This window comes from Apostichopus japonicus, chromosome 11 (genome assembly GCF_037975245.1).
Source record: "Apostichopus japonicus isolate 1M-3 chromosome 11, ASM3797524v1, whole genome shotgun sequence".
NCBI classification, from domain to species: domain Eukaryota; kingdom Metazoa; phylum Echinodermata; class Holothuroidea; order Aspidochirotida; family Stichopodidae; genus Apostichopus; species Apostichopus japonicus.
Genome location: NC_092571.1, coordinates 12,280,730 through 12,341,677, shown reverse-complemented (window position 1 = coordinate 12,341,677; position 60,948 = coordinate 12,280,730). Strand labels below are relative to the sequence as shown.

The following is a 60,948-nucleotide window of genomic DNA, read 5'->3' as shown; positions in this document are numbered from 1 at the left end:
CCTCTCCCACATCAACATGATGTTTGTTACACCATTTGCCACACAACTACCATTAGGAAAGGAGCTGTTCTCTTTGGTAGAATCGTGTTTATTTTTGGGGTCCATATACTGAGAAGGGTGTCGAAAGGGGAGGGGAGGGGGAGGCATGACAGTGTAAAAGTTTGATTTTGAACACGAGTGACCACAATTTGATTTACTAGCATATATATGACTGCTGCAGGGTGACTCGGGGACGCTAAGACATTTTATAAACGGGACTCTCGATGTACGAGAATTCTTTGCAAACAAGTCCCCCAAAAGTTTTGTTTAATTTTAACATTCTCTTAAGATTTGGGGTCAAATAGCGATGATCCTTAAAAGAAAGTGGATGATTTAGTGAGACAATACCTAACCCTCTTCGTACCCCAACAGTTGACGAAAACCCCCGCATAGAATAATGGCAGACAGTGTGGAAAGGGGTGGGGTTGTATTGGAAGGGGGCGGGTCGTAGGGCGTTTCAGTTTCCTATTCCAGTACAATAATAAATAGAACACCAGTGATATTAGGATGTAGACATATCGACACGCTTTATTTTCTCTTATATCAATTTTTCATATTAAATTACTGAAACTACAATAACGTACAAATGAACAGTGAAGTGATTTCCATTTAGTATAGGTTAGCTACATTTAGTTTGGTGCAACTATGCCGTGGTAGAAAAGTCCCCCAAGATACAGAGGAGATGTGCTATTAGCATCATGTTTTTTGTTAGTTTTTAGTGTTGTTGTTGTTATAATTATTACTATTATTTTGGAGGATGGCGAAAGAAAGTAGGAAGCGATAAATTATTTACGTCATATTATGAATAGTTGAGTATGTATGCCGTGAGTATCGATAACAGTTTGCAATGTGTAGACGCATGTTGCCTAGGTAACTTTTAAGAATAGAAAAAGGTTTTTGACCTTATTGTATTCAAATATGTTCGAATTGGCACAAGAATGTTACCACAAAAGATACCAAGCGTGGTAAAAATTTAAAAAATAAAATTAAAAAAAAACCCTTAAAGAATAGTTGTTAAGGGGGTGGGTGAAGGAGGGAGGGAGGATTTCTTCTTTGCACTCTTCAAATTGGACATGAGTGCCCGAATGAATGAAATGAAGTAGTAGAGGGGGGATTTCATCAAAGTCCTGTCCCTATGTGTGTGATCCCTACGCCTATGGTTGTGAATTGTTATACGTCATTTAAAGAACATACAATAATTGTAACATGTTGTCGACTGCTAAAACGCACAGCTATCAGTCCAACTGCAGGTTTTATTTCTTTAACATTGTTTTTTTAATTTTTGAGAAATGACCCTTTAAACATCAGCGGTCCATCAGTTAAAGTGACTGGACTATGAAGTCTAATTCACAGACTATTCGGTCGGATCATCAGATGTATCTCAATGGAAAAACAAGACTTCTTTTATTGATTCAGTTGAAATGTTTACAATGCATGGCAAAATTTGTCATTGACAATTGGTGTTGCATGTCATCCAAGAGTGCCGACTGTTATATGAAAAAAAAAACACGTTTTGGTTGAGTTATTAGAATGTTAAAAACCATGTATTAACATTAATTACAATAATCATCAATTTTAAGTCTTAAAGGCGCTTTCCAGAGATTTGGCATATTTTTAAGATGAATATATTGGAAACTGGATTAGGTATAGAAAGATGTCTTACACTTATATGATTCCATTTTTTCATGGATTTTAACTTATTCAGCCTCAAATTCAGCCTGAAGTCAAGTTAAAATGTCCGTTATAAAACCAAGGGAAGAAGAATTTGGAAAGATACACACTGGATGAACTTAAAGTTGGAATGTGCGGTTTGTAAATATAGGATAACGTAGGCGTCTATCACGTGTATACTAATTTGACATTAAAAAATCACTTTCTTATCCTTTCAAAAATGGGAGAAAGGTACACCTCTGTCAAACAAAGTCCCAAGCTAATCGTGGAAAAACGTGCGAGATCTCTTTTCGTACGCGCCTACGCAATTCAACAAGCAGTTTGAAAAGTCACGTAGGCCTTTCTCCAACTCAGCATCTGTACAGCGCAATTTTTATGATTGTTTGCGCATAGTAACTTTTATTAACAAACGTAATATAAAATACTGCGACAATTCAAACAATGAAGTAATAACCACGGCCAACTTATAAAACCGCCATGGAGCAGTATAGTTTTCCCCGACTGTAGAAAGTGTCCGGCCGACAGTATATTTGCTAACAAAGTAAAAGAGTCCGCCCAGACTAAATCTCTTTAACAAAAAGGACATTGTTCGTAGGTTATATAGTCTCGCCGATCTGAAAAGATGGGGGAGATGTTTATCTCCATGTGGAATGTATCAAGTTAGTTGATATAAGGGTGGAATTTTAGATGAATTTTTAATCCATCCTGAATAATTGCTCTTTGCCGTTTGCTACCACGATTAACAAGTTATGTTCATCCGGTTTCATTGTGCCATAGCGTGGTCGGCGTGCCTCGCTGTGGGCGCACAGTGAGAAGGCCCATTATCAGCACATGTTGTCGCTGATATTTTCATGAACGTTGTGCTACAGTCGATGGGGCTTTGACAGGCCTTGGTTCCAAAAGCATGAGAGACCATTGTGGGGACATCAGAGGGTAAGTTCTTTGGCCATTTAAAACATGAAGGGTTATTTATTAAACCCAATATCAAGTATGCATCCATTACGATTGAGATGTGCGCTATAGGCAGGTCTGTAGCGAGGAATTCTGAAGGTCGCCAACAATTTATGGAGAGGCATAATACTCGTGTCCTATAACTTGTGAAGAGTTTGGACACATGATGATGGCGGGGGGGGGGGGGGGTTCGATGGCCTGCAGGTGGGGGAGGGGGGTTCCGCGCATTGTGCCTCGGCCTGCCTACGGGGCTAGCAATAGGTATATATGAACAGCAAAAGAAAATGCTGTTGTATTACGCGGAGGATATCCAATTATTGATGTTTAGTAGCAATGAGCTGGACACATAGCAGGGGCTACTATTCATGTATTTTGTCAATTATGTGACGTCATTCTGTCACTAGAAGGTAAACATTTTAATTTGCGATGGGATTATGGTATGATGGTAAAACTCTTCAAGTGAAACACACACACAAAAACTCGTTTTTTATTGTTATATGTGCAATGATTTCCAGGACGAATTTGCAGAAAAAACTACAAAGCCAAGACCAACAATTTAATACGGATGTTTATTTTATTTACAAAGAAGAAGAAGAAGAAAAAATGACTTCTGACGAAGATTTTCTCATTAAAATGTAAAGTTCTTTGACGGGTGAGTAAGCTAGTGAAAGCTTCCATTGTACTTTCGTTTTTCCTTTTTATTATTGATAATGCCCCCCTGTGGCTCTATAGGATGAATTTTGGTTTTACTTGTGATATTTTCCTTCAAGTTATTTCAAAAGGTTAACCTTTTTGATATTAAATTATTAATTCCTCGACGCCCATTTCCATTAGAGGAAATTGCAGAAGTTATCATTTATGGTCATTTTTCGATATCTCTAGGGGTATTTGTGTTCTTTTATCTTTCGTCTCACAATACATTTCCAGTGGCCAGTCATTTCTCCCTTGGGAAATGACGATATCTCAAATTTAGTATATGATTCTCGGTCAAATGTGGGATGAAAGGTTAAAAAAATTAGACATAAATCATGGTATTCTCATCTTTCACAAAGTATTTTCCAAGTTTTATGTCGGCTACAGTTAACCCTTTTGACGTGCTTTCTGTTGCGTTGATAATAGTAACAATAACAATAATTATCCTCTAATTTGGATGCATTTTCGGATGCCGTGAAGTTTTAACGATGACTTCCTAGAAAATACCGATTTGACGATGTCGGTTAGTTGCTATCGTTCCGATAGGCATACCGTTTACCGTAAACAGGTTGTCAATTGCATTCCCTCGACGTGGCGGTGCGATAACTTGCATATAAAATGTCAGTATATCTCCATGACAATGGGAAATATTTAGTTCGTTAAAAGGCTACAGTCTAAATTTGATAAACCTTGAGATTTATCCCTGGTTGTTTGGTCGAGCAGTGAAGTTTCGTTGTAGAGGTCTAGACAGGACACTGCCGTGGTGACTGGCCGATGCTTTCTGAAACCTCTTCGACTTTTACTGCTGTCTCTCTTCCCTGGGTGGGCCCAGCTGAATGGGCGTCGCCTTGTGAGTCCATGCGCCATGTTTGGTGGAAGCTGGTGTTGCCTCTTACCTGGGCCAAAAACTGCAAAAAGTGGGGGGTAAAAATAGTATGTGACGTTTGGGATAATGGGCGGTAGGCGATGAGGGGCGGGTACACATACAGGCACTCGACTCGGTCTAACATGGGTTTGCTTAAAGTCATGTCACAATTCGATGGTGGCCATTTGTGCCCCAATTTAGGTACTTAGCATGTCAACTCGTCAATTTTGTCATCTTGAACCGAAAATAAAAGACAAATGCCACCATGTTGCAGACACTTATTTGAACCTTAAATTAACCCCAAGCTAAAACTTACAGACCTCTCAATATCGCTACATATCAATTATTAAAAATTTGCTTGTATATCTTATAAATAACTTAAGACTGTACCTGAAAATTTGTACTCACCTTTCTGACCTAGGCCGTTATCGAAATTCACACCTAGGTATACGACCAGGATGATTAGGGCGGAGTGAACAATCAAACCAATTACCCCGCACACGATGATACAACTGGGCAAGAGTTTATCACTGGGAACTGTAAAGGTTTTCCAGGCATGGTATATCTAAAGAAAGAAATAAAGAAAGGTAAATATGGAACACAGAGGGTTGTTCCATGCATAATGCATAATCCATTAGCACAACCTTGCGTGTAGACCAACTTACAGACCTAAGTTGTACCCTAAACACGCCCTAGAATGCACCACTGCACGTGTACTTTCTGTCAGACTTCTTGGGAGTCGGCTTCGAAGATATCAGGACCACAACTCCCCCCCCCCCCCCTCTTTAACATACTGGATCGGCCCCTTATATGGAGGGAAGTAACGGTGTTTTTTTCGTTAAACATGATATTTTGAACTACAAAATATTAGCTGACCCACATGAGTTTTCGTAGGCATAAAAAGAGAATTCCCAACATCACACGCGAAGAAGCAGACAACAGAAGTCAACAGGGTGATTACCCTAAATATTACTTGAAACTAGTTCTAGTACGCATGCCTGCACATATCAGCTCGATTGCCTCGGGTGCATTGCATTTCACGTTCAAAGTATTTTCTAATGTTATCGAAGGTATTAATGTGTCCATTAAGATACGACCATGTTCCACTTAGCTGCATTCTCTTTGTGTCTTGCCGAAAGCGAGCGAAGCAACATCACGAGCTTTTGAGACTGCTAACCTGTGTCAGCTGCAGTGTGCGGACAAAATGTGTGAGTCTGATGTATTCACAAACATGCATTTCAAACACCTTCTTAGTAGGGAACTGCAGGGAGCTGCCACCCCTGGACAAAGTTCCCATTTAGCCTCATGTATCTCGTCCGTGGTGGCCAGAAATAGCCATGGTCAAGTTTCCCCTGGATATATATATATATATATATATATACATATATACATATATATATATATATATATATATATAAAATATATATATAAAAAATATTATATATTATAAAATATATATAAAATCCGTAGGTAGGTTATAATCTTTTTACTAATTCGGTCCGAAAAAATTCCCTCTAAGCATTGATCCCTAACTAATTCCAATCTCTTAGGTACGTAGGATGGATGTCATTGTCAAGTGTTACTTAAATTTAATTTCTTTGTGTTTAATTTTACACTTCATCGCTTCCATAATTTATGAATGCAGCACTTGATGAAAAAAATAGCCTATTTCTGGAGTGCTTTCGTCCTTCCTAAATTTACGCTACGTGTGACGTCATGTCGGTGCTTTGGCCGAACAAGAGCACTCAGTGAATTCCTTTTACCAGACTTCTCTTACGAAGGAGAGATTTGAAGTCCGTTCTTTTTTTTTTCCTTAATATTTTCTTCTCAAATCGAGCTTAATAAGACAAAAAAAAATGTGGCTAATGGAAATGATGTTTTGTACTGGCGTCATAGTTAAGTGATCTGGTGTCAAGGCCATCCTTCTATTGTTCTCTTTTGTTTTTAATTAACATTTTCAAAGTTTGGATTCGTTTGAAGTTGCCGTTTGACCATCATCTATAGTATGGCAAATAAAATCGAGATGATAATGATCAGGATCGTCCAGAGTAAAACGCAATTGCATTTGACTGGTAAACGAGATATATATTCTAAACATTCTGTCACGGTAGAAGTTGAATGTAATTTTGATATCTCGTTTTCGAGACATTGACTGTTGAAGTTGTCACTGTCGGTGTTCTACTAAAGTTATAGTAACCACATATAGAAGGAGAAAAAACAACTTCAAAATAACAAAAAACAACAAATTTTCCCTTTATTTTATTATTATTTTTTATTATTATTCTTAAATGACTTAGGGAATGCTAAGGTTCTACATTGCTATGGTATTAAAGCATGGTGTAATATAATTTGTTTTAGAAAACCTAAAAGATCATCTTGAAAAGAAAGCAAAAAATGTATTTGTGGTTAGCTGATCATAATCAAAATTAAATCAAAATTATAAGATGAAATGTTTCCCCGAAATGGAATGAGGGCGACATTGAAGAACTTAGCACGCAAAGACCCCGGATTTGTCACCTGATTAATTCACTTTGGCTTCGGCTTTGAGTACAACGTTTCGGGATGCTGCCGTATTGGACGAATCTAACCGTAATAGTAATTACCGACTTTGCGATCCGCGTTATATAGTCATTACCGATTTTGCAATCCGTGGTTCCCCTCATAATTTTGCAAGTTCAATTAGAGTGACTCCATAGATTGAACTTTCGGGAAACCAAAAAGACCTTATCGAATAGAAATTCATGAGAACATCCACTCATCGTTATTGTATAGTATCCCTCGCGCCCATAGCCAACCGGAACAGAGGAGCAGCGACAGCCAGCTGGGGGGGTGTGCATGTATTGCAGGGGTTGGGGAAGGGGAGGTGATAAGGTGCGCTTGTCTTAGGGTTTTGCCAAGTCTGTGAATAAAGCTATTTAAGTGCATTGAACTTGTTTTTTCAAGTTTGCAAATCTCCAGATATTAATTTTAAGCCAAATCAGTGACCTTCGCTACGATGTCTTTAATTAGCCGGATCGGATTACATCGACAATACAAGACACCACTGCCCAGTTACTCCTGTGCGTCAGTCCATCCATTTCAGTGTTAATCGACCTTGGCCGACATAACAGGCTTGTGCGCACTGACCGTAACCGTGGTATGTCATAGTTTACGGACGAAGGATAAAAAGTACCGTATACAACGTAGAATCATATAATTGATGTAACGAAATTTTAATATATTTATAATAGTTTTGTAATTAATATCATATAAATGTATAGAAAGACTGGTATAGAAGGCTCTCAGCTAAGAGCACAGGAGTAAAGAAAGGGCAAACTAACGGCAAACAATAAGTAGAACTTCTACAACAACAAAAAAACAGGTCACATAAAACGACAGGGCTAGATGTTGTAGAGATGTATATATATATATATATATATATATATATATAAATATATATATATATATATATATATATAAATATATAATATATATATATATAAATATATAATATATATATATATATATATATATATATATATAAATATATATATATATATGTATGAAGTGCTCAATGCATGGATTGCGGTTGTCTCCTCCCTTCGCTTCCCCTCCCTTCCCCTTTCCTTCCCCGGACTATGTACCCTTGACTTTCGAGTCTATGTTATCTTTGTCTACAATAGCTTTAAAAATGGTGTTCAATGCATGGGTTGCTTTGTCCCTTCTCCCTTCTCCCTTCTCCTGTAAAGTGATTTTCCCAGCCTCGCCCTTCATTTCCTAGTTCTATCTATCGCCTCATATCTGTTCAAACGTTTGCATATACAATCGTTTTAGATATAAAAAAATGTATATATATCAAATAAAAAAAAGAGGAAAAAAAGAAGGGTGTCCACTAGACATGGCGTGGTTGTATAGCTATACGTATTCCCAATGTCCTCAGCCTACATTGATATACTATGGCGGGAGCCGAATTTATTATATCCAACCAACAACACTGCCGATACTGTCATAATCATGTGTGATCTTTGCTCACCCCAGAGATGGCAAATGTCACGCCGTAAAACACTTGCAAGACTTCAAGCAAATGAAAAATTGAAACAAAGAAAAGATAAGCAAAAAGACAAGATGGATAAATCATTTTTTTTAACATGGTGACAAACTACTAGATTCTTTGTTAAGCTTTCTCTCGCAGTGTCGTTATAAAATGTTATTTGATCCACCCATACGATAAGAAAAGGCCACCATCACTTTCCCTTAAATCACAAATAAGTGAAAATTCATTTTAGTATAACCGAAGAGAAAGAAAGGTTTGACAAAATAAAATAAAGGAAAAAAAAAACCCGGACGGCCTAGTGTGTATTACCAATTCACTGCTATTATGGGGGCTCCCTGGGAGTATAGGTTACAGAAGATTGTCTCGGTAATAACACAGAGGTGAAATACAACTCTTCGATGCACTTTTAAAATAACGATTGTCTTTGAAAACCCGCAAATTAATAGCTATGTCGAGTCTGTCTGTTTGTTAAATTATTGTTGATGTAGGCTGCCAAGTTGTGAGAAACGCTCCATAAATTCGGAGGTCTGTTTGTGTCATCTCCTGAAAACCCCAAATTAATACTGTCCGTTGTAACTATAAAACGGAGGAAAATTATAACCTGTAAATGTCATGGTGGGGTTCAATTGGTTCGGGGGGGTGGGAGGGAGGGAGGGAGGGAGGAAGGGGTATCGATTGGTTGGTGAGGATACGTCCGTTGTAACTATATAACGGAGGAAAATTATAACCTGTAAATGTCATGGTGGGGTTCAGTTGGTTAGGGGGGGGGGGGGGTGGGGTCGGTGGGAGGGAGGGAGGAAGGGGTATTGATTGGTTGGTGAGGATTGCTGGGTTATAGAAAAGCTATATAATAATTATGCATTGCTCTGTTATGTATTAATCTTTGGGTGTCAGTAAAATTGTCAAAAGACAGTTATGTAACACGTTATAAGAGTTATGTTATAAGAGAATTTATACCCCGAACTTACTTTGTTTTGACGACCGGGGGGGGGGGGGGTTAGTTCAATTTCTCGTAGACCGTATATCTTATGAATGAATACATTTAGGAACCTAGTTTATTTGACAGAAAAATTACCGATTGCATACATTTACGAATCATTTAACGAGTGAATATAATTGTACTTACATCGATAAATTTGTATGTCACGTAGGTTGGTTGTAGCCATCCAGTTGCGATGAATATGAATAACAACACTCGTTTCTCGTATCTGACCTGTAATGTGTGACACGAGATAATTTGAGCATATATCAATCTATCAGTATGTCAGTCTGTCAGTCTGTCCGTCCGTCCGTCCGTCCGTCCATCTATATATATATATATATATATATATATATATATATATATATATATATATAAATATATATATATATATATATATATATATATATATATATATATATATATATACACACATACATATGTCAGAGTAATTATAGCATATCTACGTAGTTTTTGCCAAGTAGTAGCTACCTGTTTTCACGGGGTGACGTGAGGGACGATGAAATAAAATCTCCGCTTTTTAATAGATTTTTCTTGAAGAATTAAAGATAAACTTACAGCTAAGTACCCTATCAAGTTCCATGTAAGCGAGATAGGAACACCTAAGCCGACCAGCAAACTCTCCATTAGTTCTGTCTTGACGCCCCCTTTTAGTCCAAGAATAAACACGCTACACTTTGAAATAAAACGGAAAAATGCTGAATAAAAAAATAACACAAAATATTGGAAAGAAATCAAGCTATATTAAAGCCTGGTAAAACTTAAATGATATTGCCCAGTGTTGCATCCGGTCAATATGATTTCGACTTAGAGCTGTATGTTGTGTTATACGGTATTCTAAGCAAGCCATGTACAGAATTTCAAAGTGGATGAGGAGCCGGGGGGGGGGGAGGGCAATGTCAAAATCTAAATTTCACGCAATGATTTAGGAGGGTCATGAATCTTTATGGAAGGACCAGAGGTGAAGAGCGCTTGGGAGTCCTCCCCAGAAGAAAAAGAGAACAGTTTAGGCATCAAATGGCGCATTCTGAGGCAGTTGTATAGTCTATAAATTTGGTCTATAATTAGGTCTAAATGTTATGGTGTGGTACAAATGTTCTTAATTTCTTGTATCAGTTAGAATATAGGGTGGGGTGGTACATCCAGGTCATGGTCTAGTTTTTCCCCGACAGAATCTAAAGGAACCCCCGACTGAATCATTTCTCCCGACTGACGATGGGAGGTCGCGCATGCACCCACCCCCACCCCCCACCCCCCATCTCCCCTTTTACGCATGACACTGATAATTTTTCTAACTAATTGGTTACCTCTCAATTTAGCTATAAGATGTTTATGTGGTTAAATTTGATATATAACATCTTGTTATTTTCGAATTACTGCTTAATCAACGCATATTTAATTGAATGCACTGTTTCTTTATTTCTGTCGCAAACTTTTTGGGTTTACCCCAAATTTCCTCGTTTATGGCGAGATTCCTGTTTGGAAAAGAAACAATTCACATTTCCAGTTTTTGTTTATAAAGTATTTTTTATCTTTAAAGGTCGGGTGTTAAAAAGCAACCTTTTTATTGATAGCTAATTCTGCACAAAATGTTACCTAAATTGCCCGTATACGAAAATTAATACCGTACGCCTGTTTTTTTTTTTTTTTTGCCCCTTTCATTTAGTAATGTTAACAAAAATGATCAAAATACAACATATTTTAGTTGATGGTGGAATTGAATATTATTTAATAGCCGTGATGACACCTTTGATATTTACATACATAAAAAAAAACTGGTGATCGAAAAAAACTAGTTCACAGTAGCAAATTTTTGGTTTTTAATTGTTTTGAGCTGGAAAGATATTGATATGACATAAATTCTCATGGGAAGAATATTAATTTCTTTAATATTTAGCAAATATTTCTGTATCTGATGAATTTTTCATATCTTTCAAATCTCTGAGTCCATTAGTGGTGACGTTTGCCGAAAAGGGGAAAATGAATATGAACCGAAGGGAAAACGTGACCAAAAATTATTATATATTATAAAATATTTTCTTATCAAGTCCATATCATCTGACGCCGTTGTGATAAAAAAGAATTCCCATCCGAGCTTGGTTGCAAATTGCCACAAATATTGTTGATTGTAATCATCATATAAGAATCATAAACAGAATCACCGGCGAAATTCTTATGTGTCATGCTTAGGATTGCTGGTTTTGTAGGAGGGGGGTCTCTCTAAATTCCCCCGACTGATGAAGGTAGGGGCATGACCCTTGTATGGAATGGCTAGAAGCGAATCAAGGACCTCATAAACGAGAGGGGCGTATGGCCCTGCGTCATTGAAGCCCGACCTCTATGAGTAAGGGTCTGTGGGTCGTCCCCCAGAGAAAAGTTTAAACGTCAAATTTTGCATTCTTAGTCATTATTTAGACAATATAAATTTAAGTCTACATTTAGCTCTAAATGCACAGTTGTTCTAAAAAATAATTTTGGATTTTTCAAAAGGAAGGGTACGGGATGTACATCCATTGTGGTCTATCGCCCCCCCCCCCACCAGTTTAATGTTATAAATCCTATCCCCACGACGTGAAGTTGGGAGGTGTCCCCCTGCCTGTCCCCTGTCCCCTATTTGCTCTCGCCACCTGTTACCTTCCCTCTTTATCAGTACACAACAGGCCCTTCCTTCCGCTTTTTTTCCAAAACCGTAGTTTCATTTCAAATAACCTGAGTCAATCTGCTTACCTCTAGCTGTAAGTCAAATTTCAGCAAATCTACAAACATGTACATTTTAACGCAGAGGTCTGTAAAGAGAGACAGAATAAAATATTTGAAAAACTACGGTCAAAGAAGTACCAAATTTTTCAATGAAACAAATATTCGAATTGCTATCTCAGAGAAGATGGACACGTTAAGTCTGTTATCGATTTCAGAACACATGTACAGAAGTTAAAAGGACATACCCCTACCCCCCCCCTCCCCCACGTCATGAGTTTTATCTTATGAATAAACGACACTAACCAAAGAAAAAACCCCTCCATAACGAAAAGAAAGTGGAAAATAATAATAAAAATGAAATAAGGCGCAGTTTTTTCATTGCAAGAATAATAAAAAAGTTCAAAAGTGCAACCCTTTTTATTGTCATTTGTAATTTTTTTGTTTTATTTTTGGTTATAGTATTTTTAAGAGTAAAAGCACAAATTTAATTTGAGGCAATAATAGCATGTAAATAGCATATTTTTGGTTATAGTTTTTTTTTTTTAGAGTAAAAGCACAAATTGAAGTTGAGGCAATATAGCATGTAAATAGCACTATACTTCTATCAATAAAAAAAAAATAAGGAACGTTAATAGAAAAACTGAATTTAAGCACATTTAGTCAACTCTAGACTTGCTCAAGTCTTTTTTCCGTCACGTACGAGTCTCTTAGTCTTTTACATACCTTGAAGACCATACATGATAACCCCTCACCCCCATCCCCCACCCCTATCCCCCATCCCCATACAGAAAAAAAATTATAGCTTTAACTGTTTGAAAATTTATTTTAAATCAGCTATTCGCGTTTGATCGTTTAACTTTAATGATTTTTGTTAAACTTTCTGAGAAAATGGGTTTAATTAAGACGCTCTTCAGGGGCGGTTCGAGGATTGTTTTACAAATGAGGGGCATTTCGCCCGGGGTCGTTCAGTATGAATTCTATGTAAGAGATTTGAGGATCCTTCCGCAGACACATAAAAATAGTCATGAAATTTTCATTTTCCTAGGCATATATTAGACTATAACATTATTTGTACACGCAAGATTGTGCTAATACTTAGTAAGTTTTAATTTTCTTCGAACTGAATAACACATATACTCCCACCCCCCCCCCCCACACCCCTAATAAAAGGTGTTATTGTTAAAACGTTATGAGGGAACGTAATTGCTTAGGTCAACAATGCTTTCTAGAACAAAACTGTTCATGGATTAAACAAGATCTATAGTGTACGTTGTTCTGATAAATTGTGAAGAATGGGAGGGAGGGGGTGGGTGGGGTGGAGGGGGGGGTGAGTAGCTGCAATGAAATAATAGTTTCTCGCTGTTATATATCAAATTTAAATGATAATCAAACCAACCAACGATGATAGTATAATACGTTTATTATACTACACCGTACAAAGACCTTTTCCCCATTCTCATGTAGGCCTAGGAGTGCGGACCCTGCCCCTTTAAGATAATCAAGTGTGTTAATTTCCACTAATCCCGTCATTAACAGTAATAAAGAAAAGCAGTAATGAAATATGGGAAGAATATCATATGACGGTCTTAAAAAACATAAGTCTTGTCTCATGAGATCGATCCAAAACCACGCCAAAAACGATGCGGCTAAATAATTGGAAATATGATTTATTTTCGTCGGATGGTTACCGGCATTCCTGCCAAAAATTGAAATTTTACACTTTCTGGTGTGTCAATTGATATTTGGTATCGAAAAGCATAGTTAAAGTACCAGTGTGTTTGTCTGAAACTTACAGTAAATTGAAAAGAATATATAGGCCTATATATATATATAGGCCTATATATAGGTCTATATATAGGCCTATATATATATATAGGCCTATATATATATATGTATATGTATATATATATATATAATATATATATATATATATATATATATATATCCACGTTTACTCCAAAAGAAAATATTATTAGAGAAAACCAGAGAAATAAGATATGACTCAAAATTGACAAAAGCAGTTAAGTTTTAGAAAATATATTGGAAATATATTCGTCAGCAATACAAGTACTTCAGCCACCAGAAAAAAAATACTTTCAAAACTTTTTTATAATTAGATGTTCTTACTTTGACGATACAGGTTCGCTCCTACAGTTCTGAATATAAGGTTCTTTGATTGTTGGTAATGCCAGCCCAGATAAATGGCGTATGCAACCTCTGGTGGAGCAAATATCCCGACTACTACCAGTCGAGCCTATAACAAAACAAAACAAAAAAAAAGAGAGAGAGAGAGAAAGAGTCCGAGTAAGAAAACTAACAAACATACATACAGTAAGACACATTTCTTTAACTAAATTATGACATATTTTAGAAACATAATTGGACGATTACGGAACATCTTGGTTCATTTGAACTTCTTACCCCAACCCAATCCTACCGTAAACTTCTTCTCCACCCTACCCTACCCTTCTCCATCCTAGCCCATCCTACCCTATCTACCCCACCCAACCCCATCCTAGCCAACGGTAGGGTAGGTCTCCGTACCCTACCCACCGTACCCTACCCTACTCACCCTTCTCCACCCAATCCCACCCTACCCCACTCAACCCAATCCTAGCCAACGGTAGGGTGGCTCAGACCATGCACGCACGCATACACAGGAAACCGAACCTATAACTTCCGAAATAAATCAAATATTTTCCAAATATCATGTAGATGATATGGAACATGACGAAAAAAACCCGTAAAAGTTACGTATAATGTGATTTTTACGTCCAAGTTTTATTTCCATGACATTTACGGTAAGTCAGTTAAAATATTTCAGTGATTTCGCAAGTCAATATTTCAATATTATCTGTATACTATATACCATTAATGTGCGTAAAACAATATGTTAACAATATTCTCTCCAAATATATATACCATTTAATGTCTAAAACTACAAATTATCTGTAGTTTAAGCTTTTCATTTGCTAAAAGGCGTCTTGTTATTTGTTAATATATGGTTGTACAGCGGTTCTCTGTTTTAACATTAGTCATTTATGACAAAATGGTTGCGTTTCAATCGTAACGTCTCCTGTCATCCAAGTATGAACTTAAGGATCATGTATTGAACAGTACATTGGTATAGTTTCGTCCATTGAAAGTCGCAATATAGGGGCGGTTACAGGTGGGATGGGGTGGGTGGGCAGGGGTGGGCGGTTAGGGTTGGAGTGTTCCCCCTTTCAATCACACACAAAATTAGCAGTAGTTATAAGCACAACCTTGCGTGCAGACCTAATTCTAGTAGTATGTGGTAACTCGCGTTCAGAGTTTACAATAAAGGAGTAGAGGAATAGCGGAATAGAGGCATAGAGGAATAGAGGAATAGAGGCATAGAGGAATAGAGGAATTAAAGGTATTACATGAATTAAAGGAAATAAAGGATTTAAAGGAATTACATGAATTAAAGGAATAAAGGAATTAAAATGAATAAAGGAATAAGGAATAAAGGAACACAGGAATAGAGGAATACAATAATAAAAGAATAAACGCAAGAATAAAAGATTGAAAACATAAAATAATCCAAGCATAATGGAATACAGGAAGAAAGGAAGTACATAATTAGAAGAAGCAAAGATTAATCAGAAAAGCAAAACAATAACAGAAACACAATCAAACTGAAACAAAGGGGAAACAAAGAGCAACCAACTAATCCGTTTGTCTGTTCAAGTTTATTTATTTACCTTAATGTTTGAACAAGCACTTATCTAACCTTTCACTCTCTATAGTTATTTTAATCTTCTTGGACTTTCAATAACAAGAACTCTTATAGAAAGGGTGTTAATTACATTTCCGTGTTTTTATATTTTCAACCCCCTGTTTATTATTTATTTACTCCTACAATGATTTTATTCCGTCTCGCGCTGTTGCTGTTTTGTTCCTACACTCATTGACTCGATGATCTGTCATCGACCCCGAAGGAAAACAAAAAAAATCTATTTCAAGTCTAAAATCCTTGTTATATTGTGACGTCACTCTACGTAACTGTTTTAAAGGTCACGTTGTTCCACTTAAAAAAACACTACCGACAAAACCAAAGGTATTAACTCTAGAGAAAACACAGTTCTAATTGCCTTTCAATCAATAAATGCGTCAAACCTAGGCAAAGACAATATTTCAACAACACTTGTTAAGTTAGTTTTTGTTTTGTTTTGAATTGAAATACGCCTACTGTGTAACATTTGATTATACTCAATTATTCTGATATGCCGCCACCATAAATAACGGTATAGTCTTTCCGTTCGTTATGTAGTAAAATTCTCGATCAGTGTTGTAACCGATGAAACAGGATTTTGATTCATTAAATCTCAAAGGTGAAAACGTTTGTGAAATTTCTTCCCCATGCATAGATAAAATATAGCGACCCGAGGCATGAAAATCACTGAAAATGACTCGAATCCACCCCAAAAAATGAAATGATTTTTTGGTCATCATTCGTGCGTCTTTTACCTCCTTCCGTTTTGCATTTCTTCCTTTAATAAAAATTGACAAATCAACATGTTTGATTGTTCCTATTTTCTATTTATAGTTACTGTCATTGGTTTCTGTGAATCTTATATCTTAGTAAAGTAACAAACCCAGAAAACAATACTGGATATTACTACGATTTGAGGTTCTTTGACGTGTTCTGACGAGGAGTATCTATTTCTATCTTTTTATATTTTTATCATTTCCCCCGCTTTTTGGGGGGGATTTATTTATTCTGTAAGTGAGAACAAAGTTGCGATTGATGAAATCAGCTTTTTCTTAACACTGCTGGTCTGGTAGAATCGTGCAAGAACTGTTTACAGACATATAGGTATTATTTTCCAAGTTATTTCTGTCCGCCAATTTGTAACCACCATAAACAAGTTTTAAATTTTGTACTAGATATATATTTCAGCTGTACGTTGTTTTGACTTATTTTTGATATGTAGACTCCATCGTTTAACAGGTTAATGAAAATATAAAATACGTGGACGGTTAATATTACAATCAGTCCATAAAATCGCAACAGGAACTATGAAACAGGAACAAAAGGAGGTTAGAATATTAAATTAATACGGGAGTGAATGCACTTGTTTGGATTCAAAGTCTCCTGTAACGGACTATAGCCTTAAAAGATCATTATTTTTCTTCAATTGGGGGCATATAAGGTAGACAAATACAACCATCTTCATTAGTCTCGTCAATATAGACAATACACTATTATAAACAACTCCCCCTCCCCACCCCTCACCCCCGTGCCATTTTAGGAGAAATCATAGGTTTAGTGTTCCTTCATAAACAAGTCCGAAGACTTGAGTAAGTCTAAATATGACATCATCGAACTGCATGTGCTTCATTTTTTTGGTCTATGTGTTTCTGTAATTAAACAAACAAAAACAATGTTCATATTTGTGACCGAAATTGCTAAAAAAAAACTTGACATATTGAAGCTGTTTACATAATTGGATGGTGGCCTTGGTTTCAGTAATAACAATGTTTACAATCACCTTGAAAATATGTAAACATAAGCATAAAAAAGGTAAAGATGTGAGATTGTAGTGGCTCTATGAAATCGGAGATTTTCAAAATGATAGCCGGCTGCAGACAAGATTTATAAACAAGGTTTTTTCGTAGCTGGTTGGTACAGTTGCTGGTCACAAAGGCCTCTTGCCAAAAAGTTAAAACATTATTGCTGTGTCGTCTGTTAAGCGTATAAATAGATATGTAATATAGTATGCTTGAGATAACATGTATATACTACTGTAAACCAGTTGGTCAGAGTGGTACAACGTACTAAAACCTAACAGAAAATTTCAACCTACGCTATACTTGAAATATATTTAAGCTATATACGCATTTACCTATTTTCCTGATCACGTGACATTTAAAATTTACCACGCAATACGTGCAGAAATGTTTGAGGCTAAAACTACAAAAACTATACATCAACCTGCTTCTTTTTATTCATAATGACATTGACGTAATGATTACGTATAAAGAGTATCAGCTTTGATCCCAGTTTCGTTCAGATAAGCGGCACTGTCCTAAAGATTGACAATCATAGCGACCCCCGATCGTTGCCTAACACTACATACAGTGTATCCGACTACAGCACCGTTCAATGAACTTTGGCTGTAGTAAAACCGCGTGGTTACTGGTAACTTAATAGATTTTACATGCATGAAGAGATTTTAATTACTCTAGCAGGCATCAAGAAAGAATATTAATGGCTGCGTTTGAATTAGACTTTAGCCTATATAAAGGAAGTGGAAAGGTGCATTTTGCGTAGTAGTAGTAGTAAGTTGAGTCTCGTCTATCCGACATGCTCAGTGATTAACCTCCGCCACGTATCACGATCTTGCGCAAGGTTTATTGCTTCCTCGAAATTGTTAATATTAATGTCCTTAAATTGCGACTTTATTTTTCCAAGCAAGGTAGTCACGGGCCTTCCTACTGGTTTAGCAATATGTCTCAGGGCTTCTCTTAAAGCAACTTTTGCTGGAGCGTCCTCCTGGAGTCTTGCTACATGACCGAAAAATCTCAATCTTCTATGTGCGACTATGGATGACCAAGGTGTTTGGTTGGTTTCGTTGTAGAGCTCATCATTTGATAACCAATTATGATTGGTCCATCTAATGTTGAGAATATTTCGAAGTAGTCTCCTTTGAAAAGTGTCAATTTTGCGATCATTTTGCGTAGTGGCATTTAAATATGCATCACTGTAACTTACGCATACATTTGTACATAGTTGAATATTGAAACTAACCATAAGGGATTACTCTGCGACCTATGATGCATGTATGGGTGTTTTTGTGTATGCAACTATAAGTATCAATGTTTGTGTGTATGTTTATGTATATATAAATATATATATATATATATATATATATAGTTATATATAGTTATATATAGTTATATATATAGTTATATATAGTTATACATATAAAACTATATATATATAGTTATATATGTAAAACTATATATATATATAACTATATATATATGTATATATAAAACTATATATATATTATGTATATAAAACTAAATATATATATTTATTATGTATATAAAACTATATATATATATAACTATATATTTAACTTTATATTTATATATCTATCTATATATATATATATATATAACTATATATATATATATATACGGCATATATATATATATATATACGGCATATATATATATATATATATGTACGGCAAACACACATGTTTGCCGTGAATATGTGTGTGTATATATGTATCTACGCAGTACTCACCAGCTTCACCGGACCTATCTCTGTCTCGAAGAAATTTTCGACGCAGTAAATAAGAACAACGCCAACACTGAACGCGTAAACGAATAACTCAAAACCATGCTCCCGGAAAATACCGTGTATGACGTAATATAGACAGAACGCTGAAATACAAGGCAACGATAATATGAATACCAACATACATGAATACATACGTTAATATATACTCACATACACATATGCATATACAATCATCGATTTATTATCCTTAAGCGCTTGAACTTAATCTGTTGTGAGAGAATAAGCTAATGATATGCGCAAAAATTCAATTCTTTGATCACTTTTTTCTTCTTATTTTACTACCTCTTGTATGGTCACGCCACCAAATCATCTTGATATGTTATCATAAAGCATATATATATATATATATATATATATATATATATATAGATATATATATATATAAATAAATATATATATAAATAAATATATATATATATGTTGATACTAGTTGAGACTAGTTGGAGTACCAGTTGTCTGATGATCGCATAAACGCGTGAAACTCCGAGTTACAACTACTAGTGTTCCACTAGTCTCAACTAGTATCAACATATATTCCGCTCTGTCACTCTGCGCCAAGATAGACGCCAACCAACCAACTCTATATAAATATATATATATATATATATATATATATATATATATATATATATATATATATATATATATATACTAAACTAAATTGATAATTCAATAGTGAGTAAGCGAGTTAATATTTATGTAAATATTTCGTCCCACACAAAATATGTATCAAACGTATTGTAGCCCTTCAATCCATGCATTCGAAGAAAAGTTAACATAAAAATATTAGTTATTGGTGTCATTGAAGCCAACACCATCCTGCACAGGAATTTCTTTACGCCGTTAATAAACATTTTGTTTTTTTTGTGAAATATATAAATTATCAATATAAAACTTCTGAAAACACAGTATGAGGTGACTAGGGAGGGGAATGAGGAGGGGAGGTGGAGGAGAGGGAGGAGGATGGGGAGGAGGAGGATGAAGAGGAGTAAGAACAAGACCCAATAAGACATTTACCTGCGTTCAAGAGTAAAAGAAGAACAAACGTAAAATCCTGACTGTATTTGTCTGCGAAGAATAATCTGTTTGTAGTAAGAGCCAGAAAAGTCACCAGAAATATCACAGATGTCGTAAAGAATAACTTCTCGGCTATGGAAAGGCCTTTCCATTTTCGATACTGTAAAAACGTAAAATTGATATACTTCTTTATATTAGTAATTTATCAACATTTATATATAGTGGCAAAATCGGTTAAATTAGATTACTTTGTATTGAATATGATATTTTGCTTTCTCATCCTATTGCTGTATTACAAAAGTCACGAGAGATAAAAAAGAACTGTTTAAAGTAAAATTGTTTGAAAATTTCATTTCAAGCTGGCATCTGTAGTCCTGTGTGTCAAAATCTGCTCAAAAACTAATTTTTGAAATGATAGTTTCTGTCCGACACAGAAAGTTGTCACAGTCGAGTTAGATTATTTTATACTCGGTTTGCGAACTTTGATTAATCTCCTGGGATCTCCTGGTTCACCGACGTTCTTGGTCAACCTTCACCCACCCCCCCCCGACCCTCCCACGTCCTCGACACCAAATAAACTCAAAGAAAAATAAATAAATTACATAACGTATCACACCATTATTAAAATAGGTAACATATGTTATATGCATCTTACAAACATACTTTTCCAACCCTCGTATCAAAAGTGGACGATTCTTTTTCGACATCCAATCCGAGTTCCAGAAAGCTCAATGGTCTTTCTGGATCCTGGTACGTCGTGAAATAAGGTTTGAGGTCTGTACCAAACTCAGCAAAGGTCAAAGGTCGAGGCCGCTGCTGACTGGCGCTATACTGGTTAACGAGTACCTCCGATGCAGCCATTTTTAACAAGCTAACTCATTTACCCGAGATAGTCTTAAAAAAAAAAATCTGTGGAAAAGAACGAAAGATGAATGAAACCTTAGAACTTGTAAAGTGAATTCATAGTCAGGGTTGATTCTGGCGTTCTGCGTTTTCTCCATCATCCGTCTACCTCATTATGTCAATTTTCAATATAGGTTGGAACGTGGTGTAATGCTCCGCTAACTTAAAACTATACAATATAGAATAATCTCTTATTCTTTTTTTCCATTGGAGGGACAGATAATAAAACTATATATGGACAAAAATCTGTTTCTGAAGCTTATCAATTCTATTTGACAATTCTTTTACGAAGTTAGTTGATGTTGAAAACGTTGTAAACTCTTTTTGAACGATGTCCAAGAATTATGACTTTTAGTATGATTAAGCTCGTAATTTCCAGACGTTATTTGAATGAAACTCGTATATAATGCTGAAGTTATGACATGTTTCGTGTTAACACCCCCCTCCACCACCCCCCCCCCCCCCCAACACATACACAATTTCGCTTGTGCGCATGTATGTATTCGTGGAATCCTGAAATGTTGACAATAAATATCAATGAACCCGAAGGTAAACTTTATAAATTTTTAAAACAACTTTTTCTTTCCTGGACTTCATTAGAAAGTAACTTAATGTTCGGTGAGTTCGCTTTCAATTTCAATGTACGTTTTAGTAAAACACGCTGGATGGACTCACATATATCATGTTTTATTTTTTTGTAAGATAACTGTACATCACAGATAGTTAGCTTACGGAATACCGATAATAAATAACAAGATGAAATATTTGAAATTAATCTTTTAAAGAAAAAAGCAGTCATATAGCCAGAGGGAGACTGTGACACTCGAAACTAACGAATTAATTACTCGTCTAGATTTTTATATAAATTTTCTAAATGCATTAAGAAAATTAGTTGGTGACTTAAAGCAAAGCAAAAAAAAAGGGAACTTTTCTTAGGGGGGGGGGGGGAATACTTAAGAAATTCGATTCGAGATTAGATTTTCAAGTTAAGTGTCTGAGTATAACGTTACAGTGACAAAGATAAGGGAGTTTTTCCGGTTAAGAATTTAGCCCGGAGTTGTAGAAATGATATGCGTAATTCATTGCACTGTGCATAAGAAATACGAGAAAAAAAAACAGAAATTATGTTTATTTTTTTCCTGACGTGATATACTCTTCAAAAGATAGTAAATGAACCTAAGAAGTTGACCTAGTTTAAAGTATTAAGTTGCAGGAGTACAGTTTCAAATTGCAGATTTCCACCAACATGAACTTCTTATAGGCCTACTATCGTATGTGGTCGCTATGCACGTGAGAAAATTTGTTATAAGATCACATTTCTTGACTTCAAAAACTCTTTGAAGTTATTTTCTGACATTTAAACGCAAACTTTTGTAGAAAAAAAATTGTTTTTCACTTTGCATACAAAAATGCCTATTTTTTATCCTCTTAATATGAAAGGAAATGAATAGTTAAACACTGTTACATTTATCAACATCGCAAAACTAATGTGTATGGACACATAAACACATTACAAGTGTCTGTGACCAATTCTGTGAATGAGACGTCCATTTCAAGGAACAAATATTGGCGCCTTCTTTATTGGTGAGATAAGACCATGTAGCACTTCAAAACAAAGTTCAAATTACGGTTATTATTGCATGTCGACTTTGATCGTAACTTTGCATCAGTGTAAGCACGCCAGGAGTGAATAATGTTGTCTTTTTTTCTGTTTCTGAAAGGAGTGCGGGGTGTAAACTTTCATTGGTTAGGGTGCAGAGAGCCATCAAGGGGACGCAGGGCTCTACTAAGGGTTTGTGTGGGCAGGTCCCAAAGCATAGCAGAGCAATGTGAATGACGAAGGTGATGTGAGCTATGTGATTTACTTATGTGAGTGATGTGAATTGTGTGAAACATGTGAGTGACGAGAGGTATGTGATTTCCTATAGGTTATATGAATGACATGAGCGATGTGAATCACAGTGAGACACATGTGAGTCATGTCAGGCATGTGAGTGATATGAATTATGTAACAATGTGAATCACGAAGGGTGATGTGAGTTACTTCAGTTATATGAGTGATGTGAATTGTGTGAAACATGTGAGTGACGAGAGGTATGTGATTTCCTATATGACTGACATGAGCGATGTGAATCACCGTTAGACACATGTGAGACATGTCAGGTATGTGAGTGATAAACATGTGAGTGACGAGAGGTATGTGATTTCCTATGTAGATTATATGAGTGACATAATCGATGTGAATCACGTGAGACATGAGAGTCATGTCAGTTATGTGAGTGATATGAATTATGTGACAATGTGAATCACGAAGGGTGATGTGAGTGATGTGATTTACTTCAGTTCTATGAGGGAGGTACATGACCGATGTTAATTATGTGAATATTGTTCATGTGAGCGATGTGAACCTGTTAGTGATGTGACTTATGTGAGACTCATGTGAGTGATGTGAACCTGTTTTAGTGATATAAATGATAATGGGTACGTGGATCATAGGAATTACGGATAGAAAATGTGAAAGCCGGACGTGATGTGAGTTATGTGAGTCGATTACTTAAGTAATATGAGGGATGTGACTTATGTGAGACTCATGTGAGTGATTTGAACCTGTTAGTGATGTGACTTATGTGAGACTCATGTAAGTGGTGTGAACCTGTTAGTGATATGAATGATAAGAGGTATATGAGTTATAGGAATTACGTAGAAAATGCGAATGACAAAAGCGGTTTGAATAATGTGAGTCGGTTACTTAAGTGATATGAGGAATGTGACTTATGTGAGGCTCATGTGGGTGTTTTGAACTTGTTAGCCATGAGATATATATATTAAAATAAAAGTGAAATTTTGTAATGAGGTCATTTAGTAATTTAAGCTGTATTTGAAAGATATGACTTTACCCAGTAATGTGTGATGCAATTTGAGTTACTTATAAAAGGAAAGTAAAGAATAAACATTGTACAAAAGTTGAGCAAATATGTTACCTAATACTGGGTAACCGAATTATCCAACGAAACACAAGGGTAATGTGATTTATTTGCTCGAAGACAAGTATAATTACCCACAGTTTAACCAACGTGAATGCCAAAAGTGATATATTGTCAATATTGTCCGCATTTCACTTTTGTGTGTGCAAAAAACTTTACCCAATGTTGGTTGGGGTCAGTACAGACGTACCCAGAGTGTGGTCAATTATTTGCTCATTTCTTTAGAGTGCTTGGTTGTCGCGGTGTGTTAGGTGTGTCCTGTCTTTCATGACGTGAACTTCCCTACCTTTCCACTTGCCACTTGAATTAAAAATGAATATTCATTAGAAGATAAGTATACGCCCACTTTATCATCATAGTTTTGCATAACTTTAAGGGTATATTCGTTGAAAGTGCATTTCCACTGACCAAAAGAATAACGCATTTCCTTCGGCAGTTTGACCTTCGTAAGAGGATTTTTGCGCTGCAGCGGCCATGTGGATAATTGGGTGGTACGCCTACTCTTTTTTTTCATCTCTATGTTATTGTTGTTTTTTGTTTGTCTGTTATTCTTAACAATATCCGCGTTTCTGTGAATCCCACTGGTTGAATTTCCTATAGTTCATCCTTCAATATTTTATAAATTTATTTTTAACGCACATAGGCCGTTTAGATATAGGGAACCGAAGGTTAGAGCTTCTATGAATAATTTTCACGGCCTCGAGGTAGGCTTAATAGATTAAATTAGAGAACCCTGCTGGGCCCCAATTTTCGTACTTTTTCGACCATGTCTCTTGCATCTCATATCATCTCTTTTTTCCCTTTATACTTTTTTCTTTAAACTTTGAAATACGTTTTAGTTTTTTTTCGTGAGGGGTGGGAGGGGGGGGGGTCAACTGAAATACGTAGTAGCTTTGTCTAATATGATGAGAAAACCAAAAGATTTCTTCCTCTTTTGCTTACGTATGTGCTATTTGTGAAGAACGTATATTCCCGAAACTGCTAAGAAAAGTCTTGTTCCGCTTTGCGAAGATGCCATATTTTGAAAGTTATTATGTCAGCTTTACTGCCATTTTGCACACGTGTGTTGTTATAGCTGGATACTGGGGTGGTGAGGGGGAATTTTAACTCCTAACATTCTGCATCCGAAAACAGTTCCCATATGAAATAATCTTAACTTCATCGTTTTATCAAATACAAATCTCTAAAAGTATTTGCTACTTTAAATATACAAAAGGAGAAGCACGTGGCTCTGAGATAGTAATCTTAAAGTGACTTAACCCCCCCCCCCCCCCCTCAAACCTCCTGCTTGTTCGAGATTTTCTTCAAACGAATTTCTAACACATCCTGATGCCGTGGTTGGACTTTCTTTTAGCAACTCGATAAACTAAGATGATTTAGCTTTGATAATGTTTCCTCTGTTTGACATTAACGCACATCTTGAGGTACAGTCAGGCCACGTGTCGTGTTAAAGGCATTGAAGACTCGCGCCAAACCGCGTGCCGCCCTCTGAAAAAGTTAACTTTCCGTAGCTTGCAAGGGAAGTTTTCTTCTTGTCGCTACAAAATGCAGACACTAATGAAACGTGATACTTTGTTATCTTTTATCTGGAACTGAGATCAGGGAGTTCCATAACAACTCCCTGCTAAGATGTCCATCGCTGCAATGTACACTGTGTTGTGGGTATTGACCGTAGCTGTATGTATTGACTGTACACTAGTGTCTAATTACCGACGGTAGCAAGCCTTGTGTGCATTTTCTGGTGTCTAACACTTCTGTTACACCTCATTCGAAACTAGGTCAGATTACCGGCATCAGACGTTTCTTTGTGCGCGAGTCTTCACTCCCTTTAACGCGTCTTGTATATGCTTTGAAACTACAAAGACGTATCGGAGCAGCCGTTTCGTCGGCCCATGTATTCTTACCACCACGTTTTCATTCAATGGTGTAAACAAAACATCCGAAGGAAGCTAACTATATGTTATGGTAGCTTATACACAAGTGCGTACTCAAAATACTATATACATGACTATCGGTTTACATTTTGGTGCAAGATAGCCTATAAAAAAAAATTCAAACTAAATAATGCATATATTGAACTCGTACAAACTTGATTCCAATAAATTCAAATTTATTCAAGTACGTTGCTAATGATTTCAGTTTAAACTTACAAAGTAGTCCTAACAACATATCGTCTACCCTATAGACAGAGTTAAAAATTCACAATCTAACGTCACAAAGAACACATCAAATATCCCGAGTGAAAGAGTGAAACCCCTTCAAGTGAAAGTTCAGCCATATATTTGGTTGTTCCCCTACGGTGATGAAAAAAAACGGATCGTCCTGGGGCAATTTATTTCTTGACTGATGAAAGAGAAACTTAAGCTGCATCCTGGTAAAATTAGTATTAATTTCCTATACATTGCTTTTGGAGATTTACACTCTAGACGAAACGATGTGACTTCATAGTTGCAAAACGATAACGAAAGATTTGCTTCAAAATAAAATAAAACTGTTAGCAAACTGCTTATCCACTAGAGAGCCTGTGTAGGAGAATGCATAAAAGTAAGTTGGCCTGACGTTTCGATCCTAGCAGGATCTTCTTCAGAGGCTAAATGACAAGTTACAGTAACAGAAGGGACAACAAAAAAACGCACAGAATACAGACAGGTTAATGAGCACGGTGAACACAATGAGATATAGATGAAAGGGGATTAAAGGGGTAAGATTTGCTTCGCTTCATTGTTCTATTGGTTTCAACTTGGGTTGCATCTTTACCACAAGGGTCAGGTGTGTGTTTTGTTTATAACGAATATTGCTTGTAGGAAGATTTTATTTTAATTTCACCAAAATTGGCTTCTTTTTCCTCAGTCACAAACTGATTGACCTCTGGACTCTTCCATCGTGACCTATTATGATAATCAAATAATGGTCGCTCATGCTCAAACTTCATCACATGCCCACTTTATTTCATGTTCATCCCTTTTCTTGCTACACCTATAGGTAATTTATTGTAAAAGTTCACAGTCAATGCTCAAAATTTGTGTACAATTTAGACTTTTAGCAGAATTTTAAAGTTTTAAGAAATTCTGAGCTGCCCTACAATAATTGGGAGGTTATAACTGAGCAACGATGCCCTTAACACATATATAGGCTAGTACCAATATCAGTTTGGACGTCTCTCTCGATCTTAAGAATAGTATTTTCATTTAATAATTAGAATGACTAGTAATCAATGCCAAAGGACAAGACGAAGATGAAATAGGCTGGTCATCTTTTATTGTCTCCATCTCAGCATGACTAAACACCTTACCTCTCCTTTTCGTCCATCCTTCAGATACAATTCACTCTATCATGCACAAACCACGCTTTGAGTTTTATTGAGCTATACATCATTTAAGGAGGCCGTCCAGGGATGAAGCTACAATGTCCAGAATGATTGGCAAGGGTTTCATTCAAATAAGAAATGGAAATTGACTAAGGTCATCTTCAGATCGTAAATAGGTGAAACTTTTACGACTATATGAGCATGTTTAAATTTTTACCGAAAAGTTTCTAAACAAATTTGAAATTGTATACTTCTGAGTTAAAGGAAACCTGCGTGTACAAAAGGGCAAAACCGAAACGAGGTCACTTTGCGATAGTAGTTTACTCGCTGAACTGAAAACTGCAGAATTGACAAAAATCCTTTGGCAATTGATTCTTTATTCATGCATATTTCGATGACGAAAAAGACTTGAACGAAATTATTTTATGCCAGCGCTGAATAGTTGACGCCCATGTGAAAGTTCTTAAGACACGGCTTGACCAGGCCAAATGGTCAAACCGGAAACTTGTCGCAAGTTAGTATTACTACATGACATTATTTCAAGATGCAGCAACTTGCTACTACAAAATGGCACAGCTATAGTCTTCAATTAATTTGCAAGGCTCGGAGAAAAGCATTGGTCGTAGCAAATGGCCAGAAAGAATATAAATCTCACTTTTACCTAGGTTGATTAATGTGTATGGTAGGCCGGTAGGGTGATTAGGCCTTATGTCTTCAGCGCCCTCATACCTGATAAAGTGCAATAATCTTTTCCGGTTTTTTTTTGTCTTTTCACAGGCCAGATTGAAGTAGTTTTTCAGGCCGTATTCGGTAGCGATCCGACGTGTTTTGTTGATCATAAACCTTGAATTCGTACGGAAGTAACTTGTGGGTCTACCCTAACAAATAAAACTATTTAAGGCTTTCAGCGTTCATGTTGATAACTTTGAAGATGCTATTTCGATACTAGAATACCATTATGACAGTCCATAGCTTTACTATATAGTCAACGTTCATTTCAAAACAATGAAATATAAGTCAACATTTCAGTTTTGACCAATTTGCTAACGAGATGGGATTTATACTAATTTGAAAGGTGTCTTGGTGACGAAATCAGAATGGATGGTTATGTGGATCTCACATTGTATTTTCCAAAGGGTGTGTTATCTCTACAATAGCTACGCGAACGTTATGGAGCATGATCCATATCTGCCCGACTAGAAACGTTAGCTGTCCACAACACGGCCACATCTAAGAATATATTCGTTAACAGAGCTCTGGTATTTCTCTTTCAATCTGCTGCAATGTATGACTGCAATGAATTCTCGAACAATTATGTATAGGGTTCTATACGTTCTGTAGTTTTCTAATATATTTAATGGACAATTTGGAGTATGCAGACACATAACTTGCGGAAGGTTGCCATCAGCAGTAATAGTTAAATGATAAAGGTTAGCCATAACCTCGTCATTAAATAGGCTATGTTAAAAACTCATCTAATGGTCGTCCATGTTCAAAATTGTTTAAGGGTTCCTTCCATCAGTTTCCATCACTCAGACATTTAATTATATATATTTTCTCGCAATGGTGTAGGAAACCAATTTGATTTGGGTGGGTGAGGGTGGGGGGGGGGGCTGTAATGATCTGTCCGAAAAATGCAACCAATATGGAAGGGCGTACTGGTGAGATCCCCCTCACCTTTGAAATTCGAATTCGTTGTAAGGAATAATCATAATAATAGATTCTTATTTAGCGCAATATACCTGAGGCGGTCTCATTGCGCTTTACATGTAACAGAAACCAGAAAAAGGTATTAAGCAAAATATAAAGTAAATAAATGTGTTTTAACAGCAGTCTTAAAGGTTGATATAGAAGTGAAGTTTATGATAGTAATAGGTAGATTGTTCCATAAAACTGCAGCAGCAAGTGAAAAAAGGCGTTCACCATTAGTTTTTGTTCTAATATTGGACAATGGAATGCCAACAGTGATACATATATCACAACATCGTCTTGAACAGAGAATCAAACCATGGAGTGCGAACTGTGTCAAAACTCCACAACATCAATGTCAGATCAGGCAAGCTAAGAACGTTAGTCTAATACCTGATGCTGCGGTTTTTTTTACGGAACTACTAACTCTCATCAAACAAGATTATAGCATTTCTTGGCAGTGCCCGAAACAATATCAGTATATTGCCCGAATTTTCACGGAAATATCCGGTTTGGGCTGCCCCCCCCCCCCTCCCGCGCCTCCTACCCCTATGTTTATCGCTGTCTGGCGATAATTGTGAAGGTCCATAACTTTCACAAGCAAAAGAATCAATTTGAAGATTGCTAAAATAAAAAAAATACAGCATGCGCGACTGTGAAGACCTCCAAGTACACGACTCTTGGTCAAGGTTATATAAGTATAATGATGATCATATTTATCTATTTATTGATATAACCTGTTCGATAATCCTATATTGATTCATGCGAACGAGATTACTCTCTTTTATATGATTGTCAATAACGTTACATCGTGTATCTTTTCAAACTTCTTTAGATTAGTACAGTTAATTGACTTGAGAAATCACAGTAACTGAGACTGTAGAAGAACTAGTTTCCCATGATTGCTCAGAACTACAAGAAACATCTTTATGTCTTTTTTTTCCAACCGTATATTCCACAGTAATAGATAAAGCGTGAATTGGTACTTTTCTAGTTTTGGGAGAAACCATAATTCGTACAGAAATGACACATGATCGTTTTCGCCAGCTGTGTTTGACACTAAGCGTATAACCCAAAACTAGCTGACAACTTGAAGAAAAAGACCATATTTTTGAAAAGAATTTATTGCGTTTTGGTTGATACATTGATATAATTTGATTTGTATCCCTTCGCTTGGCAACGAAGACAACCTTCAGGTTATTACCCTGCAAAGGGACGTTTAATCAGTTATCAATTATTTATTAGATTCAGTGGCGGATCCAGGATTTCGCCGAAGGGGGGGGCCCAGATGGGAAATGCCTAATCGTCGTCCTGGGGGAGGGGTCTAAGGGGATTGGGTGCCCCCTCCCCTTTGGGAAAATTTCACAAAATATGGAGGTCCTCGGTGCAATCTGGTGCTACTTTTCGTGAAAGTTTGGAGTAAAATTTATTTCCAATAAATCATGTATTCATGGTTTGCCGGGCATATATTTGCAATTTCGAGCAATGAGCTGGGACTTACGTCTTTGGGGAGTAGGTGGTGATGCAAACTACTTTTTACCAGGCTACTCCAGGCCATTTCATCTTGGATGCCCCCTTCCAGATGGAGACTATTGATGCAGTCAGAGTGCCCCTCTCACCTTCACTTTATCAGAATGATGGTGTACTCTTTTTGCAAATTTATTTACAAAAAATTACACGCACAGTGGCGTAGCTAGGATTTTTTGACTGGGGGGGCATGGGGGGCTGTTCTTTCTTGTGGGGGGGGGGGCGGAGTTTACTATCTAAGCGGAGCGCCACCTTGGTTGGCGCGGAGCGTACAGAGAAAATTTGAGATTTCAGCACCCCCCAGATCGCAGGAGATTGCACCTGTGAGGCAAAATAGCAACCAAAAAGATGTGCAACTTTGGTGACAGAAATGCAAAAAAAGTTTTTTCTCTTTCATGCTGACTGGCCGTGCCAACTCAGCCAGACTTTTAACTTGAGGGAAGTTGGCATCGTTTGTCGTTTCAAGCTGTCAAGGCCTTTCTCCCAACTCAAACCCCTGTGGGCTACCGGTAGATTTGCAGGATATGCCCACATGTGGACTTAAGTAGCATTAGAGGAAGGGGGTGGAAGACTAACACGCATCGATGTTTCGGTAATGGTCCACATTGATGGCTCGGTGCTTATTAGGCCATTTTATTGGGTTTCTTGAGGCAGCTGTCATCAGAATCTGGCTTTTTGTGCCAATCGATGACCGATAACATGTATTGGTATGTAAATTTCTTCTTCATATATCTAGCAACACTCTAAAAACAAATGAGTGGATTTCATTCCATTGGAGTGATCACTCGGCGCACTTCAAATTAAGAGTAAAATTTAACTCTATTGGAGTTAACCCTCACTCCTAATATGAGTGAATATAACTCTATTAGGAGTCAAGATTTACTCCAATGGAGTGGAAATTCACTCTTATACCGGAATGTGCTCAGTGATCACTCCCATGGAGTGAAAGTCACCTATGTTTTTATCAGTACAGTACAGTGCATATCATCATAGACGTACGTACGTACGTACTACGTACGTTCGTATATCAGACGCACTCGATACCCACGATACGATACGGTCCTGGAGAAACTATTTCCACTCATCATTTTTTAAGGCGATACAGTAGTGAGTATTGAACAGGCACAGCCGCATGTTGCAGGAAATTCAGAATTCCCAATATTTTATATCTCTACCAGTAGTGAAAATCATGTTTCGACAGTTTCGCGGACATAAAAAGTTGTTTTGTGGAATATTCAATGACATATCAGGGGCGGCTGCAGGATTTGTGACAGGGGGGGGGGGGAGTCTGACTGGTCCAGCCGCGCCTGAACGTAAGACTATCTAAGCGGAGCGCCATCATCGGTTGGCGCGGAGCGTACAAGAAAATTTTTGGCTTTACAAACCCCCCAGATGGCCGGAAACGGCACTTCTCGAGTATTCTAAGCAGCATGTACCTAGCCTGAAAATATGGATCTCATGTCTGCAATTTCAGGCCCCCCGTAGCTACGCCACTGATCACGCATGGGGCACTTTCCCTCGAACGCGGTAAAAAAAAAAAAAAAAATCAGGATTTTCAAAAAGGGGGGGGCCCGGGCCCCCCGGGCCCCCCCCCCCTGGATCCGCCCCTGAGATTCTTCCGAGGAGAAAAAAAAATGTCAAAAGTAATACACGGCCCAACGATCGTGATCATTCCGACAATCTAAAAATGTGTAGACATTATTTTGCAATTTGAATGATGGTGGCGATGATGATGATGATGATGATGATAATGATGATGATGATGATGATGATGATGATGATGATGATGATGATGATGATGACGATGACGATGACGATGATGATGATGATGATGATGATGATGATGACGATGACGATGATGATGATGATGGTGATGGTGATGAAGTTATGATGATGATGATGATGATGATGATGATGATGATGATGATGATGATGATGATGATGATGATGATGATGATGATGATGATGATGATGATGATGATGATGATGATGATGATGATGATGATGATGATGATGATGATGATGACGATGACGATGACGATGACGATGGTGATGGTGATGGTGATGGTGATGATGATGATGATGATGATGATGATGATGATGATGATGATGATGATGATGATGATGATGATGATGATGATGATGATGATGATGATGATGATGATGATGATGATGATGATGATGATGATGATGATGATGATGACGATGACGATGACGATGACGATGACGATGACGATGACGATGACGATGACGATGATGATGACGATGACGATGACGATGACGATGATGATGAAGATAATGATGATGATGATGATGTTATGATGATGATGTTATGATGATGACGGTGATAATGATTGTGATGATGTCTTTTTTCGGAACCAACTTTTCAAACCTCATGAAAGCGCCGTCTCAATATTAATTTCAAGGATTTCATACAAATGTATAATTATCATCTTACCTGGTGACTGATTTATCCTCCCTTGTTTTCTTTACTCTTTCAAAGATCACAATTAAACGATATCAAGTGTTCTTTTTCTTTCTGGATACTCCATCAGCAGAAAGGACACAATTCCATAACACGCAGATACATTGTAAAGTCCTTCCCCAGTAGATATTTACGCGGCACAACTATTTCTACAGCGCATATACAGGTATATTCAGGCCTGCACATAAACTTTATGCAACTTGTCCATAGGAGTTGAATTTGTATCCTAACACAGAGAACGATGTGTTAAGTGACCAGATAACATTTGGCTGTCATAAAGGGGAAGTTGACCAATTACTGAGGAGAAGAATAGCCCTACATGAGAGCAAATGTAATGCGTAGTTTCCTTATTAATACCATCATTACCGAAACAATTAGACTATTAAACAAGATGAAAATATGACATTAGATATACTGTATAATTCCCTTACAGGATATGGGAGAATTAAGGAACGTCCTATTGAACCTTCTGTAAGCCGAAAGCCTACGGGTATTCTTGTAACTTGTCAAAAGTTTCTTATAGTAATGAAATGATAAGTTTCGTATTGTAACGGATTACTATAGTGTTGCCATGCAGTATAGCCATTAGCCAATGGCGTTGCTTCCATCTTTTTTTGGTTGTTTTGTTTCTAATTTTTAATCTCGATCAGCCTTGTATGGATAACCTAGCTAACTCCATCAAAGCTGTAACTTATTACCACAAACGTTCCTGGTTTTCTCGGCAGCTAGGTTAGATAGCCCAAAACCTCTTCTACGTGCCCTGCATTGGTTACCTATCCGTGAAGGAATCCATTTTAAATTATGTCTTTGTGTGTACAGTATAAATGTATGAATCATGCAGCCCCGGCTTATCTCTCTAACATGCTTCAGCGGAAAACCGCACCATTATATCTGGTCCTGTTACCAGGTCTGCAATGGATGGGACCCTGCTTCTTACGTCATCTTCTAGGAAACGGGTGGGTGAGGGCGCCTTTTCTTGTGCAGGTCCTGTGTTGTGGAACTCTCTTCCCTCTCATATACGTAATTCTAATTATGTTGCACTGTTCAAAAAACAGCTTCCTGCAAAATCAACGTTTCAACTATGATTTATCCCCCAAACGGAGCAAGATCATTACCTGTTTAATTAATTGTACATTTTGTTGGTATTATTTTTTCTTGTAAATTTTAGCGCATTGATCATATGGAGTTTGCGCTTTATAAAAGTATGTATGTATGGGTGTATGTATGTGTGTATATATGGTTCACACATCAGACTGATCAACACTTTCTTGATTAAATAAGGAGTTCGTGTTAGCAATCTTATTAATGAAGGTGTTGAGACCTTTGTAATGAGAGAAGTCATAAAGTTTGTTTTTTCCTTTGAAAAGTACACAAACATAACCACCAAAATTAGCTGATACGATAGAGATCTTTTTTTAAGAACAACTCCCCCATACAGCTAAGAAGAATGATCTTGTTCCGTTTGGGGGATAATCCTATAGTTGAAACGTTGATTTTTTAGGGAGCTTTCATTTTGTAAATCTGTGACGTCATTGTGCCACCTAGAATCTGAAACCTTGTTCTTTCTATCTTTTTACCTCATACTTTCAAGGTAGAATGTTACCAATACTCCATATTCACGTGAATAAACCATGACACCTCCGTTAGGTAACAGTTAAAACCCACCTAGAACCCACATAGAACCCACCTAGAACCCACCTAGAACCCAGCTCTACACAATAGAAGGAGAAAACAACAGCTCATGTTTCTCCTTTTACATGGCAAAAATAAATCGACATATGAAACGTTTTACTTACTGAGGTCATGCGAGTTCTGGTGAATGCTCCATCATGTACACTTGAGCAGGAACAGTGGCGGGCGCAAAGGCAGAGGGTGCCGGGCCATTCCCCCCACCCCCCACCTCCAATCGTTTATCGGGGGGAATAGTTCAGTCGGGGGCTTTTTGCATTTTGCCGAGGAAGAATAGGACCACTACTACTGGTGCACCCTCTCCCCTCCCCTCATTAAACAAAGCATTTATTATAACAAAACCAAACGTTTAGGGCTACTTATATTCTAAATATGCCTTAGAATGCAACATTTGACGTCTAAATCTTCAGGGGTTTTTTTTTGTCGGAGGGTGGACCCTCCAACCCCCTACAGAGGAAACGGCTTCAATGACCCGAGGGCAACAACCCGCTGCATTAAATCCTCATTCGCCTCTAGCCCTCCCATGAAGGGTCATGCCACTACCTTAATCAGTGGTGGGAAATTTTGAATTTGTTTTTATTGATTAGCCCCACCCCTTTCCCCCCACCAACAAAACAATCAACTTTAATATATTAACAGATCTAACCAGATGTTCTCGTGTTGCTGTGTCTGGCACTTTTTCCTGTGTGAGAATAATCAGACGAAATGATATTTACTCCCTATACTGCACGAGCCAATTTAACACGTTGTGTTTCAACAATAGTTTTCAACTTCCTGCCAAATTCACCTGCTCTATATATTAGGTTTTTATTACTGCAAACAACTGTTTGGTTTCATTAAAAAAATAATGAAGATCATTTTCATTGTATATGAGTCTTCAATCTTTATATATAGTAGAACTTCCCAGTCCAATAAATCATCTATAGTAACAAAATCGGCAAAGTTCGTCAGAATAACAATTTTTGTTTATGAGTCACTGGGTAACAAAATGTTTATAACTTGGATCGATTTTGTTTCTTTAAATTTCCTCGATAATTAACAATCTATGTGTTAAAGACCAAAGGTTACCACAGAGTGTCAGATATTTATTCAACATTCGCTACACGACATTGTTCAAATGTGTTAATTGAACATTTTTGGTATAGTTCCATGTTTATGTTAACGTCTTCATTCAAAGGTAGAGATGATTTCTCACCGCAAAATTAATATCATTATAAAGCATATCCCACACAAAAATATAAGCTAACAGCAACCCCCCACCCCACCCCACCACACCCCACACCCATAGAAAGGACGGAAACAGACGAAGAAGCAAAATAAAACTACACTAAAAATACAACTTGAGCCAGAAAATGGAATCAATCGGTTTCATATCCTTGACCTCAATAAACATTTTCTTTTACTGTTTTCTAATATATTTGTTTTAAGGGGGGGGGGCTTCTTGATATATGTTGATATATATTAACTCCTATAACGTTAAATTGTAAAAAAAAAAGTGACACTTGTGTTTTGAAATAACAAAAAAAAATATTGACAATTGGACAGATCTACGGATGTCAAATTTATGACGTGAATTGTCATAATTCGTAAATCCATTGAAATTTTTGTTTAAAATTTGTTTTTTCTTCACTTTTTTTATTATCTTTGACTGGCAGCTTGACCGTCCATACCACGTGGTTAGGCCAGTAAATTAAATTAAGCAAAGTGAATATATAAAATAAACGCATAAAAAACACTATTTATATTCCGTCAGTAACTATAGTTAGGATGTAGAGGTCCATGCTCTTTTGATTGAAAGAATGGAAAATATTGTAGGAGTTGTGCGCAGTATTTGGGGATTCATTTATCAAAGTACGATTGGGGCGTAGATACTATGCGTTATGATTGATGGTATATATAGTGTGGATGTATTGGAATTAGAAAAGTATATATGCTGAGGAAAGATGTTGGGGGTACAGGATAGGGGGAGAAGATGCGTAGAAAGTAAGTGTGGGAGGGGAGATAGGGGTGGGAGGGAGGGGAGGGAGGGGGTGGCACGTGAACGGACAGAGGAAGTGAAGAAAGGGTGTGAAGACACCCGATACGCATGGCTGGTATAGTAACTACTGTGCATGTCCTGTAAACACATGTTACACATGTTAGGAACACAAAGTAGTAATAACTGATAACACGGTTCTGGGACATGAACTGTAGTTGCTGTACCAACCATTGAGTGAGAATACACGATTCTAAAATGAAGTCGTATCTAGTCGTTGTTATGCTGTAAGTAGGCCTAATTACTCATAATTCGGATATGATCCCAACAACACACCCACCACATCTCACCATACACCTACCAATCGTCCTCTCGTTATCACGAAGTTTCTAACCACTTTCTCTTTCTGTTGTTCGTAAAGTGATGTATTTTGTTTATTAAGGGTACACTTCACTACGCTGAGTTTGTTTGCTAACTTTCAAACATCATCGCCCACCCTTTGCATTATTATGATAGCTATACCTGTTACGCGAAACCGTAAAATGCATCCCTGTCGAGTCCGTCTAAACATATCCCCGCCTCTGGGACTGTTCTAAACATACAGAGTCAACCAAGCTGACGTTAACACTCTTCGATATTATCATGTGACGCAAAAAAAAGAGAAGAAAACTAGAAAAATACAAAAATATAAAAAAAATTGGTAAAACTTTAAAATACTATTTTAACTTTTTTGGTGGGTCTTTACTGCTGGCTCTAAAGTAGTATTACACCAGTACGCAATGCCTTTGCTTAAATGAATAGATGAGGAAAACATGTAGAGAAAAATTAAAAGTAAAATGCGAAGATCGAGTGATGTAATTTGGGAATATTAAATTTAAATTTGCCACGCACACGCCTGTTGGCATTTAACATTTAAATATATATATAACTGACATATTGATAGCACCCATCTCTCCGTATCAGACTATTATCCACATTCCATGATGGGACATTTCAGTTGAAGAAGAATTATTTCTCAAATTGATTGAATTTGACGGAGTAGAACATTCATTTAAACCTTTAAGAGCGTTTTAACCTCAAGCCAACCCTGCTGCTATATCGATTTTCTGTCAAGGAAGTGCGTTGGACTGTGAGGGGGTCTTCATGCTAGATAATCCGTTTTCTTTTCGAGGGATATTTTTCTTTTTTAATTTTTATTTCGACGTTGATCTTTACATTTCTGTTTTTCATCATAACTTGTTTTGTTTTTTCGTAATGTTTTGATTATTTCCCGCCCCCCCCCCCCCGCCTTGTGATGTATTCCTTAACTTAGTCAAAGGTCTACGGATACCTATGAATAGCATTGTCCTAATCACTCTTATAGGCATTAGAGATCATGAAAATACCATCAAAGATTGACCATTTTACAACTTTTTTCTGAATTTTTAAGTTTTATTTATGAATAAACATGAGCTAATTATGCACAGTGATAATGTACAAGGAGAGACTGCCTAATTTTCTGTTTTGTTATTCCTTTTTTTCCACCCTAAGTTTCAAAGACTCTGAACACACATCAGTATATGGCCTAAGATGATTTCTTTAAAATATTGTATTACCATCTTTAATATTTATATATATATATATATATATATATATATATATATATATATATATATATATATATATATATATATATATATATATATTTATTTATATTTTTATTTATATATAGATATATTTATCTATTTACGTTTTGGCGTTCCATAAAATATATATTTAAAGAATGTGATAGCCTATACTTTTAAAAATTAGTCTGTTTTAGTACGTTTTACATTATATATTTCATTGCAAGGAAGAGGGCATCAGTATGCCCTAGATCCCTACATGGGGGTCAGCTTACAACGATCTTAGTGGCCAAATACCCTCCTTTTAACAATCCTGGGACCTCCACTGATAAGAATGGAACTCGTCATAAAATATCTAGTTGCGGATCCATTTCAAATCCATTTACCAAAAAAAAAGAAAAAAAGTAGTTATTAACACAACCTTGCGTGTACACCTTATTAAAGGACATAACGTTTAGCCTTAATATGTCTCAGAATGCACCATTTTCACGTCTAAAATATTTTTTATGGGGGGAGGGGTCTGGGGGACTACATGGGACATCACATCCTCTCAAATTTGGTACCGCCCCTGCTATAGCTCAGAGCAACAGGCGCGACAAGCATTTGGTATATATGCAAAGGCTTAGACTACTTTGCCCAGTCGTAACTTACAGTTTAGCTGTCGTTGCATGATACAGTTGTTGGAACTACAGTGTTTCCACCGTTCTAACTGTAATCCCGATAGCACATGTGACCCATTTATCCCCATGATCCAGTTTTTACCGCATATGGTACGAATTCTTCATATATTCAGTAATTATTGTGTTCTCTGTGCGTATCGGGTGCTCAGAGCTATAAATATGACTCTTGGTTGAGTAGATATAGCTGTATCAGGAGAAAAGTGTGCCCTTGTTCTATCTCGTGTCCTGTCGTGTGAAGATTGTGTCCCGTCACTGTGTTGATTGCAAGGCTGACTGAAGGGGGAAAAGTAAACCCCCTGGCATCATATACAGTGTAACGTGCGGGAAAGATACCGTTTAAACATCGTTAAATAACTCCTTATTTACGTTAGGTTAACGTAGTTTAATCCATTTTGTAGTGCATTTAATTATGCTGTGTGTTAAGTTTTAATCTGGTGCTACTAGTTCGACCAGTAAGGCTAGTAAATTATAGAGTCATAAAAAATATAGTTTAATTCCTCCCAAATCACACACACACATATTTTTTTTTACCTTTTTGCATTACTACTGAGGACCCATTGTTTTTTTTTCTATTGTTCAAGTCCACGTACCCAAACCTAAACAATACTCCTTAACAAAAGAATTCTTCTGAGGACGTGGTGATTCTTTTGAAATGACGTCCGAGGACTTGGAATTCTTTTGTTCAAGTCTTCAGCCAGAATACAAAACAAGTACACACACACACAGAATAAGCTTAAGGAATTGGGTTAAACAGTAAAATAACTCGCTTACTAGAAGCAGCCAAACACCATATTATGTAACTTGACGGGGTGAGCAATAATTATGTGTATAAATCTCGCAAGTTTTAGTCACAATCAAGCAAAAATTAATCTATATATCGAAAGCAGCGCCAAATGTATGCAGTTTTAAGACTCTTTACATATAAACTTGGTGAGAAATTTCATTTCATGAGGTGTTCAACGTCGAAATGAGTGCACAAATCGTGCCATTTCGTTTCCGCGATGACGTTTTGGTCAAAGAAAAACATATTCCAGATGGTCCTATGATTTGAATTCCTCCTCGGGCGCTGCAATGACTCTTTCGCTTCTAACCAATTATCATTCTCCGCTGATTTGTGGTTTTGCTTATCTTAGATTTCGCTGCACATAGGTGTTAAATCTAATTAACATGCATCGGTTGTATAAAGAAACAATTATTTATGTTTGGTGTAAGGTGGTATGATATACTATTTGTCAGTGTTTTAATGTTTTCTTTTTTTCTATTATTGTATAAGCAATTAAAACAGTGTAATAAAATATACCCTTATATACAGAGACGTGTGAAATAAAGTTAAAATACGGATAGTCCCCAAGTAAACATTTATTTTGAGCTGGTGAAGGAAGAACATATTCTAAAACTTGACATATTTTTCTACCAAAAAGCCTTGAACTTGAAGCAAACAGGTGTGACGTCACAGATGTACACTGACACACTGTGTTTTCTTTAAGCTGTATAGGTTCTACACATCCAATTTTCTACTTCAGTACAGCTATGCATTTACTAACATATATTCGAATATACTACCGTTAGGGTATTGATCATTTCACATTCCCTAAAGCGAAGTTGGAATCCAGTCCACTTTAAGGTCAAAACAATAAAGTGGCAAAAAATATATATATAAGGAAAACAGAGCATTTTACCCTCACTGTGCAAATATGACGTCACACCTGTTTTCTTCAAGTAACGATATACTACTACCGTTGTATGCGATTAGTATGCTACCATCTGGAAGAAGAAAAAACACTGTGTGGGCACAGTGGGCGACACCACGTTTAGAATTTGGAATATTTACTTAGATTAGTCGCGAATAAAACTTTCTCAGAGTAGGGTGCACTTTTATTTCACCCGTTTTTTTTTCGTATAGGGCCACAACTCTCGAACTTGGTAGATTTGGTTAAACTATCGGCACCTCAGAACCAAATCTTCGTTAGAGTTGATCAGCCATCGTATTGTTATCTACGCAGTGCTTTGTGGGATACAATATTAGGTTATTCGTTTAGCTTATACAGGGAATAGGGTTGATTTAAACATGTTTAATAACAACTGATATGCTGCTTTATGTATAGGTTTACACATCATATGTTCGACTTCAGTAGTGCTATGCATTAACATAAACGAATATGCTACAATTATTGGGATACAATTATAGGTTATACGCTAGCTAATACATGGAATGTGGGGATTTGAACATGTTTAATAGCAACCCATAAGCTGCTACATTGAAATGTATAGGTTTACACATCCTATTTTCGACTTCAGTATAGTGCTATGCATTATCATATGCGAATATACTACAACTGTTGGGATACAATATTAGGTTCAACGTTAGCTAATACAGGGAATAGGGGTGATTTAAACATGTTTAAAAACAACCCATATGCTGCTAATATGTATAAGTTTACACATCCAATTTTCTACTTCAGTATCACTATGCATTGATATATACGAATATACTACAATTGTTGGGATACAATATAAGGTTATTCGTAAGCTAATACATGGAATGGGGGGAGGGGGGTGATTTGAAGATGTTTAATTACAACCCATATGCTGCTATATGTATAAGTTTAAACATCCAATTTTCGACTTCAGTATCGCTATGTAATAATATATACTAATATGCTAAAACTGTTGGGATACAATATAAGGTTATACGTTAGCTAATACAGGGAATATGTTCAATAACAACCCATATGCTGCTATATGTTTAGGTTTACACGTCCTATTTACGACTTCAGTAGTGCTATGCATTAATATATACGAATATGCTAAAACTGTTGGGATACAATAGTATGTTATACGTTAGCTAATACAGGGAATAGGGATGATTTCAACATGTTTAATAACAAACCATATGCTGCTATATGTATAGGTTTACACATCCAATTTTCTACTTCAGTATCACTATGCATTAATATATACGAATATGCTACAACTGTTGGGATACAATATTAGGATATACCTTAACTAATACATGGAATGAGGGTGATTTGAACATGTTTAATAGCAACCCATATGCTAAGTTTATATAGTCATGCTTCCTCGTAGAGGTGACGAAGCCAGGTCGGCCCCTGGGGATCATAATGAAACTGATGCTCCCTTTTGGCAGTCGTCATTTTCTCTGAAACTTCTTGACGACATTTTTCTTTCTTTCTCTGCGTTTTGTCAGAAAGATACATCTATATTGAACATGTGTTTTTTTTTATTGTATCGTAATAACTATATGTCATAGTATTCCAGGTCTCATCTGACAAAGGAAGAGACAAGTTGTGGTCAGGGTTACGTCAATTCAAATATGAGATGCAAAAATATCTACTAATTATATGTATCTAACCAATTGTTAATTTTTGGTCCTGTTGTTATATCGAAAGTTGAGGTATATCATGTAAATGATAATACATTATATTCTATCTCATATTTTCCTCCCCCGCCATATTTCCCCAGGCCACCTAATAGTTGACCCAAGTTCCCTAAGCTGTATCCCTCCGTCCCCCCCCCCCCCGTCCACTCGCTTTCGCCTGGGTCTGCTCCCTTTTGATGACAAGGTAAATACTAAATCCTGATGAAAGCACCTCGATAGATTCGCCCGAATGAATACCGTGTGTTAAGTAACAACTGCGAGCTCCTCTCACTTCGTTTACGTATATCTGCCTATATACTAAATATATAATGTAGGTGAGAGGATGATCCACAAACCCTTTACTTCATAGATATAATCGGCGTAACCAGCGTATCAGAGACATGGTTGGCTGCACTGTTTATATATCTCGGTATATCTGTTTATCTTACTCACGAGATATATTCTCCATGCTTCGGCGTTTATCGGCGTTATCTGGAAGAACTTCATATCAACCAACCATACGATGTTTCAACCATCCCATAACCCCATCAAGGTAATAATAATAATAAGAAGAATAATTGGTACTTATAAGGAGCAAAATCTTCCGAAGAACTCAGAGCGCACAAGGACAAAAGATACTACTTTATCGTCTATAGTGATGATATATTGCAATTATAATGCAACTGAACATTTTCTCTCCCACTTTCCAACCTACACTGTCAAGTTCGTTGGCTATGCTGTGCAACTTTGAGAAACTTCTCTGCATCTATGTTTCTTGTGTTCTCTGTCTGTCTGTCTGTCTGTCTGTCGGTCTGTCTGTCTGTCTGTCTGTCGGTCTGTCTGTCTTCTCTCTTTTTGTGTGTGTGTATTTCTGTCTGTTTCTGAAGACGATACCATTAAGATTATTTTAAACACCATACCCTCTAACCTTTACGCTTTTACATATACCTATACATCCAGCAGGTCCGTAACAAATTTTCTCTTCGAAATACAACGCAGATACGATAGACAAATAACGATACCTTTTTATTCAAACTTCTTAAATTATAAAGCTAATTTCAGATGCAAAATAAACGACATCTTAAAGTTACCGATATTTGCTATCGTTATACTGTGCAAATGAATCCGATGTTGTCTCTCTCTTGTGTTTTCACTAAGAGTTTATCATCCCAACCAACTTCTATTTGGAATTCAGAATATGCTCGTTAATTGGCGAACATTCATTCCAAAAGTACACACATCACAAGAAATGTGAACGACACATCAACGACACTTCCCCTTAAAGAAACTAAAACAAAAAAGCTAATTAGGCAAAGAGAAAAGAAAACAAGCTAAACGCGTCATAGATGATCGACTGATCGCCTATTGCTGTTGTCAACTATAATAAATAAAAAATAATAATCATATAAAAGTGTTGTTGATAAGACCATCAAATTCGGAATTAAATTGGTTTCATTTAGATTAATTTGATTTTCATTTCTTTTTCCCATTTTTCACCGAAACTTGTTAATATTAGTACAAATTGGAAGAAAATGATTTCTTTTCTTTTTGTCAAAATATATTGCAAAATAATACAATATATTTAGATAAACCCCTAGTTTATCAGAAAAAAATACTGCTGCTGGACTTTCACATTTGCTTTAGATGGAATTACTCACGAAAGCGTGAACGCAACTGACCCTGTTTTTAGCCAATATAATTGGTCTTAAGTAACCCGAAGTATAGCTCGCAAGCTTGCTTTTAACTTATACTACCAAAATTCTCTAGTTTGATATTTAAAATAAACTCCCCAAGCGGATAGTTTTTTTTTCAATATTTTTTATTATAGTTCCATATTTCTAGAGCCTCGACCTCAACTCCCTGTTTACTTGCGAAAGGTTAAAAGAAAGGGATGACCTAGAGGCAAAAAAATCCGAGGGTTAGTAAGAAAATGGAAAATAATTTAAAGGAATTACAGGACACAAGTGTCTACAACGTGTCATACACTGATATGGTAAGACGATTCTTTCAAGTGGGAGGTACAAATCCTAAAGCGATCTTTCCTTTCATCTTCGATCGACAGTAATTAGAGAAACTTGTTAGTAATGAAATGATTTTTATTATCTGTTGAGTTTGTCGAATCTTGGCTTCTGACTACACGACAAATGAAATGAAATGAAATTCTTGTACAGTAGATACGCGGGTTAACGTGGATGCACGGATAATACTGTGTAAGTCGTTATGGGTGATGATGTGTGTGTATATATATATATATATATATATATATATATATATATATATATATATATATTTATAGATATATATATATATATATATATCTATATATATATATATATATATATATATTTATAGATATATATATATATATATATATATATATATATATATATATATATATATTTATATATATATATATATATATATATATATATATGTATAATTGGAACTGCAGTGAGTTGGAAAATCCAGAACAGCCCACCGGGATTCGAACCCGTGCCTCCTGCATATTCGGACACCCTAACCACTAGGCTGTGTATGCTGATTGTATGTCCAGAGGTTCGAAACCGGTAAGGAAGGTCGTAATTCCACTGTAGGCGTTTGTCACCTGTATCGAACAATACTAGTTCTGTTTTTGATGACATATTTTGCTTTACTCTAGAGATCAAACATGATGCTAACCAACTCGAAAATCATTTGTGATTCCTAAAGCCGGATCTATTTATTATATCGTAATTCCACTGTAGGCGTTTGTCACCTGTATCGAACAACACTATAGTTATGTTTTGTTTAACATATTTACATATTTGCCTTACATATATGCCTTTATATATATTTGCCTTATATATATATATATATATATATATATATATATATATATATATATATATATATATATACACGTCCAATAATGCTACTTTCATTACACAAAGTTTTTGACATTGATCTAGTTTCCATATAGTAAATTTTTAATATGACATTCTTGCTGACATTCCAAGGAGAGTAGAACATAAATCTACGGTCGTAATATTATTCCTTTGATTAGATTTACCCACCAGCTTCAATGAAAGTGAATTTTTATTAGACAGTATCATTATAATGTTTCAAAGATAAATTACAACCCCCAAAAAGCCGTATCTAAGTAATAACATCAGATTAATAACGAGTAATATACCATATTGGAATAATATTTATACAGTCTGCTATTTGGAGACATTAAACTATATATACATATATTTTGTTTAAATTGGATTGATTCACAGAATGATAACTACTGAACCTTTTTTTTTATGTAAATCGAACTAAAAGATTCTCCCCTTTTACACTTTCGCCTTAAACATCTCAACATTCCATCTTTCGTTAGATGACGAAAACATCGTGTATTATACACATTTGATACATGATTGGTTGTCAAAATTTCTTCCATAAAATACGTAACAATGTTTAATACTTACATGCATTTATGCATGCAATAAGCTATCGACTAGCAATATTGTATATTTAATTTACCGACAATCTGGCATATTTCTTTTAATACACATTTTGTGGGTGTGTGTCTTTTCTTGTATGTGTGTGTCTATATGACAACCTACTTACAGCATAATAAACATATATAGGCTTTATATATAGACTATATATAGGCTTTATTTATATACTATATATATGCTATATGTAGGCTATATATATGTAGGATAAATATATATTGCCTATATATAGGCTATATACAAAGGCTTTATATAGTGTGTGTGTGTGTCTTTTTTCTTGTATGTGTGTCTATATGACAACCTACTTACTTATATTCTTATCAAGATCACTCGCCTTTGAAGTTTTGTTCTCTAGAAAGAGGGACTTGCAGAGGCATACACTATAATATTATCAAAATACCGTACAGCATGGTACATATGTAAAACATATAGTGTATGGGTCTATACTCACACATAGATACATTACATACAAACATCAAACTATACCGTACAGCATAATATACATATATAGGCTTTATATATAGACTATATATTGTCTATATATAGACTATATATAGGCTTTATTTATATACTATATATATGCTATATGTAGGCTATATATATGTAGGATAAATATATATTGCCTATATATAGGCTATATACAAAGGCTTTATATAGTGTGTGTGTGTGTCTTTTTTCTTGTATGTGTGTCTATATGACAACCTACTTACTTATATTCTTATCAAGATCACTCGCCTTTGAAGTTTTGTTCTCTAGAAAGAGGGACTTGCAGAGGCATACACTATAATATTATCAAAATACCGTACAGCATGGTACATATGTAAAACATATAGTGTATGGGTCTATACTCACACATAGATACATTACATACAAACATCAAACTATACCGTACAGCATAATATACATATATAGGCTTTATATATAGACTATATATTGTCTATATATAGACTATATATAGGCTATGTATAGGCTATGGATAGATATATCCTAGATATAGGCTATATACACAGGCTAAATATAGACTATATATATGGGCTATATATATACGCTAGTATAGAAACTATACATAGGCTATATGCAGACTATATATAGAGACTATATATATAGGCATTATATATGTATAGGCTATATATAAAGCCTATATATATTTATGTAATATGCTGTACGGTATTTTGGTGTTTGTATGTAATTTATCTATTTGTGAGTATGTTGAGTGCATATCTCTGTGCCTCCTGATGGCAGTATTATTTCATTTATTTGTTCCAGAATAAATATAAACCATATTCATAAATGAGTGCAATGAATAAGAAACATCAAAAATATTTATTCGTAACTTAAAACTTTTTTTCTGCTGTTTGAAAGATGAACATTATAGACATAAAATTATAATTCGATACACTGTAGACCTACCAAAGAAAAATACCTCACATTCTATCAGTCAAAAGTGTATTTTTATATTCTACTACTAATTTTTGAGAAACAACCCTCTAAGCATCTCAAGTTAATTAATTAAAGTGTTTGGACGTATAAAGTACTTTTAGTTTAACGCATTGGTCATTAGGTCAGTTCTTCAGCTGTTCAGATTCAGATGCAACAAATAATTCAATTGGAAAACGTAGCGATTTAGTACAGCCCTTTAAATTGACATGTTTACAATAATTGTATGACCATGAATTTGTCAAAGTCAAATGCTGTTGAAATGTCATCCAAAGGTGCTCGGTTGTTTTTATGAAATTAAATATAACATGTTTTGGTGGAGTTATTATCAATTTATTTAAGAAAAAAGGAATGGACATTAACATTCATATTCAATGAAGACCCCCCCCCCCATAACAGCATCATCAATGTTATCCTGTTAAAGGGAGTATTCCAGAGATTTAGAATACCTTCAAGGAAGACCCCCTCCCCCCTCCCGATAACAGCATCATCAAGTTTATCCTGTTAAAGGGAGTATTCCATTGATTTAGAATACCTTCTATGAAGACCCCCCCCCCCCTTCATAACAGAATCATCAATTTTATCCTGTTAAAGGGAGTAATCCAGGGATTAAGCATACTTTAAAGTGGAATATTTTGAAAATCTAACTAGTATATATCGAAACATTACTGGTCTCTGTAACTTAATTAACTAAGTTATTTTTGAACGATGAGATATCATGACTTCAACATTCTGCTCAAATTTATCTTTTTAAACGGTGACTTTAAGTAAATGTATGGTCTTAATAATCCTAACAAAAGAAAACATGAAAACAAAATCAGTGCCTCTTTAACGTTTATATTTATCTTTAATACACATTTAAGCTCTGGAATTCTCCATTAAGGCTTAATTTACGATGAAGTCAGTTCCTCGGTGTAGGCCTTGACGTTAAAGTTAATCCATTATAGTATCAATTTTAATAACTCCAAACTGAAAGTATGTTCTTTTAAATTGTTATAAACATTGGGATGAAAGTTTTACTTAAAAACCTTTGTTTTTTATGTCAAGAATGAAAATGGAGGAAATAACAATCTCTTTCTAAATAACATTCAAGTGTTCACACAAAAGAGTATAGGAATAATTGTCTTGACCACTTTGCTACAAAAACTCAGTCATGTGTGAACACAAAAAGAAAATGTGTCATTTGTCACTGTATACCTTTTACACCAAAGAAAATTAGTTGATAGTTGCCAGCCACTTTGGTTCATTTTTTGATTATTTTGTGGAGGACCAAAAAAAAATGCAAATTTTGTGTTCTCTTTTTTGTTGCTGTTTGTTGACGATATCGAAGGTTAATAGCCGGGATAGATGTCACCTCGTCCAAACTGCCTTTGGGGTGAGTGATGGAAGCTTTGACAGATCATCCGTGTCTTGTTGTCTCTTGGGTCGAAAGTAATGTCACCTTGATGATGTTGTAGTGTTGCAGCAATAACAACAACAAAAATGGCGAAAAGTTGATAAGAACCAAAATAATTATAAAAAGAAGAAGAAGAAGAAGAAGAAAAAAAATAACCGTCGACATGTCTTGATTTGTAATGGCGTCCGTAATGAAGCATTAACTTGTATACCGCTTCATAACACATTTGAAAGATATTTTGCTGCTAATGTCATAAATGTTACGTTAGAGATTTTACTGTTTCTTTATTTTGTTATTAGTATTTTTCTAATACTCAAGAGATAGAGAGAGAGAGAGCGGACAAGTTCATCTCCCTCGAGAAAACGTGATTTGGTTTCTATATTAAGTAAGTAAAGTAGAAACGGGGATAGAGTTTTCTTATTTATCAGCTGTCTTTGAAATTATTTGGATGTTATATAAAAAAATATTTCAAAAAACACAAAGAAGTTGATTGTGTGAAAAAGCAAATCTGATTTTGGTTTTAGCTACGTCTCGCATAAGTTATCACGAATGAATAATTTACTGTGGGCATAAATAAATAATGTGACAAGTCTTTTTGCTTCAATTTGGAATTTAAACTAAGTACAAAACAGATTTTACAATGTGAGAAGAGAGAATGTTATATATTTCTTGAAAAAGTGGCCTACAATTGTCCGAACTATACTTGTCGGTAAAAAAAAATATTCTTGCATTTTTAATGACAATGTAAACACAATTAATTCTTAGTTATCTTGTCTAAGCTGAACATCTCAGCGATAATGTGATATATTCAATGACCCATTCGTATTTATTAACCATTATGTTTGTATACAATGTCGGAAGAAGAAAAAAAGTGTATCAAGAACGTATGAAGATGATTATAGCAACATAGCCATCTAGAGAAAGAACATTAACACATTTTTGAAGAGACCCATTATGAGAAGAGAGAAAAACAAGATGCGAATTAGAAAGATATAAGGATGAAACAAAATAGAGATTAATCGGAATGACTACAGGCGGAAGAGCTTGAGTGCGGAAAATAGGTGGGTGGGTGGGTTCGTGGGAGTGGGGGGTGGGGTGGGGTGGGGTGGGGTGGAGGGAGAAATAGGAGGAAGGTAAGATGGAAGAACACAGTACAAAAAAAACATTGATTTTGGAGAGACAACGGGTGCTACATGAGAGGATGATATTGACTCTCGTACGGACCTTAAATAGCGGACATCAAGATGAGAGGATATGATTATTATAACTATTATGATTATGATTATGATTATGATTATTATTATTATTATAACTATTATGATTATGATTATTATGATTATGATTATTATGATTATGATTATGATTATTATGATTATGATTGTGATGATGATGATGATGATGATGATGATGATGATGATGATGATGATGATGATGATGATGATGATGATGATGATGATGATGATGATGATGATGATGATGATGATGATGATGATGATGATGATGATTACGATTACGATTACGATTACGATTATGATTATGATTATGATTATGATAATTGTTGTTGTTGTTGTTATTATTATAATTATTATCATTATCATATTATTATTATTATTTTTATTATTATTATTATTATTATAATTTTTATTATTATTATTTTTATTATTATTATTATTATTATTATTTTTATTATTATTATGATTATTATGATTATTATGATTATATGATTATGATTATGATTATGATTATGATTATTATTATTATTATTATTATTATTATTATTATTATTATTATTATTATTATTATTATTATTATTATTATTATTATTATTATTATTATTACTATTATTATTACTATTATTACTATTATTACTATTATTACTATTATTATTATTATTATATTGCATTCACGCATATTGCTTATTTCGAACGTGCATCTCTCTCTTGTTTTAAGCTTATGTAGACACGTAGATTTGCTACAAAGTGCTAATGCCCGCTTCAGTAGTAATCTTTTCTTCCAACTATGTTATTCGAATGTTATTGATTCGAAATATCCGATAATAATATATACGAGAAAATTATCGTAATAATACGCGTGGTTGGTTACTGCGAGCAATTTTTTGCCCTCAATTTTTTATTTGATAACAGTTTTTTATATAAACAAATATTTAGTAGGCTGACTACAAATGATCATGTCAGCGCCAAGGTTTTTTTTTTTTTTTTTTTTTTTTTTTTTGCTTTTAACTCACTGATTCCAGAGGCTAATATGACAGCTCGGTTTTATTAAGTAGAAAATATTTCCAAGAGTTTGATTACAACCAAATGTCCTTGACAAAAATCCATTTTCCCTTTTTTTTCCTTATATTATAAAACAAAGTAACACATTTCGATCGAATTCCTTTCCTAATATCGTAAATAGCTTTAGGGCTGTACATACGCACCCAGCAAAAGGTATTTTTAACATTTGACTTGCAGGCTGTACTGCGGTTTGACTGACGTTTTAGTGATATGTAAAGGGGTAGCTAGTAAAATGAATTCATACTAAATTGGATCTTTTTTGACAGATAATGTCTTAATTCCAACGTTAACATATGATTGTTTTTTTTTTCTGTTCCACGGTAGAGGTCAATTTTGACAACATTTCGAAGAAAGGTCTCGTCCTATCAAAAACAAATCAACTAAAACAAAATTAATTAAGACGGTTTCTGTATTCGAAAATAACATATATATTTAATCTCGTGGGCTAAAATAAAAACTTAAATATAAACACGTTAAAAAATGACGTCGTAATATTTGCGGGGAAATTAAATTTGACTGTCTGTTTGGATTGATTAAGAAATTACTAAAAATAAATTATTAAATCTGACACGCTCGTGTCTTGAAACACTATATAAACATACTATGCTACATTTAGTAAAACTGAGTTCTGTTGTTTTATCATTTCGTATTACTATTTTTTATAAGTTTATATTTTTTTATCTTTGCACAAATGGAAAGATTAAAGAAAAAAAGATTAAAAAAAAAAATTAAAAAACTTTTTGGGGGCATTATAACTGTGTTTTCAAGTCTCAAAATAGTTATTACATAAGCTGTTCTTTTGTTTTCAAGATTTTAGTGATATCTGTATCGTTTGACTGGTAAAACAAAAACAACAACATATTTGGGCATTATAACTGTTTTTTCAAGTCTCAATATAGTTACTACATAAGCTGTTCTTTTGTTTTCAAGAGTTTTAGTGATATATGTATCTTCAGTTTGGTAAACCAACGTTGATAAAGCAACAACGACCTTTTGGGCATTAAACTTGATTTCAAGTCTCAAAATAGTTACTATATAAGTTGTTCTGTTGTTTTCAAGAGTTTTAGTGATATATGTATCTTCAGTTTGGTAAAACAACATTGAAAAAGCAACAACGATCTTTTGGGCATTATAACTGTGTTTTCAAGTCTCAAAATAGTTACTATATAGCTGGGGGTTTTTTTCGTTTTCAAGAGTTAAGTGATATCTGTACCGTTTGATTGGTAAAACATTTAAAAACCAACAACAACAACATTGTAGGCATTATAGTATTGTTTTCAAGTCTCAAAATAGTTACTATATAAGCTGTTCTTTTGTTTTCAAGAGTTTAGTAATACCTGTATCGTTCCATTGGTAAAACATGTATATAATCGTGATAATGGAAATAAAATGGTTTGTTTATACGTTTGAAGGGACGACACGAGGACTAATTCTAGCCTTGATATGTCATAAAAGTCTTTCAAAATTGAATTTGTGCGAGGAATAAAACCCAAAAATAAGAAAGGAAAAAATGGAGAAAAAACAGATCAGTTTTCTCTACCTCTTTCAAATAACCTACAAGCCAGCTACTTTAGAAATTGTCAAAGTGTTGTCGTAAAAGGATATCATTAGTTGCTGATGTATTTTATGCACTCACGATTACGAGCGACAAAATCTAACTTTTTTAGAGTAATAAAAAAAGCCAAAGAAATTAATTGCCTTGCGCACGAGACTTGATATCTTCTAAGATGTAAGTTTAATATATATGATCATGTGTTGTCAACACGTGATGCTTCCTTGGTCGTAATCTCGTCATGATCACACGGTTACAGTCTCGATGTAGGGGGAAGGGGGGGGGGGGTAAGGGGGTAAGGGGGGACTGTCAGTTGATAGTGGATCAAGCTGCTTGATTTTTGTGTCCAGACTCTTTTATCTTGGCTGGCTTTTCTGGCAATGTACCACGTTGGTAAGGTTGAGTGTTGTAATACTTTCATATGTACACACGTGTTCTTTGCTCCAAACCCACACAATTGTTTTCACTCCAACCATGCACATGACGTCATTCCAATTTTACAGGACGTGTCACCTATACCGATTGGGATGGAACGATGTGCATATAGCATAGCTCGAACATTCAGACGTCACGTATCAGCTGCTGGCCCTGAAGTCATTCTTTAATTTCATGGATAACAAATTTTTGTCGTTTTGTTTTTGTCTTAGAACCCAAAAACCGATTGTGATTGATTTAACAAAAATGAGATAAATACATTTTGCAATTCTGTCGACAAATACATGCAACCAAAACATCAATTTGTCTCTTAAATTGAAAGCAAAATGTCGCCGTAGGCTAATAAGAACTAGGGCAATGGCAGTCCGTTCTACTTTGAACAAACCCCGGTTTGCCACGTACCTGTGTTAACTATGATTATGATTATTATTCTTATTTTCGTATACTCTATGAACGCCATTGATCATATTGCTCTCAAGCTCCTCCATAAAACTAAAAAAAAACCACATACCATATCATAACATATATATGTATATTTATATGTATATGTATATATGTATATGCAGGGTTATAGCTAGGAGATTGTGAGTGCTGGTTAAATGAATTTGCGAAGCGTAGCGAGCGTAGCGAGCGTAGCGAGCGTAGCGAGCGAAGCTCTCGCATCTCACGGCCGGGGGTCCAGGGGCCCGCTTAAGGGCCCCTGGTGGGGTCCAGGGGCAAATAACAGAAAAAGGTGACGTTATTATCATGTTTTACGGCAAGGGAAAGATAAATTTGTTACTTTTGTTGTATTTCACAAGCATTTTACTATTTTTTGTGCCGGCCGGTGGACTGTTTATTCACTTCCAATGCCGGCCGGCAGGCGTGAGTGGCGGTTACCACCGGCCGCCGCCGGCCGGCGTGGCTATAACCCTGTGTATATATATATATATATATATATATATATATATATATATAAATAAAAATATACATACATACACCCATACACGCACACATACACCCACACATACATGTAAAGAGTTCATTAAAGTTGGCATGATAAATACAACGGTTGAAAAGAGTCTATATATTTGTAACTGTAAATCAGATTTAGCATACCATTCATTATTGAATTAATGTCTGCAAAAGCAGGCCATTGCTCGTGCGTTTATGGGAATGTTTACGACGGCTTGCAAAGATTAAACAGAGTATTTATTGTGCCAAACGTCAGAGTGATCGTTGTGGTAAACATGCAGGGAAAGAAATTATTTTCATTGATTGATTGATTGATTTTCTTTTGGGTTTGACTCTTTTGCGATACTAACAACAGCTTCATAACAATGCACTTTATAGGTCGACTTGTCAAATTATATTTCAAATGGTGAATTAATAAACACAGATTTGGCCGTGAATTCTCGGTTTTCTTGTGAATGTAAGCACGATGTGAAAGTATCCTTTTGACAAGAATTTGTAGAACGAGTATAAAAACATGAAAACGAGTACACGTATGAGCTATAGCTATGAGTACAAGTGCGAGTATTTAGTACAAGGCTCGAAGCGCGAGTACCAAAGGGACTTAATGTTGTACTCTTATCTACACTAGATGTAATATTACATTGAGTAAGAGCACGAGTACAAATCCAAGAGGGTGAGTACCAGTATATGTACCCATGCTAGAATATGAGTACCAGTAAGAGGTACCCATATTAGGATATGAGTACGAGTACCAGGGCCCATGTTACAATATGAGTATCAGTACTAGATACCCATGCTAGAATATGGGTACTATTTACCCATGCTAGAGAATGAGTACGAGTACCAGGTAACCATGCTAGAATTTGAGTACCAGTACCAGGTATCTATGCTAGAATATGAGTACGAGTACCAGGTACCCATGCTAGAATATGGGTACGATTACCAGGTACACATGCTAGAATATGAGTACGAGTACCAGGTACATATGATAGAATATGAGTACCAGTACCAGGTACATATGATAGAATATGAGTACTAGTACCAGGTATCCACGCTAGAATATTAGTACTATTTACCAATGCTAGGATATGATTACGAGAACCAGGTACCCACGCAAGGATATGAGTACGAGTACCGGTACCCATGCTAGAATATGAGTACCAGTACCAGGTACCATGCTTCAATATGAGTACCAATACTAGGTACCTATGATAGAGTATGAGTACCAGTAGCTGGTACCCACGCTAGAATATGAGTACCAATACCAGGTAACCATGCTAGAATATGAGTACGCGTATCTGGTACCCATGCTAGAATATGAGTTCGAGTACCAGGTATCTATGCTAGAATATGAGTACCAGTACCAGGTACCATGCTAGGATATAAGTACCAGTACCAGGTACCCATGTTACAATATGAGTACCAGTACCTGGTACTCACGCTAGAATATGAGTACCAGTACTAGGTACCCACACTAGAATATGAATACGAGTAACAGGTACCCACGCTAGAATATGAGTACCAGTACCAGGTACCATGCTTCAATATGAGTACCAATACTACGTACCTATGATAGAGTATGAGTACCAGTAGCTGGTACCCACGCTAGAATATGAGTACCAATACCAGGTAACCATGCTAGAATATAAGTACGCGTATCTGGTACCCATGCTAGAATATGAGTTCGAGTACCAGGTATCTATGCTAGAATATGAGTACCAGTACCAGGTACCATGCTAGGATATAAACCAGGTACCCATGCTAGAATATGAGTACCAGTACCAGGTACCATGCTAGGATATAAGTACCAGTACCAGGTACCCATGTTACAATATGAATACCAGTACCTGGTACTCACGCTAGAATATGAGTACCAGTACTAGGTACCCACACTAGAATATGAGTACGAGTAACAGGTACCCACGCTAGAATATGAGTACCAGTACCAGGAAGCCATGATAGAATATGAGTACCCGTACCAGGTATATGTGCTAGAACATGCTACAATATGAGTACTATTTACCAATGCTAGAATATGAGTACGACTACGGACTCAATACAAGTCTGCCTCACAAAAGTGCCCTATTATCATAAATTTAGAAGGGGCACTATTTGTTTTAAACAAAATGTACCGTTTTTTCTGTGTCTCTTCCTTTTTATTGAAAATTTAAAAAAACATTAGCGATTAAAAAGTACCATTTTTTTGAAAATCAATTAATATACAGGAATTTTCGTCGGTACGTCTTAACATGATGTCTCACTGCCTCTCCATATCTGTGCTGCATCCCCCCCCCCCTCTCTCTCTCTCTCTTTCACCCCAGATTGAACTCTCTTCCGCAGCCTATCTGCATTCAGTACTAGTTTGCTAGCTGTCGTGGTTATCGCTAAGAATATACATACAGTTATTTCGATATGGTTCTTAACTTTTCATTGTCAGTTCGAAAATCATGCCGATTAGATCTTAGGACTTTTGACGTAAATAGAAAATGTAATTTTGACTATATTATCCCACACAACCCTTTTTGATGGACCAAATCGAAGAAAGTCAATTGAAAATAAATCTAGGTAAAGATGTTTAACTGAAGAGCTAAACCAGCCTGAAGGCTTTATCAAGAAATGCGGGCAAATATTAAAAAGGGAATTTACTCTATGCACGACATGAATTTTTGAACTTAACATAGATTTCATCAACTTACAATTAACGAAATAGGTCATGGCCTTCTATATAGTCTATCTATGGTTAAAGTTTTAAGTTTTCATGTTTCACAACAAAAGGAGAAAAAAAAAGATAGTCTCGTGAAAGTTCATATTCACTGGTGATCTTTGGCAGTTTTATCATTGAATAGGCTGCGAAACATATACTTGGCTACTTGTGGAACATTGCACATCATATAAGGGGTCGACATCGTGAAAGTGTAGATTTTATTGTCACGCCGTGAGTTAGTGACACACGTACAGGCTGAGCAGATATTTAAGATATATTAACCCCCCCCCCCCTCTCCTCCCACCCCACCCACCCCTTTTTAATAAAAATAATAATAAATAAATGAAATAAATCATAATTAAATTAAAAGAGATATGGAAATGATAAAATATCGGTTGGTTGTGTCCATAACACAGACACCAAGAATAAGTATGACACCATTATTTTATGAGGACCAGGGAGCTACATCTGGCCCCGAGGACCGTTATATCATGGACCCCTTTTGCAAACTTCATTTTCCCGTAAGTAGATTTTGAAAATGAGAATACATTTTTTTGTTTCCCATATTGACCGGGCCCTAATTTAAACGGGCCTCTTGCTGTAACCCCCCCCCCCCCGCCCCGGCGCAGGTTACCCATCAAAACACCTTTACTGACAGTATTAACAATTTGGAGCCTTAACTTATAGAAACGGGAAATGCATACTTCAGGTATTTCATGTTACGCTTCATAGCACTTGCAATGACAGTATGAACAGTTTGGAACCTTTATCTTATCGAGACAGGGTATTCATACTGCTCTGCAGTACGGTCATGTTACGCTTGCAAAGCACTTGCAATGACAGTATGAACAGTTTGCAACCTTTACCTCTAATAGAACTATAAAATTGAACCTATATTTCAAATTATATATATAATATATATAAAAAACCTATATATAAAATTGAACCTATAAGGAGTGTTAGCTCAGTGGTTATTGCCGGTGCCTTCCAAACATAAGGTCCCAAGTTCGAGTCACTCCAAAATTGTATGTCGTCCAGTTACAGAGTTGTTGACAATTGACAATTCATTATTATGGACGTTAAATATGAAACTAAGAGACTGACTTCGGTCAGCTTGCGGCTTTGATAAGCCAATGAGGCTTCTTCGCGAGTTCTAGCTGCTTGCAGGAGGATTTAAAATACATACATACATACATACATATAACAAAAAAATGTGGAAAAATTGGAAACTAAATCAAAGCAAACCCAACCGTCATCTCCAGCGCATATCTTTGTGATGATCAGCATCCCGAAATATCTAAGAAAAAGACTCGCACCATTTAGAAGTTGTTATACTGGATTAAAAGTCATATCTGCAGGGAGCCGCCATTTTGTTCATGTGTGATGTCATAGTGCCACAATTATAGGTAAAACCGTTTTCCCTTTCTTTCTTCCGTATTGTATCCTAGCTTTAAGGTGAATGTGTCAGCTTGTACACTTAAAACTTATAAATACCAATATTAAAGTTCATATTTAGAGCTATTTTAGTTTCTACATTTGACAAACACCATCTTCGTTACATAAAAATACACATCGTAATTAATATAGAAAAACATTAAAAATACGGAAGCACCCTTTTTGGTTCGATGACGTCATATTTAGACTTGCTTCAAGTCTTCAGCCTCGCGTGTAAAGGAATATTAAACTTGTGATATCCCCCAAAAGGTTAGAATATTTTTTTTTCTTAGTGGTCGTCAAAACTATCATTATAGTGACAATGATTGCGTTTGTTTGTCTTTCAAAAATAACCCAATTTCAGCTGGAATACGAACCCTTACTGTTATACACTCATATTCTATATCGTCTAGTAAATTTTGGATGAGAAAATGTGGGTTTTACGTTCATAAAGCCGCCGATCGCTCATATCACTGCACGCTGATAGAAAATTGACATACATTTAGGCCGCTTGGATTGGTCAACAATTTTCTACAGCAGGCACAAAACTAAGATAACATTTTATAAACCAGCTATCCTATTGACGAAATAATATGGACCGGGTCGTAAAATATCCCACTGGCGTTTAATCCCAAATGGGAAACATATACAAAAATATCGCATCATTTCTAGGCAAATAAACATTCCTTGTCGTTTTTCTTTGCATGTTTGAAAGTAACCGTGTATGATTGTCGACAAAAACAAAACAAAGCAAAACAAACAAACACATTCGATTCTTATCCCGAGACTTAATGTAGCACGGTCATGTTCAACCAGTGGTGACGTCACGACAAACGCTCTTTAATCGAAGATTCGTGTTGTCAAAGCTACCTTTCTTTCAAACAAAAATAATGCATTTATTTACATTTTATTTTCTGGTATATTTATATATGTGTCTTTGGGCAATAGTTAACTGAGTGATATCATCAAAATAACAAAACAGGAAATATTTTTTGTTGTATTTGTTTTTTTGTTGTAGTTTTTAAATTGTTAAAGTTCGAAATTTTTTACCGCACGACTTATGGAGATATTCCGAAGTTTAGCATCCATCTATGCCAGAAGACGTTACATTAAACTAAGTGTTTTATCTATAGTTTATAAATGACTCAAGAAAAATTCCGCCAGAGAAGATTTTTGAGTTTCTAGTCAGCACTGAACAAAATAGTCAAACTCCAACTGGACTAACAGATCCAGAAAGTCTCATCGCATGATCGGAATAACTATGCTTTACTATAACTGGTGTTAGTAAAGCATACATATTTACCCTAAAAGCATACATACGTGCTACCATAAAAGCATTGTTTTACATTCAATTTGGGCACCGAAATCATTATTCAAACGGCGTTCGTTATGGGTAAGTATGTATAGTTTAGTTGAAGGGATATTCCAGGGTAAACTTGTTATCTTTACTAACTGGTGGCAACATTGAGAAAACGCGTTTGTCCAAACCACTTGAATTTCGCTCAGGTATGGCATGAATAAGTTTCAACTGAAACATGAATAACTTTTAACTAAAAAAATGTACCTGCACTTAGTTTGGTTGAAGATACGCTTGACTGTAGATAGCCGATTAACCAATTCATAGCAGATTGATTTACTCTCAATTTGGGCACTGAAATAATTAAACGGCGTTCGTTAGGGGTAAATATGTATAGTTTAGTTGAAGGGATATTTCAGGGTCAACTTTTTATTGGATGTTAAATTCACAATATACCAATGACTGTTATATTCATAGTGAGTTACATACCAATTTTGTATTAGAAAATTGCATATCAATTTCAAAGAACAACAAAACTGTCAATATGCATCTATGAAAACACATAATACGTTCACGTTTTCGGTACAAAACATTTCAAATTAAGATTCTTGTTCGTTTGAACATGACATGTCGAGGGATTCAATGCAATTTCACCAGGACCCTTAGCATATGTCTCCCTGGACTATATATGTCAATATTTTTTAAACGGTTTAGATTCAAAAAAATAAACCCGAAATTTTCATCCCCTTTATAGTTTCAGTCAAAATAACTATGTCACTTATTATTTTGACGTAATTCTGTCAAATATTTGCTAACTTGTATATCTCTATGGAAACTTAAGGTTTAACCGTTAACCTTTGACCTCAACCTAATGAATATACATTTCCAGTCCATTGAAATCAGATCACGTTTCAGTAAGTTGATTACGCATTGTATCTAATTTTTCTGTCCTTTAATTTTCCTGGAATCCCTAGGCAGTGGTAAATTTTGACTTGAGGTCTCCCGACCTATATACCTCTCCCACTTATATATAATGTACATTCAGTACTCTTCTGGTGTATTAATTATGAATTAAGTTCACTCATGTATGCACGTTCCAGTTGGTGTGACTTCAAGCAAGACTGTTTCTTCGTCCTTGAACGGAATTCCTCCGGCTTCTGGTAGATAAATAGACAAATTCCGAGAATTTCATCTTAGTTTCAGAACTGTAGTTTTGTATTTCGGGTTGCATGAGATTGTGTAATTCTGTGTGAAAGTCATGCAGTATTCATGCATTAGATCATGCATATAACTTAAAGGGACATTCCGTTGGCCAAAAGAACCTATATTGATGAGTAGAACATTTTCCACACTGCTATAGTTAAAAAAACCGATCTCACTATCTTGTCTCTAACTGTATGGATAGGTTGGATTAAATGTGACCTATTTTGACT

General features: G+C 35.8%; 1 protein-coding gene and 1 long non-coding RNA gene across 7 annotated transcripts; one reads left to right on the top strand and one right to left on the bottom strand.

Annotated features, from left to right (window-relative positions):
- Positions 1–1,087: 1,087 nt before the first annotated feature.
- Positions 1,088–49,000, top strand: LOC139975922 (uncharacterized). Its single transcript, XR_011795957.1, has 3 exons — positions 1,088–2,643; positions 3,177–3,313; positions 48,780–49,000. It is a non-coding gene; the product is annotated as an uncharacterized lncRNA (long non-coding RNA).
- LOC139975919 (uncharacterized) lies at positions 3,925–33,693 on the bottom strand. 6 transcript variants are annotated; one of them, XM_071984209.1, is made up of 10 exons: positions 33,177–33,693; positions 20,972–21,217; positions 20,309–20,468; positions 19,235–19,374; positions 14,080–14,206; positions 11,980–12,038; positions 9,811–9,927; positions 9,379–9,465; positions 4,628–4,784; positions 3,925–4,262 (listed from the first exon to the last, which is right to left on the bottom strand). In XM_071984209.1, exons 2-10 carry the CDS (start codon positions 21,167–21,169, stop codon positions 4,006–4,008), a joined length of 1,302 nt encoding a protein of 433 aa, XP_071840310.1. In that variant the 5' UTR covers positions 21,170–21,217; positions 33,177–33,693; the 3' UTR covers positions 3,925–4,005. The 6 variants fall into 6 exon arrangements, 5 of the variants coding, with proteins under 5 accessions (XP_071840310.1, XP_071840315.1, XP_071840314.1 ...); XR_011795953.1 differs by having other exon boundaries at positions 4,124–4,262; positions 9,811–9,922; XM_071984214.1 differs by lacking the exons at positions 3,925–4,262; positions 4,628–4,784 and adding an exon at positions 8,048–8,272.
- Positions 49,001–60,948: the final 11,948 nt, after the last annotated feature.

Excerpts from the sequence above, each read along its gene's own strand:
- LOC139975919 (XM_071984209.1), bottom strand. The coding sequence starts at position 21,169 with ATGGCTGCATCGGAGGTACTCGTTAACCAGTATAGCGCCAGTCAGCAG. Across the intron at positions 19,375-20,308 it reads TCTTTTACTCTTGAACGCAG|CGTTCTGTCTATATTACGTC; the intron begins GTAAATGTCTTA and ends CTTGTATTTCAG. Across the intron at positions 4,785-9,378 it reads TGACATACAAATTTATCGAT|ATATACCATGCCTGGAAAAC; the intron begins GTAAGTACAATT and ends TTCTTTCTTTAG.